The sequence below is a fragment of the Chelonia mydas genome, chromosome 9 (genome assembly GCF_015237465.2).
Source record: "Chelonia mydas isolate rCheMyd1 chromosome 9, rCheMyd1.pri.v2, whole genome shotgun sequence".
In the NCBI taxonomy this organism is placed as follows: Eukaryota; Metazoa; Chordata; order Testudines; family Cheloniidae; genus Chelonia; species Chelonia mydas.
In genome coordinates, this window is record NC_057855.1 from 34,155,902 (window position 1) to 34,208,924 (window position 53,023).

The following is a 53,023-nucleotide window of genomic DNA, read 5'->3' on the forward strand; positions in this document are numbered from 1 at the left end:
AAGCCAGCCTGCTGGCAAAATGTTTTTTTTTTTTTTTTAATACACACATATATTAGTAGGCATATTAACCTTTTGGGGGTAAAAACACAGAGTCCTTTTAAACCAGGTGAAATCATTAACAGAAATACTTCACAACTGAAAAATAGAAGTATGAACTAGTTTCCTCTTTTCAGATGCTGTCTTCATCCATTCTGAATGTAGTGAGCATCACTGGAGTGCTGCATTGGGTGTAGGTGTCTATTCTTTTTCAATGGACCTCAAGTTTGTCCTAGTGAGAACAGCATTTTATTTAGCTGTAATTTTTCAGACAAACCTAAGGTAGGCAACCAGGCCTTCCTGAGCCCATATCTTATTACTCTCATTTTATGCTCTATTGACTATGAGCTGTGCATTTTAGTCATAAGCTATTTTTTCCACTTAAGTAAACTGCAGTATTAGAAGCAAGCAGAAAGACTACACTTATCTACTCAGAAGCGTTTCATATGTGCAGAGATTCATGTCAGATATTTGAATGAGGACACATTTGAACAATGACAGACTTCTGGCTTTCTTTGAATTGACTAACTAGGCTACAGTTTTATTATAACATACCTCAGGGCCAAACCTTCTTCTCTGAAGAACAGCTCTGGTCAGTAGGACTTGATGAGGGAACTCCGTAGATATTGTGGGATAGAATTCTCATGCCCAGGCCACAGAGCTGCTTCACAGTCACTACTGCAATCTCAGGACGGTGGAGGATTTTGTACCTGCTTTGCCACCGCTCTCCCACCCTACACTGGGGTTTTGGCCAGCAGATACATGTGGCTACTTGCCCCCCCGTCAGGCAGCACAGCCACTCGTAACTGCTCAAGTAGATGCACCTAATGAATGCATTTCTCATGTACCCTCAGCATGGTATCAGGCAAGGGAGCCCAAGTGAACTATCCTCTGAATTTCCCATACATTCAGTCTCCCTCTACCATAACCGCTATGCTGGTTCTCTCCTTTACTCAGAGTTTCATGCATAGATCAGATTTTGGCCATAAATAACCATTTTACCTGGAACAGAATCTTACTAGTGACTGAGATGAAAAGCTCCATATCACAAAACCAATCCTGAGTTATCTAGTCCTGCCCAATGTGTTTTTATTCACATTGGAAACGTACAGATGCAAACTTTCAGAGATTCAATTGCGCGCAACAGATTTTGAATGTCAAACGGAAAAAAGTTATTTTCTGTATGATCAAGAGTACCTACTGCTAAGCCATCAGATTGTATTGAGCATGTAATGATATCATAGCATCCTCATTAAAGCAACTTTTTGAGACAAATGTTTTGAGTGTTAGAAAGGGGTGTACAAAGGCAAATAGATTTTCATATAATCCAATAGTGTGCAGGCCTAGAAGTCTGTTCAGTCTGAGCTGTTCAAAAGAAGGGGTGAATTCTACTGGATGGGCAAAACAAAAAGTTAGTGAATACGAAGCACCAAGATCTTTTGTCAACCTAATAGTAGCAATCACCAGGCCAACAAGAACAGAAGGTACTCTCTAGATTTTTTTTATATTATGTTGAAACATAAGCTCTTTCCTCCCTGTCACTCCAAACACAATATTTTCTAATGAAGAATACATGCTCTTTCAGGGTCCAGAAACAAATGGCAACTGTCTATGGCAAATGAACAGTAAATTACAAATTAGCACGCGAACTGTTGGTAAGGCCTTAACAGCATCAGTGTATGCAACTGATGTCAGAGCATATCCTTTATTCCGATCTGTGGTGATACTGATAAGGTGGATATTATATTTCATATGGATTTTACCATAACTCAAGGCCAACTGAAATCAGATGCAAGTCTCATGCTAATGTTACATTTTTAATTCAGTGCTGATTTGTTGTTAATACTCTCAAAACTGGTCCAGATACCTATACATAAAAGTTTTAATTCCTGTATGGAGACAGTTTGCTCAAAAATAAAAAAGTGGTCAGTCACAGATTACAATACATTCTTAAGAGTTGTATGCTTGGATATATGGTCAAGTTCTTAGCCAAACAGTGGGAACTCAGTGGGGAAAACTCCCCTGCTTTGTTACTAACAAGAAATATCCCATTTTCCTCAGTTACTTTATAATAGGAAACATTTTGCAGAAATAAAAATCAATCTATTCAAGTTTGGAGAATTCTAAAAGTATATGTGATGGCTGCAATTTTCAAAACATATCCTTTATACCAAAGAGCTGAATTGCTGAAGTTTGCTTTTCTGAAATGCATTTATACTTAGCATGGAGAACATGGCTTTTGTGGATAGGCAGAAGAAGTATGCTTAGTTGTCTAACTGCTGCTAATAGCCTTTTCTGCTCTCCATCCCTCTCTTGGTTTAGAGTAGTCCCACGGTTGTCTGTTCTCAGTGTATCCATACAGTTTCCGCAGTGCCACACGGGCAGCTTCTTCCTCTGCAGCTAACACTGTTTCACCAGGACCTTCAGCTATAAGCTTCTTATCACTGGGAGGAAAAAAAAAAAAAATCAAGTAAGTGTCCTCATGAGAAAACTGTGAACACCACTGTGCACCATTAATATATAATACGAGTCCTCTAACCAGCATTTCATATTTATTGGAGGGAAAACATTTAGATTATGGTGGTCTTTTGGGCAACTGTACATGAGTATGTACTTGTTGATGGACACTCAGGTAAGAATTAAACCGAATTACTGAAGTACAACTGTGTTAATTCAGATTTACATTCCATTACCTATTGCCTGAACTATCCAATCTCTGTTAGAACTTTTTAAAAATATACAAGTACATCATTTGTGCATCATTTTGATACCCCTCTCTCTTTTCCTGGTAAACAATCATTTTGAAGTGTCTTGTCTTTACACAGTTCAGCAATAGATTTATTCAAAAATAGTTCAATTAGCAGAGAAACAATCTTCATGGCTACATAAATGAGGCCATGATTTGGCCTTAAATACTCTAAAGTAACCCTTGTACTTGGAGGGTTCTCTTGTCAATCCCACTTCCCTTTTGCATCCTCTGTCCATGCTACTGAAGCATGGAATGGTTTCATTCTTTTTCAAAGCTGTTCAACAATAATGTCTGCAAGAACCCTATTAAAATTTGCACCTGCACCCAATGTACTGCATGTGTCGATACTAGATTATAAACTCCTTGAGACGGGGGACTGTCTCTTTATGCATTTGTATGGGAATGAACATGTCAATTCTCAAACATTATATAAAGTCCATTGCATAAATTGCATCTCTCTTCCAAAATTATTTTTACATGGCAACTTTAACAAGGGCAACTTGTAAAAAACAGACCATTTCCTTCCTCCCTCCCCCCAAAACTGGAATCCGTTTGACTTCAGATGAAAGTTTTACTAACCAGTACAATCCAACAAAGTACAGTGGCAGAACTGTACTGGCTCCTGACTGCCTGGTAAGTCTTGGTTCTGGAGCAGATATATTCATCTTGGCCAATTCCTCCACTAGCAAACCCATTGGGTTTATAACATCCCAGATCTCAAAAAGGTCTTTTCCAATCAGTTGAGGAATTAAGAAGTCCTGAACAAAAACATTACAATTAACAGAAAGGAAGGGGAGTGAATGCTCTGGTGCTTTATAAGTACTAACTAACTATAGAGTTATGTGGTAGAAAATCCAATACAGAAATGTTGCATTACAAGATATTTTGAATGAAATTCGTGATCCCGTAAACAATGAGACAAAATTGTCTAACTAGGAAGGAAGCTGTTCTCCATTAATAGTTGCTTTTTCCTATAGACATATCTGAATGTCATACAGCAGAAGTAACATGGTTTTAAGTTGTTTCATATTATGTCTCTTAGCTGACATTTCTCTGATACAAAATTAGAAGTAAATGGCATAAACTGGAAGGATAGCAACTGCTAAAATGACTTCCCTCTCACAATATATTTTAATAAGAAACCTTTTGATGTTTGATTCCAGGGAGACTCTTAACAAATCTCTGAATTGATCTGACTTTCTATGCATAATGTTAAGAAATTGCAGAGTTTTTCTGGAACAGTTTCATGACTGTACTAACCATCAAATAACTGTTTAAAAAGTTATACTGCAGCCACTGATTCAGCCATAAAATATCTAACAAATCAGGCCAAAAGTAAACAGTGCTACTCAAATAAATAATAGGTTACTATTCCTTGAAAAGTAGAGGCTGACTTAGGTAAAGTGGAATCATAGGACTGGAAGGGACCTCTCTAGGTCATCTAGTTCAGTCCCATGCACCATGGCAGGACTATGTATTATCTAGACCATCCCTCACAGGTGTTTGTCTATTCTGCTTTTAAAAATCTTCAATGATGGAGATTCCACAACCTGCGTAGGCAATTTATTCCAGTGCTTAACCACCCCGACAGTTAGAAAGATTTTCCCAATGTCCAACCTAAACTGCTGCAATTTAAGCCCACTGCTTCTTTTCCTATCCTCAGAGGTTAAGGAGAACAATTTTTCTCCCTCCTCCTTGTAACAACCTTTTATGTACTTGAATACTTATGTCCCCTCTCAGTCTTCTCTTCTCCAGACTAAACAAACAGTTTTTTCAATCTTCCTTCGTAGGTCATGTTTTCTAGACCTTTAATTGTTTTTGTTGTTCTTCTCTGGACTTTCTCCAATTTGTCCACATCTTTCCTGAAATGTGGTGCCCAGAACTGGACACAATACTCCAGTTGAGGGCCTAATCAGCGTGGAGTAGAACAGAAGAATTACTTCTCATGTCTTGCTTACAAAACTCCTGCTAATATATCCTAGAATGCCGTTTGCTTTTTTTTTTTTTTTTTTGCAAGTGTTAAGCTGTTGACTCATATTTGTCTTATAATCCACTATGACCCCCAGATCCCTTTCTGCAGTACTCTTTCTTAGGCAGTCATTTCCCATTTTGTATGTGCGCAACTGATGGTTCTATCCTGAGTGGAATATATCTCCTAGCTCTTGCATATATGCACATCAGTTAGACCTGAATATGGGAAATAAGTTTGTAGGGGGTCTGGCCTCTGCCAGCAGTCAGGGATAAGATATTATTTATTTATTTTTGGTCTTATAATTTGAGACTGGGATCACTACAGCCTTAGAGAGGTGCCAAAGAAATAAAAATAATACCTGTAACTGGTAGTACTTACTCTGATAAATATCCCTGTTTTCTGAGGCCCACTACTTTCAAACAATGCTCCTATTACAGCAAAGAAAGTCTTCTGCAGCACACTGGGTGGGACAGGAAACTCTGCACAAAGCGTTAAATCCTGTATGGATAGGTTTCTGGCCACATAAGACACAAGTTCCTGGCTCGTGAGAAAATCAACGAGGGCTCGTATCCCTTCAGAGGGCATCTTTGGATAAGCATCTTCAAAACACCGAGTGAGGTAAGAGAGTGAAAGAGATACCCCTTGTTCAGAAAGTTTGTGATTATCCTGGAGATTGAGGGCAACCGCTTCTTTGTCTAGCCCAAGTTCTTGGCGTCTGGTCTCCTCACTTTTAATATAACAAGAATTAACAAATGCAGTTTTGAGGAGGTCCAAGGAAAAGGTTTCATGTAGTCGGTGGCTAAAAGCCTGTATCTCTGCATGGTAATCCCAGTTAGGCTTCTCTGAACTACAAACATACAAGAGAGAATTAACTCAAGAGTAGAACAGACCTTCCAGACAGAGTGTCATCTGTTCCACTAAACAGCTTAGATATGAAACCATTTATTAAAAGGAAACGTAAAAATAAACAGAGTATTTCAGACATCTTCAAGTCGGCTTATTGCTAAAGCCCTTCAAATCCGTGGATATCTGCATCCGGACAGTTTTTGCAGATCGTGGATTGGATGTGGATACAAATTTTGTATCCAGGCAGGGGTCGAAATATAGCATCTCAAAGGGAAGGAGTTGTCTGCAGCTTATAGCCTATGAGGCCGCTGTCCCTTAACCTGCCCTTCTTCTCCTTTTGACAGATGCCATGCAGGGTTGCCAGCACCCCCTCCCACCAGATCACATGCCCCCAAATATTATTATTTGTTGTTTGCATTACTGTACTCCCTAGGAGCCCTAGTCCTGGATCAGGACCCTGTTGTGCGCTAGGCCCTGTACAAACACAGAACAAAAAGACAGTCACTGCCCCAGACAGCTTATAATTTAAGCAAAAGATAAGAAATGATGAATGGATACAGAGAGGGAAATAAAAGGAAACAATGAGGCCATATGCCTCAGCACCATAGGTCAGGGGAGGCCAAACCCCATCTTGAGAGCTACATGCAGCTCTCTTACAGTTAAAGTGCATCTCACGGAGCCCCCCACAAACTCCCATTCTCCACCTACCAGACTGGGGGGAGGGTGGGGACACACAGACTCAGGGCTTCTGCCCTGCAGCAGAGTGGTGGGGCTAGGGGCTTCTGCCCCACGGGGGGGGGGGGGGGGGAAGGCAGGGGAAGTGGCGATCTTAGGGCTTCAGACCTGGGGGGTGCACCTGCCAGGGCTCAGAGCTTCAGCAAGAGCAGGGCTGACGCCCCAAGCCTCGGCAGGCCCCTCCTGTGTGGCTGACGCCCCGAGCCTCCGTAGGCGCGGGGCCCGTCTCTTGAACTTTTGAAGATTGTCATACGCAGCTCAGAGGGTCAGTACATTTGGCCCCCGCTGCCATAGGCCATAGTGTCAGCACACCAGCACTCTAAATAGGGTCAAGTTTTTTGTTGGCATTATGCAAAAGGAGCCAGTGAGGGAGGGTTTTGAAGGAGGAGAATGAGGGCCCCCATGCACCTTGTCTGCACTAAAACTGAGCTGTGGGGGGGGGGGGGGGGGGGCTACTGTAATAGCGACAATAAATAACAATGTGAAGGAGGACTTGTGGCACCTTCGAGACTAACACATTTATTTGAGCATAAGCTTGCGTGAGCTACAGACTAATGTGTTAGTCTCTAAGGTGACACAAGTCCTCCTTTTCTTTTTGTGAATACAGACTAACACGGCTGCTACTCTGAAAAATAACAGGGTGGGTCTGGGCCAGGCACTTCCGCGCCCTGTGCTGGGTCCCGTTGGGTCGCGGGGGGACGCGGGGTCTAGCAAGAGGCGAGATGGTGATAACGCTCCAGCACGGGGGTGGGGTGAAGGGATGCACACACCCGGACGGCCTAGCATGGGCCTACCAATGACCTTCCTCCACCTACGCCCGGACTCGGGGTCCAGGAGAGGGGGAGCTGGGGGCAGAAGCGGGAAGGGGCAACCAGCGCAGACGGGGGAAGGAAAAGCGGAGCGACCGGGAAGGAGGCGGGGAAGGAGCGGGGCCCCCAGCACGGGGCGGTAGGGCCGGGGAGACCGAACCCGGGACCCGGCTCTTACCGGCGGGTAGCGGGCGCCCGCAGCCGCTGCTGCTCCAGGTAGGCGCGGAGCCAGAACTTTTTGCCCCGGCGCTGCTGTTGCTGGAGGCCGAGAGCGCCCCGCCCGGCGCCGCCGGCAGCGGCCAGGAGGCGGCGAGGCGCCCCCAGTAACAGCCCCCGCAGCAGCCCCATCGCCATAGCGGCTCGGCGCGGACTGGGAACAGGAGGGAGCTCGCCAGCAGCCCGGCCGCGGGAAACAGCCCTCGGCCCTTCAGTTCCGGGGAGAAACGTTCCGGGCGCGCCCCAGCGCGTGACCCGCCCGAGACAGGGCGGCTCTGGGGACTTCAACTCCCAGCAGGCGCTGCTCCAGCCACAGCCCCCCCCGACGCCTACCGCGTGCCGGGAGCTGTGGTACGCTGGGCCCACCTCTCCCCTGCAAGGGCGCCCGGGCCGGCAAGTTGTAGGTTTGACATCGGAAAGATGCGATGCGGCCAGGCCTCCAGGAGGGCCAGGGGCTCGGGTTATGCCGGTCCCTCCCCCACTTTGCAGGCCCAGACTCCCCGGGCACCGCCCCGGCCGCGTTCCTGCCTTGGTGCCCCAGGGTCACTCACAGCCCGGGGAAGAGGAGGGACCCGCCCCTGCCCTGCCTAACAGCTGCCTGGGCTGCGGCCTGGGCACGTGGGCGCTGCTCTGACCCCGGCTTAAGGTTGCCAGCGTTCCAGGATTGTCCTAGGATCTCCAGGAATTAAAGCTCATGGCATGTGATGAAACCTCCAAGAATACATCCAACCCTAATTGGCAACCCAGGCTCAGGCCAGAAAGCAGCAGTGCTGCCTCCTCCCAGCCCACAGCAGTCTTGCAGTTGCTGCATTAATGCAAAGAGCGGCACAGCACCCAGCTAACTCTTCTCAGGAGCGCTAAGGCAGTCACCCCTGTCCTAGATAAATAGAGTGCTCGACCAGTGAAGGGCTGCGATCTCATCCCACCCTCTCTCAGCTGATCATATGTATTTTAAGGATAAAGACTGGTGGGGGTGGCCAGGCTGTTTAAATAACTAAAAATAAACGCACACACTAGGCAATTGCTTGTAGCACAGTGTGGGCAAAACCCAAAGGGTGAGCATGAGAGTGGGGTGGTGGCAGTGGTGAGCTGGAGCCGGTTTGTGCAAACTGGTGGTTAAATTTTGAACCAGTTTTAGAACCGGTTGTTAAAAATTGTTAACGCTCCCTAAGCTCCCGGCCGGGGAGGTTCCCCCAACCCCTCCCCCGCCTTCCCCCCTCTCGCAGGGACTCAGTGTGCCGCGCTGCCGGTGCTCTGGACCACTCCTGGGCAGCTCTGCAGCTCCTGCCGGCATGGTAAGGGGGTAGGGCTGCAAGCGCCAGCGTGCTGCACGGCATCCATACACACTGCCCTGAGCAGCATGGTAAGGGGCCTGAACCGGAGCTGGGAGGAGGGGTTGGATAAGGGGCAGGGAGCTGTTGGAGGGGGCAGAGGTTCTGGGGGGGCAGTCAGGGAACGGGGGGGGGAAGGTTGGGTAGGCATGGGAGTTCCGGGGGCTCTGTTGGGTAGGGCCGGTGCAACCACTAGGTGGACTAGGGAGCCGCCTAGGGCGCCAAGTGGGTGGGGGCACCAAAAAGCAGTTTTTTAAAAATTTTTTTTAAACAGCGGAGCATAAGGCTGCCGCTGCTCCCCGCCTCCCAGCTCCAGAGGGGCTGCCTGCAGCGCGGCCAATCCTTCCCCCAGGGGAACGGCCGGCGGCAGAGTGGGGAAGGGGAGGGTCTAGCACGAGCAGCTGTGCCTTCTTCCCCGCCCCGGGGGCTGAGCCGAGCTCCCTGCCGCTGATGCAGAGCCCTGGGGAGCCCAGCTCTGGCGGGCTGGCTGCCTGCGCCGCCACTGAGAGCCCCCGGGGCAGCAGGGAGCCCGGCTCGGCCCACAGTGCGGGGAAGAAGGCACAGCTGCGCTCTGCTCTTCGAGTGGAGAAGCAGGGTGTCTACTCCGTCTGCAAGGTACCTAGCCGGGTCGCAGGGAGCCGCACAGGGCCATGGAGCGCCGGGGGGTGGGCAGGTCCAGTCCCTGTCCTGGGGAATGGTGTATGTGGGAGCAACCCGGGCACCCCCCTCCCAGCCAGTGCCACCCCCTCCAACACCCACCGACCAGCTACCTTCTCCCCTGTGTGCCCTCCGCCCCAACAACCCACCCTGTCCTGCCACTTTTGCCTCTGGGCAACCTCCACCCGGCAACCCCCACCAGCTAGCCACAGTCACCCCCCACCCCCACCTGCCATCTCCCTCCTGCCCACTCCTCCCTTGTGCCACTCCCTCCCTGCCACTGCACCCCCTGCAACGAGCCCCTTTTGCCTCTGTGCAATCTCTTCCCTGCCACTACACCCCCACCCCCTCCACCTTTTGGCACATCCCTTAAATCAGAATTTTTTATAGGGAACCAGTTAAGATTTTGGCAGCTCATCACTGCGTGGTGGTGAATACATAACATTCAACACAAAATGGGACACCTGCTTCCAACCAGAAGTTACTGACCGCTAATATTTTGCCTTTAATACAACCCCTACAGATTTTCTTCCTTTGCCTTTTAGGAAATTCTTTGGCTTCCTTTTAAATTTAAATATAATTGATTTAAAATTTAAGAAATAAAAAGAACATGCTGAATCTCAGTAAGTTTCCAAATTGGATGTTATGAATAGCAAATTCAATAAACTTCCGTTTCTACCTTTGAGAGAGGTAGATGAGATATCTATGAGGACACTCAACATCTCTTGTTTTACATAATGAAATGGATAAGTAGTTGAGGGACAGTGATTCTGGAAATGATGCTTGGCTAGAGGAAGTGAATAGGAAGCATATTTAGCATTTTGAAGGAAGAATAAGTTTTTGTCTGAAAATACAGGATTCCTGCACATTTGAATGAAATAGTGTTTAAGAATTCCCAAGATAAGAAAGGTAATGAAAACCTTTTAAAAACTTACATTAAATTCTGCGTTGGTTTGACATATTTATTAAATACACTACATTGGTACCTTATATTTCATAATCTTTAGATCACTCACAGACAGACTTGCTTAAAAATGTCTTTTATAGAAAAACATCTGCAAAATTAAAGCTAAAATATGAAAATACATATTACACACACCTCTGGATAATCTGTTGAATCATGTTAGCAAAGAATGCCTTTCAATCTGTACATGTGAATAACGGGACATATTAATGAACTAAGGTGGTTTTTTTGTTTTGTTTTTTTTAAGTCTGGCACACAGCTGTAACTAGTTTAGCTAAAGGAAAACTAGTGCAATAATGTTTAACCATAAAATTACTGCATCTAACAAGAGAACAACAATAAAAAAAACCCTCATACTTGTGTTACATACTTTGTTTACAGATACTTTTCTTTTCCAAATCCATTCTCTTCCTACCACAAGAGAGACAATGATTATTTCTGCAGGTTACCATCCTTACATAGCAGAGAAGCAAATTCCTTTCCAAAATGAGTCTATCAATATTTACATTGAGACATGCAAAGGGACGATACTGTAAGTATGTTAGTACAAACTGATAAAAATAAATATTACTGAGCAACAGAATGTCCCTTTAACACTGTAACTCTACAGCCTTTTTCTGTGGCAGAAGTTCTCAGTGCATGGATTATAAAACAGCATACAATTTGGAGACAAAAGATTTTGAAAATTCTTTCTATTTCCAGCTATTAAATCTTTTGGAGAGCTGTGTCTAGCGTCGAAACCATAGCCAGCTATTGAGTAGCCAGAAAGCTACAGTAATTGAGTACATGATCATTTCTCTTTTAGCACGCTCTTTGTTTTCTTCTTCCAGAAGCTGTAGACGGCGATTAAGTTTGATTATCTAAAAAAAGAAAGTCTGCTTTAATGCCTGGTATAAGACTGCTAGATTCTCTAAAGAATATATAAAAAGTATGTACAATGCATTATTCTTAAACATTAGATTGTACAACCTATCTGTTTAGGAGGTTCATTGACTGAGGACAACATTTTCCAGTTTTTAAGTCCTTTATTAGGGAAATAACTCACATTGATCTTGTAGAAAGCTGGATCCCCCTCCTCTTAACTGTTACATAGTCATGCTATATTTAACTCTTGTCTTCTTTCCTAAATCAGTCAGTCAATCCTTCAAGACCATTATACACCATACTTGTTTTTCTTCTCTGGATTCCTTTGTGTTTGCCAACATCCCTCTGATACTGAGATGCCCAGAATAATAGAGTATTCTAGGTGCGCCAGTGAATAGAGATGACCAATTACCATAGATGTGATGTCTGAGAGATATTCTGCCTTTGCAAATTATAGTGCAATCACATATCTAACCTGTTCTCCCATTTTCAGCTCTAAATCTTTTTCTTTATCTCACCAGGAAGCATATTTTAGATACCTGTCTTCTTAAGGAAGCAGCATCCACAACTGACATGTCATCTGGAGTTCCCTCAAGTGTTGCGTCCAAGTTTGAAAGACCGTACCTATCAGAAGGGGGAAAAAAAGTTTAGCTGCTCTACATGTTGCGTGAAGAGTAATTGGTACAATATTTGACATTCTCTATAACAAACAGGAATTTTCAGAAAAAAAAGTCTTTTTCAACTTTTAAAAAAGCATCTGATGCTTTAGGGCCCTAATTCATGAAAACACTTAGACACAGGCTCATGTCCCATTTACTTTAATGTTTGCATGTGCTTAAGTGCTTGGCTGAATTGGGGCTTTAATGCTTTCCAGGACTAAGTGTTTTTGTAGATGCTCCACAAAACAAAGAGCTTTTGGAAGTAGTCTGTATTGGACCATAATTGGACCTGTAATCTGGTTTGGACCATAAGGTAAATCTCTCAGAATTGCTTGATCTAATATTGAAACCTGCAAAGAGCTTGAGCCAAAACCCCAAAAATATAGTTGAGACATTTAACAGAGCTGACAAATCAGATATTGAAATCTGACATGAAGTTTCAACAGATATATATGATATTCAAACTAAATGCTTATTTTGACCACAAAAACAAAAACAACAAAAAAAACCCCCACAACTTGAGAAAGTGTATTAGCTTAGAACAGGGGTTCTCAAATTTCACTGTACCACAACCCCCTTCTGAGAAAAAAAAATTGTTACATGACCCCAGGAGGGGGACTGAAGCCTGAGCCTGCCAAAGCCCGGCCCCGGGCTGGGAGGTGGGGTGTCAAAACTGAAGCCCAAGGGCTTCAGCCTCAGACAAGGGGCCTGTAACCTAATCCCTGCCATGCAGGGCTGAAGCACTCTGGGGTCCCGACCCACAGTTTGAGAACCGCTGGCTTAGAAACTTTGCAAACAAAGAAAAGCCACTATCCCTGAGGTCATAATCCAACAAAGAGCCTTCTAGAGAAGAGTTCACAAATAAATCATTTTTATATAATTCTGAAGGAGCTGGAAGAGAAGAGAGTATTTTACCCCAGGGAGCTAATAATAATCTCCCCCAAATTGACATCTGTTGAGGCTGGAGCTCTTGATACTCTTAGCTCTCAGGCAGAGACTAGGAAGCTATTAAAGCCCTTGCCAATGAGTTCTGAATCACTGCCACTGAATTTCATAAACCCTTAGGGTACATTTACACTGCACACTTCTTGCAGCAGCGTTTAGAGTACATATACTGCATGCCTTCCCAGCATGAGTATAAAAAAAAAAGGATAGATGATGAGGCACTGTTTACACAAGACTCACCTGAACCTTGTGGGTGTGTATCCTTCCAGGCTTTCTACATGCTCAAGCAGTACCATCCCCATCTGCACTGCTGTTTTTAGCAGCGTAGCATCCCTCTGTCTCCCCACTGTCGGAGCCTTTCCCTACCTCAGGGAAAGGCTCTGGCAGTGGAAAGACAGCTCCCCACTGCCACAATCTTTCCTTGCTGCCTCTCCCCTGACAGAGTCTTTCACTGATGTAGCTACACACCAGAGTGTGAATGCAGCGTGTAGCTACATGTGCTCAACTGCCATCAGTGGCGTACAGTGTAGACGTACCCTTCAGAAAATAAGTTAGTTTCCAGGCCGCTTCCCGGACAGTCCACCCAATACGGTGATTATTTTATGCTTTAAAAGAAGGACAAAGAGGGCACTAATTTAACTCCAGTGTGGATTTAGCTAAGTAACTCTACATTAATCAAGAAGGGTTTCTATCCAAATTAACCCTGATCAAGGCACATTTATTACAGGGTGGCATGGTGCTGACAGTTCGAGAAACTTGGTAAATGAATGTGCTTTGACCATCAAAGGCTACCTCTTAATCAGATTTTCTTGCAGCAAACAGTTAAAAGTAATCTCAGTACACCTTCATCTGAATGTCTGACTTTTTTTTTTTTTTTTGCTTTAAAGTCACATTTTCCTATTTTATTTATTTCTCTTTCCTGTGGTGATGTTATGATGTGGGAAAAAACCCCTGCAAACAGCCTGGGAAAACAATAAGACTTAAGATACAGAGTGCTGGTAAATGCAGAAGAGAAATAAAGTAGAAAATGAAATTTTCTACATAATCCCTCAATTATATTAACTGTAGGTTTCACTTGTAATAGTAGGTAATAAAAAAAATCAGATATAATTGGATTCTTTTAATTGGCAGTGTCCCTTTAAATAAGGAAAGTTCTTTTGCATTTAACATTCTCTTGGGCCACTTATAGTGGAACAAGTTTCTGTAGAGTGCAATTAGCTGAATACCCAATTTAACTAGAATTCATAATTTCTTGTAGTTACTGGTCAGTTACCCTATAGTTTGTCAATATTTTGGTGGTTTAAAAAAATTAAATTGAAGCTTTGATAACAATGAGAACCCCGAGAGATGCTGTTGTTGTACCATGGGTACTGTGTTATATAATTGATTATGTGTTGGCTATATACATTGTATGTTTTATAGTAAAAATTAAAATAAATGACTAGGATAGTGGATACTAGTTTTAGCCATTTTCTTTTTATGCCTTGTAAGTAACAGACAGGATTTTGTCTGTGTCTGTTAATTAGATTAGAGGAATTTCGGAGACTCAGGTCCCAATGTGGGAAAGAATAGTTACAAAATGTAGTAAGGTCTAATTTATGAAGCCTTTCTTGTTCAATATAAAACACTGCTATTTGTTACCTTTTGAAGGTTTCTGCAAAGAACTGTTTGTGTGATGAGGAATGTATGCATCAGGGAAAGAAGGTGTGAAGGCCATTTTTGAAGCCAGATGGCCAAGGGAGAAGGAGTAAAGAAACTAAAAAGACTGAAAAGACTCAGAGATGCCAGAGAACCATCAATGCGCATCCATCCTTGAGAAGGGACAGATTAACGACCCTGAGATGAAGGCTGGCATCCTTAAAACACAAAATTAATTACATCAAAACCAGACAGAATGACCCTCCTGGAGGTGTTTTGGGCCATCAAAAGATAACACCCACTGAGGAGTAACCGGTCATAAACAGACACAGTAAATCCATAGACTTCAATGGAGAAGAAGGACTATAAGAACAGGGTGCTTTGCCATGGAGTCTTGCCAACAACTCCAGGAGCATCAGATCGCCACCAACAGAGCCTGGCTCCCCGCTGGGACCAAACTGGCTGGCCACTAGATTGATCCAAACTCTACACTAGTAACTATAAACATCAACTGGCAAAACTGTGTGTGTGTGTGTAAGTTACTAAAAAGCATATACTAACTGCTATATTCTCAAATGCAGCGTGTTGCCTTTTCCCCTATAAAAAAAAAATCTTGTGTGCTCTGTATAGCATAACACTGTGGCTGAAAGAGATCAGCTGGATTATCAACTGATATGTGAAAAAACTAGTTTTTGAAAGGCAAGGAACTGCAGTGAACTTTGTTGAGGGACAACCTAATTAGGCAACCTCCTGTCAAAACAGCCACTGTCATCCTAAGTCACTATAAAACAAACATTTCCTTACCTATAAGGATAATTAAAACAGGGGGACTTTTAAAATTCAATTTACTGTGTGTTATTTATGCTGTTTACTATTTACATTTCCCTCAGCTTAGACTATGTGAAAATCAATGAAGTGTTTCACTTTCAGGATCTCTCTACTGCAGCAATCAGGTTGCAAACACAGCAGAGGAATGTTTAAATATACATTTCAGTATATTAAAAACCACTGTGAAGATTTCTGCTGATTTAGGTTTTATAAAACACTGTAGAAAAATCTAAATTTTCTGCCAAATTTGAATCTAAGGATCCTTTCTCAGAGATAACCAGTATCCATAGACTTGATGAGTACAATTCTGTTTCATCTTTATTGGGCAGATTTTCTGGAGGAAAAAAATATGAACTAGGAACAGTCCCCTAAACCAGACAGTGAATGTACCTGTCCTTGAGCTGTTTTGAGGGGATAATCTCACTGGGCATCTAGGAAACGAATCCTCAGGTTTTACCTAACTATAGCCTGGAGAGAAAAAAAAAAAAACATTCTCGATGGGCCTAACTGCCTCCACCACTTACAGAACTGCAGGAAGTGACACTGGCTGGAATTCAAAGACAACTCTGCATTAGACCCCTCAGGATAGTGCTGTTATGCCACAGAGGGAGAAAGCTCTATCTGGATTGGAGCAAATTTATATACACAGAAACTTGAAAATCCCTCACAGCAAGGAAGACTTGATACTGAGGCCAGGTGGTGGCAGCCTGTATTAAATAGTTCCACATGGCATAATTTCCTAATGTTGTGGTGACGCAAAGGCCTTTTTCTTGCTTACAACATAGCTGTGGCATAATACTTAAATGATATAAATCACTCAGACTTTCCACTACAATTGCTCCAGCCATCTCCTGTTGCTTAATGTCACAGGTCATTTGTAAGCCACAGTGAACCTATGACACAGAAACTGGGGGAGTAGGGAGCTTTCAGGGGCTACTGTATCAATGGCTGAAGAAAAAAAAAAAACGTATACAAATCTGACCAGACCACTTGCAGACTAGTCTGTTGGCATCACAATCCTATCCCTCAGAGCTGGCTGAAACCTCACTGGTTCTATCAGTCTCCTCAGATGGCATATTGAAAACAGAGCCAGCATTCCAATGACATAGGTGCACTCCAACCTCAGACGGCAGCAGTTATGATAAGTCTATCACAAGTGTATTATTATCACCTCACCAACCTCCAATCCCCTTCCAAATACTAGATCCAGATTGTAATCAGCTATACTGGCAGAGCCAAAAATCACTCTCAATTATGAAAGCTATAAATTCCCAAGTCAACCCAGAAGAATGATCTGTATGGATCCAGACTTGGAGATCTGTTAAGGGTTAGTCTTATAGACCAATTTTTCTTATTTTAAAATGTTAATGTTTAGATAACAGAAAAAGGAGTTACCACCCCTACTCAGCTTTTAAAAATCTTTATAACTTTTGTATATTCAGGATGTTTACCTTTGGGGAGATGGCAGGGGTGGTAAAGAATGGGAGGTGGAAGGAAGTGAAATTTACATAATATGCAGAAAGAAAGATTTCTCATAGTTTTAGCCATCAGATCATAAATCAGGTTTTTACCCACTTACATTGAAATGACACCCATCTAACAGAAAAATGGATATGGGAAACCCCATGCAAAACAATAAGGCACATTATTGAAAACGTCTACATTTTACTGTTTATACACACTTTAGATATTATTTGGCTTCACACCACTTTATTTACTTCCCTCAGAGAAAAGCAGAGGTCAGAGGCCCAATGGAAGTACTACCACATGTGCTTCTATCATAGATTAAAAGCTTCAATTGACAAATTGAAACTAAATTCTAAAGCTGACAACATATTTTAAGGACCTGAACCTTAATGAGAGCTTTGCTAATGACAGTGATAGGCATACAGTCATGCCCCACAGAACCTCTCTCTATGCAGAAAGGATGTTGATCAAATGTTATGTTCAGCATAGGTGTCCCCAAAACTATTTTGGGATTCAGTAATCAAAAACAATTAAGTCATGAAATTTTAAAGCCTAAAATAGTGCACCCTGACTAAAAAGAAATACGTTTACCTGGTGTTTTCATGATGAGGGTTAGAGGAAGTGGCAGCAGCTGACCCACCTCGTAACACAGGCCTACGGCAGGTTATTGCAGATAGGAGGCACAAGACAGAAGCAGGAAACAGCATAAACACAGAGAAAAGATACAACAAAAGAAACAAGGACAAAGAAATGTCAAAATATTTTCCATTATATTGTATGGTATTTCAATACAATATAATATTTAGTTAATATCGTGTTATAAACTGTATTTTTGAAATACCCCATATAATATTCTTTTTATTTAATATAGCACTAACAATAAAAGTATGCAGCTATTGTAACAACCTAGTCATTCTTGATGGAAAAGACTGATTTATGGGTATATATGCTGTTGAGATACAAGTCTGTGAATAAGAGCTCTCGATATAGGCTTTTTAAATGCTAATAATGAAAAACAATCTCAGCTCCTCCTCTTCTCCCCTTCACTTACTGTCTTTCTTCCAATTTCTTTTTTTAACTCTTTTCTTTCTGTCCTCTTCGGATCCATCTCAGCAGAAACAGAAGAGCCAAGGCTTTCCAGGTTGCTACAATTATGTCTAGTATGCTCATGGCTGCTGAAAAGGTACTAAGGTCTTGATTTCCAGAACTGCTGAGCACCCACAGCACCTCCTAACTTACTGTGGAGTTGCAGGCATTTAGCACTTCTCAAAATGAGGCTGTAAGTGACCTCTAGCATCTGTCTGTATGCTGAAACATCTATGATGTGTAATCACTTCTCCAAAGCCTTGGGGGTCTCTTTTTCTCACTCTTATCTCACTTCAGGCCAGCTGCAGACATCTGCACAACATGCTAGTCCCAAGTATGTACTAGGCTCCAGGTAAGACTAAAGAATCCAGGTGTGATGACCTTTAGAGCAGAAGTGTGTGGGCAAGAGGATACACACAGCCCACAGGTCTGGCGCTGAGAAGGCTGAGAGAACTCTCTCTGGGGAAGGAGTAGAGGTGAGCAACCATGTACACAAAAGAACACACAAAAACCTCACAATTAGTAGTTTCATTTCAAGAAGATGAAGATTGAGGTGCACAAACAGAACAGTGCGGAAACCTTGCACTGTGCTTACTTGCACTAGGCCTGGCTCTGATCAGCAATTCTGGTGCTTAACTTGTATCAGCAACAAACTCACCCATAAAATTAAAAATACAAAAAAAAGTTTCCATAACATACACCTCTACCCCGATATAACACGATCCAATATGACACTAATTCGGATATAACGTGGTAAAGCATTTCCCCTCCTCCGCCCTCCCTCCCAGGCTTGTGCAAGCCTGGGAGGGAGGGGGGAGAAGCAGAGCGGCAGCACGCTCAGGGGAGGAGGCGGAGCGGAGGTGAGGGGGTGGGGAGAAGGGGGTGTGTGGGGAGGGCCGCAGCAAGTAACCGGGGGGAGGGGGGGGGTGCGCGCGCAGAGGAACCGCTCCCCGCCCAGCTCACCTCTGCTCCGCCTCCTCCCCCGAGCGCGCCACTGCTCCGGTTCTCCCCCCTCCTTCCCTCCCTCCCAGGCTTGCCATGCCAAACAGCTGATTTGCGTCAAGCCTTGGAGGGAGGGAGGGACGGGAGAGAAGCAGAGTGGCAGCGGCGCGCTCAGGGGAAGAGGCGGAGGCGGAGCGGAGGTGAGCTGGGGCGGGGCAGGGAGCTGCCGGTGGGTGCTCTGCACCCACCAATTTTTCTCCATGGGTGCTCCAGCCCCGGAGTTGGCGCCTATGGCGGCAGCATCTCTGGCTCCGACACGCTGCTCTGAGTGGCGTGTTAAGGCGGCCAGGCCGTGGGGTTGGATAAGCAGCAGAGGGTCTCGGGGGGCAGTCATGGGACAGGGAGCGGGGGGTTTGGATGGATCGGGGGTTCTGAGGGGTCAGTCAGGGGACGGAAAGTAGGTGGGGGTCAGCTAGGAGGTGGGGCCAGGCTTTTCGGGGAGGCACAGCCTTCCCTACCCGGCCCTCCATAGCAAGTTCGATATAACACGGTTTCACCTATAACGCGGTAAGTTTTTTGGCTCCCGAAAACCGTGTTATATCAGGGTAGAGGTGTACTCCGAACACTAGCCAGCAGAATGTGAAATCAGTGCAGAAATAGGGTTGCCAACTTTCTGATTGCCGAAAACCAAACAACCTTGCCCTACCCACTTCCCCGTGGCCCCACCCCCACTCACTCCATCCCCCCTCCCTCCCTCTGTCGCTCTCCCGCACCCTTGCTCACTCACTCATTTTCAATGGGCTCAGGCAGTGGGTTGGGTGCGGGACAGGTTGAGGGCTCCAGCTGGGGGTGCCGACTTTGGGGTGGGGCCGGGAATGAGGGGTGAAGGAGGGGGCTCAGGGCTGGGGCAGAGGGATTGGGGTGTGGGGAGGGTTGTGGGGTGCAGGCTCCAGAAGAGGGCGAGGGGTGCAGGCTCTTGGCAGCGCTTACCTCATGCGGCTCCCGGAAGCAGCCGGCATGTCCCTGTGGTCCCTAGATGCAGGGGCGGCCAGGCAGCTCCACGCACTGCCCTCGCCCACAGGTGCTGCCCCCGCAGCTCCCATTGGCTGTGGTTTTGGCCAATGGGAGCCTCGGAGTCAGCGCCTGCAAACGGCGAAGAGCGCTTGGAACCAGCTAGCTGCCCCAGTGCCTAGGGGCCGCAGGGATATGCTGGCTGCTTCTGGGAGCCGTGCAGAGCCAGGGCAGGCAGGCAGCCTGCCTTAGCCCTGCTGCGCCACTGACTGGACTTTTAGTGGCCTGGTCAGCAGTGCTGACGAGAGTCACCAGAGTCCCTTTTCGACTGCGTGTTCTGGTCAAAAACCAGATGCCTGGCAATTCTATGCAGAAAGTTATTTTACAAAAGAAAACAAAATATACCCACCCCCATCCCCTCCACATACAACAGGACAGCATTCTTGCCCAAAAGAATGAGGTCTGTTGTATTTCATAATGATAATTCGCTCCTGTTTTATAGGTGCTAATATTTCCTCTTTAGAACAGAGAGTTTATTTAATAAATTTATAAAACCATAGGAACTGCCATTCCTGATCAGATCAGTGTTCCATCTAGTCCAGGATCTTGTGCTGACAGAGGCCAGAACTAGATACTTCTGAAGAAACTGTAAGAAACCCTATAATGGGCAACTGTGGAACAGATTGCCCAAACAGGAAGTTTCTTTCCACTCCAGGCAGTTAGTGGTTAGTTTACACCCTGAAGCATGAGTTTTGATATCCCTTATTCATTTCTTATCCCACCTAATATAATTTTGGCTGTTCTCATTATCTAAAATTCAAAAATTTTCAAAATCTTTCTTGGTTCTTGGCCTCCATAATAATTTGTGGCAATTTAGTTCTGTAGCATCTGCAAAACCTTGTTATCTAATTGATCTCAAACACACTACCCTTCTAGAGGTAACTACATTTTCTAGGAAACCGCTATCGGGGGCTAGAGACTGGCAGCTAGAAAACCATGAGTTCTAATCCAAACTAATATTCTGATTTAATCTGTGGACAAGTCTCTAAGGTCCAGATGTTTAAAGATATTTAGATGTTGCTCTGTTCAGTATTGCAACACTTAACTGCATTAGAAGCTTAAGTGCCCAAGTCACTTTTGAAAATGACACTTCGGCCTTGTAATGCTGAGGAGAACAATGCCTAAATACCTTTCTAAATCTGGGCCTTAATTCCTCCATCCAGATCAAATTAAATGTAAAGCTGTAAGTGAATTAGGTTCCTGTGCAAACTGGTTGGGTAGAAGAACCAACAGTACTTTGCCCTGCCACATCTTCGTTAATTGCAGATTTCAAAAAGGTAACATTCACTTCAAGTACAGGGTCCTCATATAGCATGCAGCAGCCACTAAAATCAATACAATTAACTTTTAGGTCTCTTTGCACTTTATCTAAAACTAGCAATTACTTAATTTTTGTACAGCTCTGTGAGTACAATAGGCAGTTAGTCTGGTTATTAGCTTTCTACATGGGCTTCCTTAATGACCGAAGTAACTCTTGTCATAAATTATTTAAAACTTTGAATTTCCTCGCTGATATCATTTTGGTCACCACATTAAGTATATTTAATACTAATAAATTATCAAAATTAACCACATCCCTCATGCCATCTGTACATAGCATATTACAATATTCCATTGCAAACACAATGGAACATGGAGGGAACCGTGCTGCAAAGTGTCGCAACACAATAGGGGAGGCAAAAACGGACAGCAGTGCAGTGGCTGAAATGGTCCATCTGAGCTCATCTTCCTTTGTCTGGAGCAGAGTATATTTTGGGGGATCCCATAACAATAATTCAGTAGTGAACTCGTGGATGTTGAGGAAAAAAATATAAGACACAGTCTTTCATTCAGACTAAGTATGAATGTCTTGGCTTTCAGTTTGTGTTAGTGTGTGTGCGCATGCGCGCGAGAGAGAATGTAGTTATCATTAAAAGTTTTGGTTTGACACCTTTGGAAATCCATGTCCTCTCTTTATATACAAAAAAGTAGCAGAAGTGTCAGATTCCCTATGCTGACCCACCAATGCTGATTTACAGGTCAGAGTGCCTTAAGTCTGATGTGGAAATCTTTGGGGGGAGCAAGGTGAGGAGGGAACGATGCAGGGCCACAGGGGAACTGGAGGTGGGTTGGGTGAGAAGCTCCGCTCTGATTAATTGCTTACAGTACATCAGAGAGGAGCTGTGAACTGACAGACTACAGGCATCAGATTAAAGCTGCTCTCCCCTGGCTCCTTTCAGCACCACCAGGAAAGCCCTTAATGTGCTAATGCCTTGGCAGACACATTAGGGATATGTCTACAATGCAATGTCAGCCCAGGGCTAGTAGAACTTGAGTTAGCAGAACCTGGGTTTGTTAACATAGGGCTTGAGCATCTACACTCATTTGTAACCCCAGGCTAGGAATTGTTGATTATTGGGTTCCAGCCTGTGGCTCCAGTATCTACACTTCATTATGCAGGCCTGAGTCCCACCACCTGTATCCCAGATTTCCTTGCACCCTCCCAAAATGTGGCCACTCTAGCCCTTTGTTCATGGTGCAGTGATAAAACTTGACTGTCCACCAAACTTGACTGTCCAAAGGACAAAGAAAGTAGGCCTGTGGGATACTTTTGTGGACTCCCAGAACACGAGTCCAGTGGGGCTGCAGCTACACTGCAAAGCAATAAGGTTTGAACCCTGGGTCCCAGCTTGACTCAGGCTTCAACCCTCCACCCACATGAGGTGCTTGGTCCCTGAGTCTGAGTCCTGGGTTAATGTAATTTGTATGTATATGGAATGGGGGCTAGGCTTGAGTCTGAGTTCGAACTCTGGGTTTACACTGCAGTGTAGACATACCCTAAGTTTCTACCACTTCCAGACCCTTATCCCCCTGCACAGCCATGGAACTACAACTCCCCACTTTAAATATACCACCTCCCAACCTCCAGAAAACCTCTTCCTGTCAACCGCAGGTTTCCCAAACACTACCAAAGTCACAAAGCCCTTCTCAACTCGTCATGCCCCACAGAACCCCATTTACTCTCCCCTCTATGGTCTCATCCCATATCTGAATGGTTCTGTCAGCTAATCTTACCTTTGCTAAAAACAGTTATGCCAAATAAGGTGACCAATTGTTTGTTCAATTTAAACATTTCAAAAGCAGCCTGTTCTGAGATGTTGAGTGAGCATGTTACATTTGTCATCTGTGGGGGATAGTGATTATTTAGCTAGACTCTAAAGGATTCCAAAGAAGCGTGTGGAAAACAGAGTAGAACTTCAGAGAAGGAGCATTTTTAAAATGCCTCCTCTGCAAAATGTTTGTAAATATTTTACCTTAAAAATTATATGGAAAATTAAATTTCCCTCTGAAAAGTTATTGGTCCAAATGTAAAGACAAAATTAAAATTATTAGCGTGGGAAAAAGTTATTTTAATTCGGATGCAAATGAAAATCTCAGCTCTAACTTAACTATGGAGTTGCTACCAACACAGGTCAACCTAAAAGGGACAGTAGTTTTAGGTCCCAAGCTTAAGTTGTACCAAAAATAAAAAAAGTTTCTCAAAATTTAATTAAAAATCTGGTTGTACTGAAAATTTAAACACTCCCCTACAGCTCTGGAAACACAAAACTGACATTACTGCAGGAAAACCAGAAAATGAAGGCTTGTTAGAAAATGAAACTGACCTATTTTCATTGTCCAAGCTGAATAAAATGCAAGAGTAGACAGACAGTATAAATAGTGAGAATTAAATTCTATTTTCAATTTCAATAGTCTAATAGGTTAGTAATACTGATAAAATTCTACGAATAAATTCCTTATCTACTACAGTATAAAACTACCATCAGTAATTTTACTAGACTTGGACATCAACTGGCAATATTTTGAAACAGAAAAGCAAGCCAAAACCAAACCAAAGAGTATTTCCAGTAAATAGAACAATCAAAACTTGTTCATTTTAAGAGATCTCCTTCAGTGACACCAAATGAAAAAAGTATATCATTAATATTAAAATAAGAACAGATATGCCTTGAAATACATAGGGAACACTATACTACATAGAACAAAGAAAAACAGTTTGAAACATTTAAAATATATATCTATTTTGCAACCATGCACGTGGATTATCCAAATTTCACATTCCCACTTCAGTCAGAATAGTCTGGAAGATCTAAACATCTGAAAATACATTTACTCAAAAAAAAAAAAGATCACCCCATTAGTCCATCAATAATTTTATATTTGATCCCTGCCAAAATTGTAGATGGATAGTAATCGTTTTCAGTTTCCTTTAGGAATTTCCATAAAGAAATACATCAAAATCAACATAAAATCCAGAAACAGTAAGGCTTTTTTCTGAAACTTTCAGACTTGGAAGCTCATCAGATAATTATTAGAAAGGCAAACAATATTTGAAGGTTCTATTTTTTCCATAAATCCAAGAGAATATGGGTGAAATCCTGCCTCACTGAAGTAAAAGGCAAACCTTTCATTAATCTCAATGAGAACAGGATTTCACCACATATTTTTAAACGAGTCTTCTACATGCTATAAATCTTTAAATGTTATTTTTTTGGAAAGTTAACTCTGCCTTACTTGGGAGGGGCAAATTTGCAAAACTAAAACATACTACAGTTATGTTTAACCTTTTATTGATATGGATATGAAAATGTTAACTTGTTACTATCCACCAAACTGTTGGACAAGGGTCAAAATCTTGGCAAAAATTATGGGTGAGGTTTTAAAAAGACCCTAAGGGAGTCATTAGGTGGAATTCAATGGGAACTGGGTATCTAATTAACTCTCTTAGACCTCTTTGAAAATCCATCTTTGAGCATAAGACCAACAAGTCTGGAGTTCTTCACAATTACATGACCTTGAGATAGATAGTTCTGTATGAACATGTTGACAACTCTAGTTAACTATAGGAGGGGTCAGTTTGAATGCTGACCACACAAATAAGATTGGCTTGACAGTTACGATTCAATCCCTTACCAAAATGAATGGGAAAGAAACAGCTTAACTTAAGCCTTATTTACACCAGGGTTATGTTATAGAAATATTTCACTGTGATGCTAAAATCAAGAGGGTGAGGAGCAAAATTTTTAAGAATTCCCTGATGCAGACAATTCCAATGCTAAAATGCTATTCCAAGAATTCCCCAGTAATTACTCCAAAGGCTTTTGGGTCAACTCCTCAGGAACTGGAAGCAAGTTATGTGTACCTCTCTAATGCAGCCCATTAAAGTAACACATGAAGTTTGATAAATTAATGTCACCATTATTAGTCTTTATAAGTAATGTTATATTGTTGGATGTGTCAGTCTTACAGTACTAACAAATTAAGGGTAAAGGATCAAATTCAGTGTACAATAAGTGGCACAAATGGGCTAATTTTGGCCAAATAACTACCCTTTATAAACCAGCTTATCCATAAAGTGTAAAACATATTACAATAGCATACTTCTCAATAAGACGATCACCAAAGAATGGCGTACTGAACAAATAGTTCTCAGAATACCATCCAGAAACTATTTCAATAGCAATGCAGTTAATACCTATCACTTGAGCACAATATGTAGACAAAATGACAGTCAGTTACATAATTAACTTATCTACTATTTAGAATAACAACTGTCACAGTTTAAAGGTCTCCTAACATTTTTTCCAAAAATATTGTTTGGAAAAACATTGGATGTGAATTATCTTAGGTAAGTTTCCAACTTGCTCCTTCATATTAGTTCCACTGAATCATGACAATGTCAACCCAATCTTACTGATTTGTTCCAACAGTCAACAACAGAAAGGTCAAGGATGTTATAAGAAGCCTGCAGACTTGTGATCCATCATCATTTGGACGGCCAAAAGCAATAGAAAACATCTAACAAATTAACAATTTGCAAACAGCACATAAACCAAGCCTTCCAATCACCAGATTAGGTTTTCCTATTTTGATTTTTACATGAAGAGAAATAGAAACCAAACACACACTCTTTAAATACTATATTTGATTGAAGCAAGGTACTAGATAATGGAGCCTTATGAAATGTGAATTTTGGACAATTAAGTTATTTATAAACAATGAAAGCAAAAGAAAGCAAAGCAAAATAATATCATCCCATATTAATTAGTAAACAGAAACCACACTCCACTAAAAAGGAGCACACACCAAAAAAAAAAAAAAAAAAAAAAAGCAGTAAGAGCTGGAAGAATCACTGATGGCCAATCACCTGCGATTTTCATCCAGCACATCCAAGACCTGCTGGTAAGCCCTACGAGTAGAAGACTGGATAAGCGACAAAATGCCACGAGCAGAGTAAATATTAGATCCATCTTCAGGTAACATATGAGGAGGACAGACACGAGCCTGTTGTAGTGATGATGTCACACTGTTTGTACAAGCATAGCAAATGAAGAGAAAAACACTGATGTCAGATTTTAAATAAAGAACTTCTTCAGCCAGCCCTAGTTCCAAAGTTTAAGTTGATTCCGTTTGATCTTACCCTTTGCCCACCAATACCAGGTAAACACTGTCAAAAAAAGAGTAGCAGATGGATTCACAATTACATTTGTTAATTATCTTATGAACCAAATACAAATTACATTACACAAGACTGTGATTTTGGTACAGATATATAGGGTGTTTTTTTCAGAAGTCCGCAGTACTCACGGACATCAATGGGAGGAGAGTTAGGCCAACATTCGACATTTTTTAACATTCCACCCATAATCTCTTTTGAAGTCTTACTTTGAGAGAATTACGTATTAATGCAAACATGACAACCTGACATAAGTCCATCTCTTGAAGCAAAAAAAGTCTCTCACGTTTAACAATGAAAGAGTGAGATTACGATAGTATTTTGATTTGCTTGTGTCTGATGGTTAAAGAACCAAGGTTTAACTGAGAAGTTAGAATAAAAACCCAAAATTCATCTACCAAAGATGACAAAAAGTCTATGAACTATAATTCTGACCATTCTATCAAAGAAAAGTGAACTGAGTTTAAAATGTAAGCATTACAGGGGGTTTTTTGTACATGATTTATTTTACAAACATCTCTGCTGGACACTATTAAATGCTGATCAAACATCTTTGTGTTGTACATGTATTCCTCTTATTAACTTGCCATTTGCCATCTAGGCCTTTACACCAGGATATTTATTTTTAGGAAAATAAACACAAATTTTAATTAATAATGACATGCTTGTTTAGCCTGAATTCATTCTTGTTAAGTTGATAATTTAGTAATTATGTTTGAAAGAGTCTGATTCACTGTACTCTCTAGAATTCTGGGATGGTTTATAATCCAAGACGATTGCTCATCACCAACACTGGATGTTCCTTTGATCTTCTTTGTCTATCATTCCTGCTTTACTGCTACAATATTCTGAGTCTGAGTGCCAATCTTTCTGATCTTTTGCCTGTGTTCCCAAGAAACTGTTATTTAAGTAAAGTGTTAACGGTGGAAATCCGTATACTTGATGTTTGGATCCCTCCTTGGCTGGATCAGAGATTTTCATTGTCTAACTATTCTTGGATTGTGGAAGGAGTGTTCAGCTGATGCTGAGATTAAAACAATGGGTGGTACAAAAAACAACTGTATTGAAAAGGAGGGTCAGCATCACCCTGGCCATCAGTCCATTCACAGCAGGGGCACAGCCAGCTTGAGGGTCAACAGGAATGCAAAAGCTGGATTTCTGACTCCCACTCCAAAGATGAAGACATAAGGATGGATGAGATGAGTAATAACTTTTACTGCATAGTATTTTGACAGATGTGATAATGTCAGTTGTGAACTAAGCTTTTGTCCTGAAATCATGAATTACACTGGTGCTTGACCGACAACGGCTAACACAGTGTTTATTGGAAGATATTTTCACAAGACATTAGAGATGTAGCACTTAGGCAAGAATTTACAGAAATAGAAACAAAGAGACTATAGCAAACATTTATTTTGCCATTTTATGGTTTTGGCTGTGTTCTTCTATACTTGAAAAAAAAAAAAATCACCTGCACTTTCCTTTTTTCCATACTTAGGATTACTTTTACTTTTTGATTAACAGGATTAGTCATGGCAGTAGCGCAATTCCATCTAACTCCTGCTTTGCACTGTGACTACATATTATAAATATCCAGGGTGGATAAAAATCAATGATTTAAAAAAAAAAATCAAATAAATTGGATTTTTTTTTCATTTAAATAAGATTTTTTTGATAAAATGCTTTTTGAGGAAAAAACGTATCTAAAGATAGTTTTAATTAAGAAACATTATAGCTCAAAGATATCTCATCATGGAATAGGGATTATAAATTCTAATTCTATAATATGAGACAATATATTCATGTAATGTTTAAAAAAAAGTTTTGTAAATGAGTTCCAATAGTTAATGGATTAGGGACCCAATCTATGGGGTTCCAGGGGCTTCTCTATAGATCATTTAGGTTAGTCTTTCTATCTACCCAATGAGACTCAGTGCTCAGTTCAGAAGATACCATCAGAGACGCTCAGTTTTGCAGTTCTCAAACTGTGGATTTGTGTCTCCAGAGATAACATGCTTGTTAACTGCAAAAATGTTTTTAAATAAGTAAATAATACACAGAGGTGAGATATAACAGACCTCAACTCTATTGTCCCTCTGCAAATTTGTGTACACAGAGTCAATCCCTTACCTCTCCCTAAAAGTGCAAAGTTTCAAAAAGTTCAATGAACAGAAGATAGTTGGGGGTTGAATAGATCTGGACAAGGAGAAGAAGTCTGGAGATAAATGTGAGAAGAGAGGGACAGGCAGTAGAAACAAAAGTGAAACTGTTTGAGCAGCATATTCCAGAAGTCTTGAGGTCTTTCCGAGTGTAGCCTTCATTGATTTGAGATCTACCATACCATTCTCTCACTAGAAAGGAAAACCTATAATGGCAGCAGGCCGTAAAAGAGACCCAGTTTGGGAATAAGAACCACTCAAGAAATATATGTTTGGTGATGATGTTTTAAAGAAAGTCACACCAGTGAACTGGTGGAAGTCACTTAAGCATTTGGATTCAGAGACTGTTGAAGTGATAATCTCACTTTTAACAGCAGTAGCTGCTTCTGCCAGTATAGAAAGAATATTTTCTTCCTCTGGACTAATTCATTCCAAGTTGAGAAATTGTTTGGGACCTAGGAAAGCTTATTTTTCTTTTCTAGATGATGAACAAACAGGAAAATGAAGGTGAAGCTGACTTAATTAGCTGCAGAAGCCAATATTTTAAGTTTCTCATGTTGACCTGGCTGACATAGTCTATTTAATTTGTTTTTTTTTTTTAATATTTCATTTAAGTATTTTAGTTAAAAACAATTTTAACAAAAACAAATCGGATTTTAAAAAACTTGAACGTTTAACTAAATTCAAAAATTCCTATGTTTGTTTTGTTAAAACAGTATATGTTTGCTGTTGAAGAAAAAATCCAGAATACACAACGTTGCTGTTTTAGTTAAATAAAACAATTTAAAATGTCTGTCTGATGATGTTCTCCTCCTAATACAGCATGGCAAGAAAATCCTCCACATATTAATGATTAACCTGTTGAATTGGAGATATTTATGAAGTCATTGGGAGGTGAACTATCTGCTTCAATTACCTTTGGTAAATGAAATAACCAAATAATCATTCATTTTCTTCTGATATAGCTGTAAAACTAATCTGAAAAGTTTTCAAAATAAATCACTTTAAAAATGTATAGTGCGTACCTTCTAAAATGAAACCTACATCTCTGAGTTGTGAAGAATATGTATTAAGGTTATAACAATGAACAAGACTGCACTTTTATGTAGAAATCCATGATTAAACCAAGTTTTCCTGACTAATGATTTAAATCATGATTTAAATCAAATCCACCCTGTAAATATCCACTGGATAAACTTGAAGAGGCAGGGAACAGGGGCAAGCAAGAAGATATTGCCCCTCAAGTGAATTCTTTGGATACCATTTTCCAGTTTGAATTGGCAGGGCTGGGGGAGACAGGGAGGATATCAAGGTAAAGGATTCTTCATATTAATCCTCATTCCCCTTGACCCTAACGAAGGAACATGATTTAGTAGACTGGTGGAATCAGCAGGGGGAACAAAAGTCCCTCCAAATTCTCAAGATGCAATAATTTTATAATCATATAGATGGTAGATTAAAAACTAAGTAAAATATTTGGCTTATCTATCAATGCATCTTAATGACTAAAAATGCAGAATAGTGAATGGAAGAAATTAGAAACTGTACAAGAGACAGCATCAACAATGGATGATAGCTTGGAAATGTGGCAGGAAAAACACCACAGTGGCCCAACACTGTAGCATTTAATTTCAAAAAGGGGAACTACACAAAAATGAGGAGGTTAAACAAACAGAAATTAAGGGTACAGGGCCAAAAGTGAAATCTCTGCAAGCTGTGTGAAAACTTTTTAAAGACACCATAATAGAGGCTCAACTTAAATGTATACCCCAAATTAAAAAACATAGTAAGAGAACCAAAAAAGAGCCGCCATAGCTAAACAACGAAGTAAAAGAAGCAGTGAGAGGCAAAAAGTATCCTTTAAAAAGTGGAAGTTAAATCCTGGTGAGGAAAATAGAAAGGAGCATAAATGAAGTGGCAAATAAAGTGTAAAAATACAATTAGGACGGCCAAAAAAGAATTTGAGGAACAGTTAGCCAAAGACTCAAAAAGTAATAGCAATTTTTTTTTTTTAAAATTAAGTGCTACAATGTCAGACCACTTTGGTGTTTTTGCAAAAAGAAAAGGAGTACCTTAGAGACTAACCAATTTATTTGAGCATAAGCTTTCGTGAGCTACAGCTCACTTCAAGTGATTAATAAAACTGGGATTTTTCAGCTTGGAAAAGAAAAGAGAGCTAATGAAAGATATGATTGAGGTCTATAAAATCATAACTGGTGTAGAGAAAGTAGATAAGGAAGTGGTGTTTATTACTTCTCATAACACAACAACTAGGGGTGAAATTAACAGGCAGCAGGTTTAAAACAAATAAAAGGAAGTATTTCTTCACACAACGCACAGTCAACCTGTGGAACTCCTTGCCAGAGGATGTTGAAGGCCAAGACCATAACAGGGTTCTAAACAGAACAAGATAAATTCATGGAGGATAGGTCCATCAATGGCCAGTGTCAAAGGACAGGATACTGGGCTAGATGGACCTTTGGTCTGACCCAGTAGGCTATTCTTATGATAACAAATATGGAGTTGGACATACTTTAAACTATAGAATGCTGCCCCCTTCACACTCCCTCTCCCCCCCCCCCCCCGGTCTATAATACTAAATACCACAGTAGTGTTATCTATATACAAAAGCTTTTGTAAAGATTTCAAGGGAACCACTGACTAGAAACATATATTTGTACTTCTAGTAGACATTTTGCATTAACAGCTGTACTGAATAAATTGAAGGTCTCACAACAAGAACTAGCTGCTTGAATTTATATACCATCAAATTATTCTGAATTGTCCCTGAGAACATCAATGGGCTTTACAAAGTGGGTAAATATTAGCACTCAATTTAATGGAGGAAAACTGAGGACCAGAGAGATAAAGTGACTTTCACAATATCACAGAGCAAGCTAAAGTCAGAGCTGAGAATAGAATCCAGAGCTACACAACTCCTAGTCCTTGATCTAATCACTAGTCCACTGTACTACAACCAGTTCAGTGAGCCCCAAAGTAGCTACAAGAAAGGACTGTTTTATAGGCTGCTTGCAAGGACAGTCTCAGAGATTATTCGAATCATGAAATTTATTTGCTTTTGGATAGGAGTCAAACTACAGAGGCAGGAAGAGACAATTCCTATTAAGAAAGTTTTCTCCACAAAGGCAATTTGTTAACTTATATATCCCTCTAAACTAGATAATCAGTGTAAGGGAAACCCTTCTATTTTGGTTCTGACAAAGCTTGGGAATTATTATGCAGACACAGTTTGAAGTTTCAAGGGCAGAAAATGAATTTATGTGAAAACAGAAGGAGTTAAGTAAAACTGAATGGAGTTAATTCCCCTTCTATGATCTTCCCTCAGGATTCAACAGCATAGAGCTATAATTGATTCATTTGTTAAGTCTCTGAAGGTACTTCTACACAGAAATTGAACACTCGTGACTGGCCTGGGTCAGCTGACTTGGGCTTGGGCTACGAGGCTAAAAATTGCTATGTCGACATTCTGGCGTGGGCTGGAGCTTAGACTCTGGGACTCTGTGCTGTGGGTCTTTTATTCCAGTGTAGATGTACCCTAAAATATTCTATTCACAAAGTCAAGAAGAGAGTATGGAGAAGTAGTCTATGGAGTAAACATTTGATGTACAAGGGAATTACAATGTGCAATTCTGCCAAGGGAATTACATACAAGGTGCTCCTACATTTCAGTGTCTCACACTTGTCATTAGTTACTCTAACTACTGTACTATCTACAAAAGCTTTCCCTGCCCTTCTTTTGTCTTTTCTATTTTTGTAATTAAATATTCTTGGGATTTAATACTATTTTGCTGCAGAGATTTGACAAAAGGCATTTTCATGAAGCATTTTAGCAGGTTTGTAACTATAGATTGCTTAAACATGTAAATGAAGGATGTGCATTTGGGATGAAATTGAACCAACTGGGAAATTATTGAAATAAACTGTAGTAAAGCTCAGCAACACTGTAAAATATTTAAGGTTCATGATTGAACAATGTTTGCAGGAAGGCCAGTTAGACAACTGTTGAAGATGTAGAGGCGTCTTACTTATTATTCAGACTTGGATCTGCCTTATGCTTCTAAAGGAGCAAGTTTCCAGTAAATAGATTTAGCTAATGAAGGTGATTAAATAGCTTTAACACAGATTAATTAAGATGTATTAGGAGTTAACTGCATGTTCCATTTCTAAAATGTAAACTCCATCACCTCCTTCCCCCACAAGTTGCCAGAAGAACAGCATTTCTCAAACTATGAGGTTAGTCTCCCTGAGAAGGCACCAGCCTCTTCCAGGGAAACAGAGAGAGTCTAGAAAAAATTAAATACTCTCCTCTGCCACATATTCTTGCTGGACCACTTGTTTTAGAATAAAAAGTAATCAATCCTTTGATTCAATATCAGTTGGTAATAACCAACATAAAGCTCTCTTTCCCCAACTAAGCAGAAATGGCCAAGGAATGTCCATACGTTGAACGTACTCTTCTGTTTTTTGCTTTGCAACTATGTTCTGAGTGGAGATTCTCCTCTCTTAACTTCTGTCTCCGCTTAAATTAAGAGAGAGTTTCCACAAATGTAAGCCCAAGCATTTCTTTACCCCAGTACCTAACAGAAAGAATGAGGTGTAAAGTTTGAGAAATCCTGCAACAGAATTACAGATAGAAGTCAGGCCCTCAGCATACTAAGAGCTATTTCAAGTAGTATGCATTGAATTACAGACACTCTGATTATAAGATTAGTAGTACAGAGAGCTACATAATTAAAAATAATTACAGTACATGAAAATCAAAAGTAACAGTTAAGCTTATGCGTAGTCCTTAGTTGAGAAGGGTGACTGGAACCGTGGCATCTTATTTCTTGGGACAGTATCTGATCTGTGCCACCTTGAATAAGAATTGTGATTCTCTTAAATAAGTGTCCTAGTAAATAAATGGAAGGTAATTTAGAGAACCATCATTACTGCTCAACAGTTAGTTATTGTACCAACAAGTGCCTAGTCATTACCATGTCAACTGGTCCTTACAAACATTTGAGAATCTAAGTATTACTGTCACTGTTCCACCCCCATCCGACTACAAATTCTCATGACAGCCACTGCATATAATAGGGTAACAAGGAGTTAAATGACAACACATTCAGCAACATCTGTCAACTCCACTCCCCCCACCACACACACACAAAATCAGGAGCAGTTCCAACTCCTTCCCTCAAATCTGGGGTGGCTCTTCTAAGAATGTTTTTATTTCTGTCACTCTCACAGCACACATACTGGAACGTCACACAACCCATCAGCCCATCTTTATTCCAAAATACTATAGCTGTTAAGAGTCAGGTATTTAATGTATTTTAAAGACAAAATCTCTCTAAGTTTTTATCACTGTAGGGTCTCAGTGCACAATCACTCTGCAAAGTCATTTGTTTATGTGATATTTTCGAGGAAACGACAAAAACCCAAGCTGCAATTTGCAAAGGAGCCTAAAAGTTAGGTACTCAACTCTCATTGACTTTCAGTGGGATATGGGTGCTTAATTCCTCTTAAATTCCTTTGAAAATCTCAGCCCTAATCTGTACAGTGTTATGGCTATTTGAGGTACAACATGCTCCCAGAAAGCTTTAAAAAGCAGAATAGAAAAATCTTTAACTCTCCCCTTCCCTGTTTTAAAAATAGTCCCTAGAAGTGCATGAGAATCATCTTATGCCCTAGTTATGCTAGGAATTACACCATGTTAGCAAGACTAGTTTAAGCATGGTATAAACAGTTTGTCTGGCCAGAGTGGATGGGGAATAAGATTTAAAAATACAGTGTTCCAGGCTATGCTTCTGTCACTATGTTCTAATCTAGAGAATATTTTTTAAATGGTTGTGTTACATCTGCACTAGTTATACAAACTGTATTTACAATGGATTCTGCAGATTAATTTCCTGGTTAGATGGAGCCTTTATTGAGACACCAGAGTGGACAGTGCACAATGATACTTGGCTGTCAGTCAAGCCAGCACATAAAGTTAGACCAAGAGGACAAGATAAGCAAGGGTTAAACATCCTATAACAGGCAAAATGTTTTGACAGGACTGTCTTTTTAATTAAAGGGTTTAATGTAACTTGAATTTAAGCTGCAAAGCGTGGACTCGTCTCCTGTTTGTGGAGGAAAGTGAATCGGACCCATCCAAGTGCAAGAATAAAAGCCTACAATGACTCAAGTAAGCTTCTGTCAATAATTCACTATACCATGGAAACTGTGATCCTTGCAGCTGAATAGTATGGAGAACTAGCACATATTTCATACAATATATAGGCTTATTATTCAAGTCACATTTGTTTAGATCCAGCAAACACATTCCTAATTCTAACTAGAACACAGGGGTGGCATTTTCAGATAGTAGCAGAAGGAATACAAGGATTGCAATTGCAATGATTAAAAAAACAGCCAGCCTCTTGTGTTTTTATACCATGGTGAAAAAACGTAACTGAAGTATACTCAAAATTTAACTATTTAAACGTTCTATTAAATTTCACCAAAAGGGGATGAGATGTATATGATTACAACATTTCCACATCCACCCACACCCAATAAAAAGGGGTGTCTGCCACTCACCGGCTTCTCAACATGAAGATATATTGACAGATTTCAAATAAATTACATTTTTATGACGTTAGAGAAAATTACTTATGTAATTATGAGGGTGCACCAATTTCTTTGCTCCTATTCAAGGGATCACACAAAAAGGTGGGGACATCTTTAACACACAAAGTAGAACTCAACTTCTTGGAAGAATAACCTGAAACTTGGGAGAAAGTATTGTACACAAAATCATGATCTGATAATCTCTTTCAAGTTACAGGCAGACAACTAGAAGTCACATGGAAAAGCAGTTGAGCTAAAGTTGTGATCTGCAGCTCATGGCAAAAAACAGCAAAATCACAACTGAAAAAAGATCCCAAACTCCAAAGAGAACAGGGAGATTTTATTGTAAATGAAGTCAGCCAACAGCACAAAAAACAGGGTTAAAAAGTTGATTATTCAGGAAACATATTGCAGTTCTATAATGTTCAAACTTGTGTTACTTAACAGTGTTTGAAATGAGTATACCAAACATCAACAGGAAAAGCAGGTGGGAGGAAAGAGAGAACAAAATACTAATCAAGTTGCCCTTAAGTCACTGCATCCCAGATCTCTACTCACATGGAATCGTTTCTGACCAATTGACCATTTTGACGAACAGCGTTTTCACTCATAGAACGTTCTCTCTTCGATCTTCCCACTGAACGAACCTGAAAAAACAAAAAGAAGTGGAAGAGGGAGACAAAGAGAGGAAGAGAGAGTGTTTTTCACGAGTGTCCCACAAGTACTGTGCTAAAGGCTGTTGACTGAATCTGCTCTCAAATACACATTCATAGCTCTCGTTGATATCAAAGTGAGTACAGAAGAGCACCTGATGGCAGAATCTGGCCCCGTTTACAGAATATGGAATTGAGTTTCTAATACAGTTTATCCCAAATTACTTGGTGCTGTCCAAGACACATGAATAAATGGAATTTTAGATAGACAAAGTGGGTGATGTAATATCTTTTATCAGACCAACTTCTGCTGGTAAGCGAGACAAGCTTTCAAATGGACCTGAAAAAGAGTTCTCTGTAATCTCGAAAGCTTGTCTCTCTCCCCACCAGAAGTTGGTCCGATAAAAGATATTACATCACCACCTTGTCTCTCCAACTTCTGTGGGTGAAAGAGACAAACTTTTGAGCTACACAGAGCTCTTCTTCAGGTCAGGGAAAGGCACTCAGTGTCACAGCTAAATGCAAGGTGGAACAGATTGTTTAGCGTAAGTAATTAACACATATTGGAAGGCAGTGTTTCTCAATGATTGGTCAATGGACCTACACTGGTCCCTGAGATCTCCCTGACACAGATTAGGAAAACAGCAAGCTGGTCCCTGGTATCAAACAGGTTCGGAAACACTGTTCCCAGGGACTATTCAAGGTGAAGTGGCCTGTTAACACCCCTGCAGTCATAGGACACCAAAAAAAAAAAGGGGGGGGGCGGGGTTGGAGGGCAAGTGGATTACACATTGTTGTAATAAACCATTAATCCAGCATCTCTCTTAAAACCATTATTTTTAGTGTCTAGTGAAGTTATGAATTTAAGCTCTCAGGCTTGTCTTTTGAAGGTGTTGTGAAGGCTTCCTTTGAAGATGAGGACTGAGAGGTCAGATATGGAGTGATTGTTTTGTGAAACATGCAGATCTGATACTTTTTTCACCCATGTTCACCCAGGGATGATATGGCGTTTTTGTTTTATTTTTCTGTGACAGTTCATTTGAGAGTGTAGCAATTATCTGGTTTCACCCACATAGTTGTTATTGGGGCATTTAGTACACTGGATGAGGTACACCACATGTTGTGATACGCATGTGTAGGACCCATGGATCTTGAAAGGTGTGTTGTGGGAGGTACTGGAATTTTAGATGAATTAGGAGGCAACCCCTTATGCCCATTACTGCTTCTGTTAACCATTCACACAATTACTGTTAGAAAGGACAATAGAAGCCCACTAAGTCTGAAACAATAAATAGTAATTCTGTATTTTACATATGCAGTTTAATAAATGTTTGGCTGCTTAAAAAATTGGAGACAGAACATATCTATTAGGTCATCTTATCCATCCCTAAGCCAGTGCTGTCTTGTTCCCTGAAACACATTTTTACAGCTTAATTAACAACATTTTGCTTAATATTGATTATATTAACAACGGATACTGGTTTTCATACAAATCTGACACTTTTTTAATCCCACTATTCTCTTGCTCTCAATAATATCCTGTAGCAATAGTTACATTGATTAAATTATATACTGGGTAAAAAAGAATCCCCTTTTATCAGTTTTAAATTAAATTAGTTGTCTTTCAGTTTCGTGTGTTGTCCCCTTGTGCTAGTATTATAGTATTAGTATTATAAAGAAAAGGTAAATAGGAGCTCCACATTTACCCTCTCTAAACTGCATTATTTTATACCTTTATCACATCATCTCTTATTTACCTGATCTAAAACAAAGTCCCAATTCCTTTTTAATCACTCTTATTATTGAAGTTTTGCATGTCTCTAATCACTCTCATTGTCCTTTGCTGAACCCTTTCAATTTCTGCCATGTTCTATTTGAGATGAAGTAACTGGAACTGAGGTATTCAAAGTGATGATTTAAACAACCTTATGTCGTTTGCCTTTTTGACTCTCCTATGCATTTAGCAAATATTTTAACTGAACTGGCTCTAAGGACACTTAGTTTCCTGAGTCTCAGACTTAATTTAGAACCTAGTGATATGTTTTCAACACATTTTGACATAAAATTCTGCATTGACCTGGACACCAAGATTTTTCCTGGTGCAATTTAAATATGGACAAGTTACAGCATACGCATCTGGAAAATAGGGAATAAAATTAAAATACTTACAGCCAGGGCTATAAAATAGACACTTACCTATCAGAGAGCTGGTTAGGAAATATATTTTATTTCCCACCAAATAATTAAGAATTTTTTTTTGCTTTCACTGAATTTTTAGGTTTTCAGTTTCTGATAACCTGAACAATGTCAGTGAAAACAGAATTTTCTTGTGTAAATTTCCTTTTAGTCAAAAAAGGCATTTTGATCTTTTATTTTTAAACCAGTTCTAACGATGGTATCTAGGTTCTATATTCATTTTAACTGACAAATCGTTAGAGGGTTATCTTATTACTAGTAAGTGCACACATTACTTTGTAAAATATTTTTATGGTAATAAACTGATCTAGATCACAATGTAGGGATCATTCACCATCCCATTTTTCTTCTTCAGTAAACTTTCACAACTAAGAAAAAGTTAAAAATAAAATAAAATACTAGCCTCTTCACTCTGAGGTGTCTGCGGTGGGGGTCTTTCTAGATCCAGAAAATCTAGTGGTCGCTCACTAAGTGAGATAACCCGGGGAGGAGTTTTCAATGACAGAGGTTTGAATGGAGCAGACTGAATAAGGTCCAGATCTGATGGTCTGGAAAATGGAATGTCTTCACTATTACCTGCAACAACATAGTTGAGATTATTTTAATCAATATCAAGTAAACACATTAACAGGTGAAAAGTTAGTAAAAAAGTTCACGAAGACAAAGACATCCCTCACACTTCCACAAATAGACCAAATGTTTGCAAGAAAATTTATGCCATAGGAACTAAGGAAATATAACATCAAAATACAATCAACTCAGAAAACCAAACAATTATGAAAGACGGCTGCTAGTAGTCTCGCAGTTAAGGATATATTGAGATTTTTAAAAAGTATTTCCCTTAACTATATTTCTGTACTTCAAAAAATCCTTACCACAACCTGTTTCTTCTAGACTAGCTATTATTTGCTTCTGTATCCCCACTGAGATATATTCCTGGGAAAGTGGCCACACATTCCACAACACCTGAGGAACATAACTTCACAGTCACCTTTAAATCTGCAGCATGATGATAATTATTGAGTGACTTGACCACAATCTCACCATCCAAATAACCTGTTCATACAATTCAATTTTTAGACAGTTGTTTAAAAAACCCCAAACATCTGAAAGGTTTTCATTTGTTGCCTTGGTAAATTATATATAAAGACACAAATGCAGGAGGGACATTTGATAAAAAATTTCTCATTAAAATTGGCGGGGGGAGGGAGGTTTAAGATAGCCATCATATACATAACACCTAACCTTAGAGAATATGATTAAGCCCACCTATCTCTCACATGGTTTTTGCTTATTACAAGCTACATGTCATGGTTTTTGCTTATTACAAGTCACGGTTATAGCCCTTTGACACACTTATAGCTTTTGTTCACTCTTACCTGTGCAGTATTCTCTGGACATAATTCATGATCCTGGAAGCACCCGATTCACTGAGAGCACTCTCTAACCTGCAGAATTAGGTCTTACCAAAGCTCTCTTTGTTCAGATATAAAAATGAATAGAAGTTTGAATGTCTGAGTATTTCAAACTGTGGGACAAATGCATACTAGCAACAAGGACAAGCTTTGAAAAGATGTAAGAACTGTCGATGTTCTTAAGCTTTATCATAATCGTATGATCAAACACAGATTATTATATATCATAAGCTTATTATCCGTAGAGCCAACTCAGTAGCAGAGATATCATCAATATGATGTCGATGCTCCTATTAATCAGAATAATTTTGAATTATATCTAATGGGTCAGACAAAGTATATTTTTAGAATATGCTGCAGCTACTGTAGCTTATTCCTATTATATTAAGAATCAGAAGTCAGGCAGTAGGTATGGGTGGGTGAAATTCTGTGGCCTGCAATGTGTAGGAGGTCAGACTAGATGATCATGATGGTCCCTTCTGGTCTTAAAGTCTATGAGTACAAAGTAAATTTTGCTGGGGTCCATTTGTAGTACTCATAATTCAGGCATGAAAGACACAGTAAGAGATTGGTGCATGTAATTATTTCAGCTTATTGTCAATATACATTCAGACATAGCACAACAAAATTATGAAACCGTGCATATCAACATGTCGTCTTAAAAATTATCCCAATGTCTCTGGTCAATAAAGCATTTTTCATATTTTAAGAAACTTTAGAGGTCATAATTGATCAGCAGCTCCTATTTGGAGGATTGGGATACATTTCACAAGTCTTTGTTTTTGAATAATATTTTTTTCCCAAAACATCACTAAATTATTTTTTAATCCTGCAAAACAAGCTATATTGGACAGAGAGCAAATCAGGATAATGCTTTAGCTGCTACTTTTACCGTACAACGTACACATACCTGCCACTACAATCCTCTCTGGAACCTGCATAGTTACACTGGCATTTGGAAGTCCTTCTTGGATGCCTTGCTCAAGTTCAGCAGTTGGTGGAGCTACCTTTAATTTTTCTGGTACCCTCATTCGCTGGCTGATCCCTTCAGTGTACTCAATATCATACTGAATTCGATTAATTTCTGCCATCTCAGCAGCTGGAGATGGGAACACTGCCCCATTCATTCTGATGAAAGAAAACCAAAAACCCATGAATTATTAACTGACAGCAAAACTAAACACTAGGTGGGTTTCTTTCTCGATGCACAATAGAGTTAAGTGGATACATTTCTCCAATAACTGGGCAAGTGTCAAATCTCCTTGACTGAGCACACACAATATTTAGTGAGAATAACTCCAATGTAAATTCAAAGAGCAAAATTTCCAGCTGCAAAGGACTACAGTAATTCTCCGTATGCTACCCAAACCCCACACTGAGGCTGTGCAGGTGGTCTGTTGGCTCAATGGCGACACAGGGCTGCCTGCAATTCCTTACACAACATTGATAAGGTTTCCATACTAGCCCCCACATAGGCTAGGACAGAAAGCTACATTGGGTAAGAAGTCGGGGCACAGATGTGTTTGTGCAACATCAGTATCCCAGGCAATGGGAACACAGGGGCTGTGGCTGCTATTTCAGCCTATAGAATGGAATGGTGACTGCAGGCTGCTGGGTGGTGGATAAAGGAAAGGGACAGGGTTGCACAGTAGCCTCGCAACATAGCCCTGACTTGGTGGGGGGAGAGATTAACTTACACAGAACCCAGTTTCACCAAGAAGGAAGTTTCTCACCAGTAAGCTGTCCAATCAGTTTCAGAAATTCAGCATTCCTACAACATTCCCATTTGATTTATTCAGTACTTCTAGTTTAAAGACAAGCTATTTTGTAAACTTAAAGACTTTTTACTAATATGTATCTGATGATCTGGACAGACTAAAAATATATCTACAATATACAATCAGTGCTTTTCAAAATGGAAATCCTACATCTGCAGAACAGACACACCATGGGCAGAAGCAGGAATAGTTTCCTCACACTGCCAAACCAGAGTACAGTATTTCCACCCTGAGATGGAGGGCCCCCTTTAGGGGCAAGAAGGGAATTCACTCTGCTTGACCATGCCTCTGTGATGAGACTGTAATGGTAATGATGTTTTTTACAATATGGATAGTACAGATCCTAGTGGCCCAAATGAGACTACTCACTTGTATCACATTCTCGATTTAACATCTTTCTGAAAGGAAAAGGATATCTGAGCATTTTCATAAAACTATCAAGTACTGGAATCCAAACACAGAGACAGTTTCTCAAAATAAAGTATCTTCTAAGACCTGTAAGTCATTTGGGCACCTTTGGTTAATTTGCATATTAAACTTCATATAGAGAAGTCAGTCCATTGCTGTAATTATAGTGAAACTAAGTTATTGATATATTTACTAATATTATATAGGAGAGATGCCCTTCCGGATGTCCCATTCAAACCCTACCACCAAAATTAATTTCAGAGTTTTGTATTTTGGGTGACTCAAAAAGACAGTTAGTTTGATGACACAGGACACCAGATTAAATGATGAAGTGGAAACAAATGTAAGTGTGCCAGGAGTAAGAGCCACGTGGGAACCAATACAGGGATACTCAGGGTTGTGACGGGGATTCCCCAACACATTAAACCCCTGGCAATTAGAAGGAATCCCACCAACCTGAAAACACATAACACAAGAACCAGTGATCACCCAATTAAATTAATAGGGGGTAGATTTAAAACAAACAAAAGGAAGTACTTCTTCACACAATCCATAGTCAACCTGTGGAACTCGTAGCCAGGGGATGTTGTGAAGGCCAAACTATAACTGGATTCAATAAAAGAATTAGATAAGTTCATGGAGGATAGGTCCATCAATGGCTATTAGCCAGAATGGTCAGGGATTCAATCCCATGCTCTTGGTGTCTCTAACCCTCTCACTGCCAGGTACTGGGACTGGACGACAGGGGATGGATCACTTGATGATTGCCCTGTTCTGTTCATTCCCTTTGTAGCGTCTGGCATTGGCCACGGTCAGCAGACAGGATAATGGGCTAGCTGGACCACTGGTCTCACCCAGTATAGCCATTCTTATATTTATATTTAAAACCTCACACCAGAAATTAGGGAAGGAAAAACGCCCTGTTTTATGCAAGCTTGCAAAAAAAAAAAAAAGAAAATTACATTCCTTTTCCTTCATTGAGGCTGAGAACCATGCAGAGTTATAGGCTGTCTGTATTAACTCCTGCAGGTTGTATGGCTCCAATAGAAGGAGCTGATAGGACTCAAAAATTGGGAGCAGAAGTGACTCCATAGCTCATTGACAGGCACTCACCAGTTGCTCAAGTTGTTAGTCTCTAAGGAGCCACAAGTACTCCTTTTCTTTTTGTGAATACAGACTAACACAGCTGCTCCTCTGAAATCAAGCAGCTCTGCCACACTTAAATGCATAGACTTTAGCCTCTCCCTCCACCCCACACTTTTGGTCTCACAGAGCAGATTTACCCTTCCTGCTACAATAAAGTAGCCTAATGTATTGTGGCCAAAGTACAAAGTGCCTTCTGAGCTTTGCACATCCCAAAAGGTCATGTACAGTTCAGGCAGAAGAAGCAGTAAAGCACTTCAAGATCTTTTGAGCTGAGAGTCTTTATGCAAATGAAAGTATTTAATTTTAACAAGAACTTAAAAATACCAAGAGTATTCTATGGCAACAGCCTTGTTAAATGGCCACGATCTATTAAGTGTTACATGTACCAGATGAGTTCGATAAGATTTTACTAACCTCCCTAGAGGTGATTCACTGCTTGTTCTTTTGTTCATTTTGAAATATTTGCACAGCTATAATTTTGTAATCAAATATCACTACACTGCAGCACTGTTTACTTTACAACACAGTAAAGTTTGGATCTGTTTTTGTACATAAGACAGCATGACAATTGCTTTTCCAGCTGTAAAAAAATAAATAAATAAAGAACAGCATTAGAAGAGTCAACTTCATAAATATTTAGAATCTAAATATCAGTTTCATAATGGGAGTCTGGCAGTAATTGCCAAGTATCTACAAATACAATACTTCAGTATGCTCACATGCGTCTTAGAATTCAGACATGTAATTTCTGGAGAATTCATTGATTTTCTAAATGGCAGAAGGGAAAAACAGTGAGATTTCAGCTGCTCAATCCTTACAATACTGAAACTTACTAATTAAACTAGAGAGGTATGTTTATGGGGAAGAAAGAAGAGGAGGTCTATTATAAAAGATGTTAGTCCATATTAGAAAAAAGCATAGTTAGCACAGAGACCTAAGGCTGAGATCCTGCAATCTGCTCCATAGTAGGCAGATTCCTGCACCTGTGCAAAATCGTAGGGTATGTCTACACTGCACTTAAGAGTGAGCCTCCCAGCCTAGGTAGACAAACCTGTGCTAGCATGCTAAAAATAGCTGCATGCCCCCAGATCTGAGCTTGGGTGGCTAAAATGAGCCTCCACCGGTGCTACAATGTCCACACTGTTATTTTTTAGCATGCTAGCGTGAGTCACACTAACACAAGTCTGTTTAGGGGGCTGGCTTTCAGCTGCAATGTAGACAGCCTTAGTGACCCCAATGGCAGTGCACCTGTACAGAGCAGTTTGCAGGGCTGAAGCTTAAGTCAGAATATGTAGATGTCTATTCCACTCCTGATTTACTGTGACCTTTGACCTATCTGTGCCTCAGTTTCCTATGTAAAATAGTGACAATATTTAAACTAATTCTGTAAGCCATATTTAGACCTTAAAATAATAACAAAAAGTTCATTACCATCAAGAGAGCTCAAACTGAAAGCACAAAGTAGAAAAATAAAATTCTTAGCTCCTTTATGGTAAATGAAAAGCAGAACTGTCATTATTAACTGGAAAAATCTGAGTGGTTGAACAGTATTCAAAGTCAACAGGGGGAAAGGAAGTTTTAAGGTGACATTTACAGAACTCAGTGGTTGTAAAGGTGGGGGAGGAATGAAAGTTTGAGAAAGATAAGTCATCACAAATAAAAACATGATTAATTATGCAGAATCATTGAAAAGGGATAGAGGGGGCCAATCCGAGAGTGCACACAGGAGTGTAAATGGGAACCCAGGAGGGCTATTTTGAATGGGAGATGAAGATGAATCAAGTAGATCGAGGAGACAATACAATATGACGCTGACTTCTTGGACACAGAAAGTAGCATGCATATCCCATTCTGGATCTCCTAAAAGGGACTGTCATTGTAACAGTAGTTTGTGATTAAGGAGAATATATGGATCTGTGTATACAAAGTTAAACAAAGGATGAATTTGGACGCCATGATATGGCAATTGCCAGACACAGACAAGAGAGATGAGGGAGAGAAAAAGTTTGTCATAAACGACATGACAGTTTTGGGCTTTGGAAGCAAAGTTAAGAGGATGTATTATGGGACACAGAGGACTGATTAACTGTCAGCACATCAGTCACTGAAGCATTTAGAATTAGAAGCTATGATGTAACAAAACACTATCAGGGTGATTGGAGGGGGATGCAGAGCTACATGTCATCTGCGCACAAGGGATAAATACTGAAATGCATTCATCATGATACATGTGTCAGACCTATTTATGCACATCACCTATGCACATCATGTACATGGAAGGAATGAACAAATGTTAGCAAGGCTTTGGGTTCGTATAATATTTAACGAATGCAAGAGAGCAAATGCCACTCTGCCAGCAGCAGCTTTGAAGCTGCAATGCATAGTGAAGATCCCAATTGGGGCAAAGAGGTAGCTTTACAAACAAACGTCTTTATTTTTCTAGTAGAAAACGAGTATTGTAAAATTAGCATAAATTAAAAAAAAGGCTGTCGTTTGATAAGCTGCTACTTTGAAATATCCAGGTTGTCACTGAGAGGCAACACTTCAAATAATGCTGTGGACAAAGTGACAACTACTAAAGTTAAAACAGAGTAAAATGGAATTCACTGGGCTTGAGTCTGAGCTAATACTGGTATCACAGCACTGTTTTCTGCGGAAGGTGTCCTGATTTACAAGGGCATAAATGAGAGGGGGAAAAACAGGCCCAGTAGGTTAGAGTATTACATAATCCTAACCACTCAAGTCTCATAACCATTTAAGAAGTCATTTTAAATTATTTTGTTAATAGAGGGTGCGCCACAATGTAGATATACCCTTAATGTTTAGGGTCTTTCGAAATGTGAAGTCAGGGGCATCCAGCCCCTGAGGGGGCTACTGAAAGCAGGATCCCCTATTAAGTGAATATATTTAAAATAAAATAGTGTGGGCAGAGAAAATGGAAACACTGGGGGTGGGGGGCATGAAAAAGAGAAAATGGGCCAGCTGGGGGTATAAAAAATAGTAGATATGCAGAGAGAAAGTGAGAATGGCAGAGAAGATGGGGTGGGCATAAAGAAGATGATGGGGGGGGGGGCAAAGCTGGACAGGCAGTGAATGTGAGTGGACTCGGGGGGGGGGGGGGCGGTTATAACAGGCCATGGAGCAACACATGGGGGATGGGCATAACAGGGCTAGAGCAGGCCGGGGAGAAGGGGGGCCTGTAGCGGGGAGGGGCTAGAGCAGGCCGGGGTGAGGCGGCCGGGGGGGCTGTAGCTGGGAGGGGCTAGAGCAGGCCGGGGTGAGGCGGGAGGGGGCTGTAGCTGGGAGGGGCTAGGGCAGGCGGGGGTAAGGCTGGGGAGCCTATAGTTGGGGGGGCAGAGTAGGGGGCATATTGCTGTGGGGGAGGCCCAGCTGGGATCTTCCCACCCTGACTGCCGGGGTCTGGCAGAGCAGGCCCCAGCGTTACCGACTCACCCAGAGGCCGGCGGGAAGCCGCCTGGCAGGCCCCTCACGCGCTCCAGACACTCAAGGGCTCTCTCTCACTGATAAGAAAGCGCAATGCAGTCCGGGCCGCTTAGATGGAAAAACAGACTGAATTGTCCACATCGAACCGCCGTAGCCACCACTGAGCAGAGAGCGGTGTAACGTCACGTGACCTAAGAAGGGCGGAAGTGATTCTCTGGCCCTTCACCTGAGAGAGAGAGCTAGGGGGAAGCCATCTTTACTGTGGTCAGACAGGCCGTGAGCGCTGTGTGCCTTTGTGATGCTACTGCTGTAATTGCTGCCACAGGCTCCTAGCTACAAATACAGTGCTGGTCGGTAGCATTGACGGTGTAGTGTTAGGTGATAATGCTGAGTGAATGCCCTCAATGTCTATCACTAGTTATATTTTACTGTCACCAGCAATGTGGCCACATTAACCCATTCTTAGAGATCAATAATAGAATAGTACTAGGAGGGGTGCTAGAACAATTTTTATAGTGGGGTTGCGGAGAGCCATTGAACCAAACTGTAAACCCTGTCTATAATGGAAACCACTTCAAGCCGGGGGTGCTATGGCACCCCCACACCACACCTGTAGTTCCAGCATCTATGAGTACTAGAATATTAATTCCATCAGTCTGATACCAGGATAATACTGTTGCTGGCACCCAGTGCCGAGAGGCTAAACAACAGCTGGGGTTGGTTTGCTACCCGGTGTGCTACACCCAATAATCACAACGGGGTGGAGAAGCAGAAAAGTTTATTTGCAGCTGCAAAAAGGTATAGGGAGAATAGAATCTCAAATCCTGCACCCAGAGCAGGAAGTTACACAGGCTTTTATACATCCTTTTCCCCAGCATACTTATCCAATAGCAAGGTGCCCTAAGTATCCATATAGCCAGCCAGTCCAGTTCCCAGCTAGTTCCCTTGTTCTCTGTATCATTTGTTAAACCATACATAAAGCTGCTTTATTCAGCATTGTTCTTCCATATCTGCCCTGTTTGGCCTTGTTTAGTTTCAGGCAGTCTGACTCTGCAACATATTGTTGTAGATCCTCAGCATAACTGCTGCGAGTGCCTCCAGGCGGGGAGGCCAAGGACACTTGGGCCTCGTATGCATAACTGCTGCGAGTGCCTCCAGGCAAGGGGGGGGGGCAAGGACACTTGGGCCTAGTGCGAGGGGGCTTCATCAACACTCGTGGTCTTCCATCCCCTTGAGTTACCTAGTGGCCATGCCCCAGCGTCCCCAACAACTCCCTCCTTTGAGAACACTCAACAACCTTGGCTCTGAGTTTTCTCACTTGGGCTACTTATTTCTTTACAATAGGACTTTGCATAAGCACTTTGTGATAGCCCTGAAGAGAATGACTTATTAACTTTTCCAAAAGGGCCCTAACACATGATACTGCACAGCATAATACCAGTAATATAAGCAATACAGGAAAGAGAAGTTTCAATAACAGGCTAAATTAAAACATCTGAGGTCATAATTTTATTTAATTATTTTAACTAAGAAAATTGGCAAAAGTATGTGAATGTGCTGCCGAAGTTGGTAGCTAAATCTGGCTAAAGAGTGGGGTGCCATCAGACAGCACCATTACTTTGGCCCTGATCATGCAATGCAAGCTCCTAGGTCCCCTACATGTGTTGTCCCATTAATTTTGCATTGCAAGAACAAGATCTATGTGAGTAACATTAATACTGAATTACTGTTATATTAGCAGTAGTAATATTAACTAATATCAATATAGTCTTATTAACTTTGTTATATTACTGATAAATATTATGTTGATATTTTGGTAGGTATTTGTATTATGGTGGCAATATGATCAGGGCCCCGTTGCACTAAGCCCTCTACATACACTCCGTAAGACTGTCTTTCTCCTAGAGAGCTCACAATCTGAATAGACAGGACGGATGAAGGATAGGAAGGGAAACAGTCAGAGAAAGGTGCAGTGACTTGTACAGCAGCTAAGCTAGAACTAGAACCTTAGGTTCCTGCATTCTTGACTAGTACTCTATTCATTAGGCCCTGCTGCTTCATTGTTTTTACTAGCTGAAAAGCATTATCCTGGTATCAGACTGATGGAATTAATATTCTAGTACTGGTCAGCTGTTTTCTTATGGTCTGAGTAACTCTAGCTTTGTCTGAAAACCTTGTTGCAGCATGCGACTGTAATAGCTAAAATTCTACACTAACAGACATAAAAACATCAACATCTAACTATGAAATAAAACTGTGATTTGGTTAATGGCCACAGCTACAGCTATAGATGCCAGAGTGGGAAGAAATGCCATAAGCAAGTATTGACAATTACATTGTTCCAAGATCTGTCTCTTTCTGTATTCAGTCCTCTCCATGTGCCAAAAGCATTGAAACAGAGGCAATTACAGGTATAAAATCTGATTTCTCACTAGACATCAGACAGGGCTAGAAATAAAGGTTTTATATTATTGCAAAGCTGGAAATTTCAGCTTTTTAGATGTGCAAAGCATTTCTGTCTTACTTTGATAGGACACAGGACATTGGACCTTAAAATCACATAATTTTTAATACCATCTTGGTCGTCTTCCTACTTTCATTTCAAACTTGATTTTAGCAGCTGCTATCTTGAGGCATGCTACATCTAGAAACCAGTTGCAACTATTAAATTGTATATCGCGTTAGGGAAGTAACGCAAATAATTGCGTTATTTCAATGGAAGCTAGATTGGGCCCTTAATCTTTAAGTCTAGCAGCCATGAGGATATTAGGTGTTGAGGCCCAGATCCACAAAGGTATTTAGATTCCTAACTTCCATTGAAAGTTAGGAGTCTAAATACCTTTGTGGATCTGGGCCTGAAAGACTTGCAAAGGGGGCTTACAGTAGTTTTTGGCCCATTAGTAATGCTTTCAGGATCAATAAACTTTTTCAAGCACTCATTCTGGATTAGTTTTGAAAAAATTAAAAATCAGTCATGTTTAAACTAGTGGAAAAATAGGCACTCTAACTATTGACTGGAAGTTATTTTAAAATTGAAATACTCATTGGTACCACTGCTTAAAGTGTGAAAAATACAGCAATCTTTGAACATTTGGCCCTACATGTGATTATGACGTTGTGAATAGTTACGTAATACTGGAGCTAACATTTTGAAACTATAACAGAGGAAAAACAATTCCATTCTGTTCTTCAGACAGACTCTGCAAATTAATGTTGACTTTACAAAAATCCAATATTTTTTTAAATTAACCAGAAATCAGGAAAGAGAGTAAGTATACAAATAACACAGGGATGATCTTTAATTCTTGCTTACTCCTCTCACACAGCCAGTAGAAAGTATACAGTTTCTTTTAACAGCTTTATTTGCAAAATGCATAAAGATTTTCAGTCAAAATTGGGAAGGCAACAATCCTTTCAAAAATGAATTTAAAATGAACATACCAGATAGAGTCTGATAGGTTTTAAATTAGGGTATGTCTATACTGGCAAGTTTCTGCACCACAAGTTATACTACTTTTATTAAAATGCTGGAATTAAACCACTGTTGCATATCCACACTTTTCTCCTTGTGATGCTGGAGCGCATCCACATTAGCAGCTCTTGCAACGGCAAAGACAGCAGTGCATTGTGGTAGCTATCCCACTGTGCAACTGGCTGCAGGGTGCTTTGGGAAGGGTTTGCAATGCCTCATGGGGCAGGCACAGTGTCACATGATGCAGGTTTCTCAATCCTGTTGTTCCATGGGCATCCCACTACATTGCCAGCAGCTTTTCAACTGAAGTGGGGGCAGAGGGAGAGAGTGAGTGTGTGTGTGTATGGACGGGGTGAGAGAGACAGTGTGTTTTGGGGGATAGATAGTGTGTCACCATGCTGCCTTGTAAGTTCGGACAGCGGCAGGAAGTGTGTCCCAAAGCAGATCAGCACAGCATGCAACGGCTGTCAGAAACAATGGTGCTTTGAAAGGGGCGGGGCGCCTGTCTCCAGGGCAGCCGAGTTCAAAACAATGAGCAGAGCAGTCACTTGAGGCATTATGGGACAGCTCCAGAGGCCAGTTACAGCGCAGAAAGCAATCAAGTGTCTACACTGGCAATAGAGCGCTGGAGCCTCTGCACAAATAGCCTTAAGTCTCTTGTAGAGGTGGTTTTTTTTGCAGCGCTGCAACTTAGGAGTTTCTGCGCACAAACTGGCTTGGCAGTGTGTACATGTCTGCAGTTTGAGCGCAAAAAGCTGCTTTACTGTGCAGAAACTTGCTAGTATAGACAAGTCCTTGGTTAAGTACATTTAAATGCTTTCCTGCTAAGTATGTATTTCTTAGGAATTCTGAATGTTCACAAGGCTCCAGTTAAGCCTAATATTCTGAAAGCTTCTGCTGGAGGATGTACAATTGTTCAGTGCAGAGGCCACATCCTGCACTTACTCAAGCAAATAGGAGTTTTGCCACTGACTTCAAAGGGCCATATTATAACTTTACTCATACTGAAGGGGTGGTCCTACTGAAGTCAACAGGATACTTAAGGAAAAAGGTACTGTGCATTGTAAGTAAGGGTATCAAAGTCTAGCTCAGTGAGAGCAGGATGAAGGTGAAGTCCTTCAACAGATATTAGAGCTGGATGGAAAACTAGGAGAGGGAAAAATTGCAAGCATTTTTGCAAACTTTTTTACTGCTTTTTGTTGAAATATAACTTAGACATTTCTACAGACAGCTACTGTAGTTCTTAATGTTGTGCCAAATTCTGCTCTCACTTTTCTGACGTTAATCCTGTGCAACCTTAATGAAATCAATTACATTGCACAGGGTGTAAGCCAGGGAAGAATGTGCCCCATTCCCTTAAGTGACACTCAAATATAAGTATATAGCAGTTTTCATTCAGCAAGGGTTACTCTACAAGGGATCTGTGACCCCCAAGAGTCCGAAGGGTAGGTGCTGAGAATGTTGGTGTAGTCAATTAAATAACAAGCCCAAATATTTGTAACTCAGCTTGCTAAAGGTAACATAATATTTTATTGCCTGGTATAAGAAGGGTCATATGTGTGTAACAGCTGGAAAAAAAATATAATTCCAGGAAAAATTATCTTCTACATCCACATGAAGAATAAATCTTGCCCCAAAAAAATCAAGGGGAAATTGTGCAGCATGAAAAGGTTCATTTCAAGACAAATCATTACATGCTTTTTCATTAGTTTTCAGTCAAAAGACACAATCACTCCTATGCACAGAATAACTGGAATCTGCTATTCTCAAATCTTCACTGACTGGGAAAGTAACTGACCTCTGGGAGTTACTGATCTAATTTATAAATCCTTCAGGGAAATATTTAAAAAGAAACTGGGGGATGGGAACAATTTTAGCTACAGTGATTTCCATGGTCAATGAAAGGTTCAAATGTTTAAATGAAAGACTGCATAAATCCAATAGATACAGTGAGGGTTTGGCTTGAATTTATGGCATAAATTAAATGACATGAAACTGTCAAACACTTTAAAGCCCCCAGACATCAAACCCACTACAAAATACAGCCTCAAGTTAGGAAACATTAGGTTGGTTGCATTTCTTGAGGGCACTGAGACAGACAGGGCTTGAAGTATTCTTACTGAAATAGATTATACAGGTGGATGGCAGGCAAGGCTTGTTTATGTTTCTCTGTTGGTGAGATACATAGCAGGCAGACTGTGCATGTACAGTAATGGAAAAGATTTCAGAGGACTCTGCTTTGCAAGACTTTCTCTCTCTTTTTACTGTGAATATTGCTTTATTCTCCTTTCCAGATGTCTGGCATGAAATAACAAAACTTCCATTGACCTCAATGGAACCAGGATTTCACTCTGTTCTAAAAGCAACCAGCACTATATTTATTTGAAATATCAGATATCATAGGAGTCACCCTTTTGTGATTTACCATTTTTACTTTGTTGGCCAAACTGAAAGTTGTGATTTTAAAAAGGGAGTTCTGCTAAAAAACTGGTAGAATGATATATCCCCATTTACAGTTTTTAGTCAGAAGACAAGCTATTAATGTTTGGATATTTTTATTTTATGTATATACATTGGCAAGGAGGGAAAGAAATAAGTTTAATGAACTTTATCTGTACAGTCAGAGTTACTTGGTTGCGTTTAGAGAAAGGATTTCTTTTCCCTAGTCTTTTTGATTATTTGCTCATTATTTCTGATTGCCCGTAGTGCCACTTGCATTCTTTTAATGCAATATATTAACACTTTGCACTTCTTTAGCACCTTTTCCCCAAGGCTCTCAAAGAACTTTACAGACATTAGCTAGCTAATATTCGCAATGCTGAGTGATAGGAAAGTGAAATGATCTTGACTTATATATGGGGAAACTGAGGCATAGACATTTTTTAAGGCCAGCATTTTTTTTAAAATGGCCTTTGATTGTGGGTGCCCAATTTGAAACATGCTGGGTTTGATTTTCAGAGGTGCTGAACACTTTCATCTCCAGTTGCAGTCAGTGGGAGCTGCGAGTGCTCGTTACTTACAAAGTCTCAAGCTGCCCAAAATATTTTAGCCAATGTGACTTGTCCAAGGCCACACAGTAAGTGAGTGGCAGAGTCCAGAACTGGGAACAAAACCCTGACTACCTGACTTCGTCACATGCTCCAAACTGCTAGGCTGCATTCCCCATCTCTTACTGCTGAGTTTAAAACTTTGTAATAATCCAGGTGATATACATGTTACACTGTATATCATACCCTATTGTGCATCTCCAGTGGACTTAACTGGATGTTACATATGCGGAAAACTGTTTTGAGTTATATTAACAGAGAAAATTCGAGTATTAAAACAAATATACTGGAAATAGTTTAACAAATAGATATAAAATATTTTACTTGCAAAAAATAGGCCTCAATGAGAAATCTTTCTTACTTCAACTGACTTCTA

At 40.8% G+C, this 53,023-nt stretch overlaps 2 protein-coding genes and 2 long non-coding RNA genes across 11 annotated transcripts; 2 read left to right on the forward strand and 2 right to left on the reverse strand.

The window, feature by feature from the left end:
• Positions 1–1,840: 1,840 nt before the first annotated feature.
• On the reverse strand, positions 1,841–8,216 carry MRPL44 (mitochondrial ribosomal protein L44). Of its 2 annotated transcripts, none has more exons than XM_027817287.3 (4): positions 7,326–8,216; positions 5,136–5,604; positions 3,365–3,543; positions 1,841–2,480 (listed from the first exon to the last, which is right to left on the reverse strand). In XM_027817287.3, the coding sequence occupies exons 1-4, from the start codon at positions 7,499–7,501 to the stop codon at positions 2,309–2,311; spliced, it is 996 nt and encodes a 331-aa protein (XP_027673088.2). In that variant the 5' UTR covers positions 7,502–8,216; the 3' UTR covers positions 1,841–2,308. The 2 variants fall into 2 exon arrangements, with proteins under 2 accessions (XP_027673088.2, XP_043377842.1); XM_043521907.1 differs by having other exon boundaries at positions 7,697–7,975.
• A 2,083-nt stretch (positions 8,217–10,299) lies between these two features.
• Positions 10,300–46,328, reverse strand: MFF (mitochondrial fission factor). Of its 7 annotated transcripts, XM_027817352.3 has the most exons (9): positions 46,138–46,324; positions 43,099–43,264; positions 40,263–40,480; positions 38,341–38,513; positions 35,647–35,735; positions 26,003–26,161; positions 17,308–17,370; positions 11,719–11,803; positions 10,300–11,175 (listed from the first exon to the last, which is right to left on the reverse strand). In XM_027817352.3, the coding sequence occupies exons 2-9, from the start codon at positions 43,134–43,136 to the stop codon at positions 11,044–11,046; spliced, it is 957 nt and encodes a 318-aa protein (XP_027673153.1). In that variant the 5' UTR covers positions 43,137–43,264; positions 46,138–46,324; the 3' UTR covers positions 10,300–11,043. The 7 variants fall into 7 exon arrangements, with proteins under 7 accessions (XP_027673153.1, XP_037764505.1, XP_037764504.1 ...); XM_037908577.2 differs by lacking the exon at positions 17,308–17,370; XM_037908576.2 differs by lacking the exon at positions 43,099–43,264 and having other exon boundaries at positions 46,138–46,323.
• Positions 11,107–18,560, forward strand: LOC119567041. The gene is made up of 3 exons (XR_005226720.2): positions 11,107–11,243; positions 11,701–11,860; positions 14,434–18,560. It is a non-coding gene; the product is annotated as an uncharacterized LOC119567041 (long non-coding RNA).
• Positions 46,329–50,206: 3,878 nt separating the features above from the next.
• Positions 50,207–52,193, forward strand: LOC122461649. Its single transcript, XR_006283727.1, has 2 exons — positions 50,207–50,265; positions 51,895–52,193. It is a non-coding gene; the product is annotated as an uncharacterized LOC122461649 (long non-coding RNA).
• Positions 52,194–53,023: the final 830 nt, after the last annotated feature.

Excerpts from the sequence above, each read along its gene's own strand:
- MFF (XM_027817352.3), bottom strand. The coding sequence starts at position 43,136 with ATGAACAAAAGAACAAGCAGTGAATCACCTCTAGGGAG. Across the intron at positions 17,371-26,002 it reads GTGCTGGATGAAAATCGCAG|GCCTGTGTTACGAGGTGGGT; the intron begins GTGATTGGCCAT and ends AACCTGCCGTAG. Across the intron at positions 11,176-11,718 it reads CTGCTTCCTTAAGAAGACAG|ATAATCAAACTTAATCGCCG; the intron begins GTATCTAAAATA and ends TTCTTTTTTTAG.
- MRPL44 (XM_027817287.3), bottom strand. The coding sequence starts at position 7,501 with ATGGCGATGGGGCTGCTGCGGGGGCTGTTACTGGGGGCGCCTCGCCGC. Across the intron at positions 5,605-7,325 it reads CGGGCGCCCGCTACCCGCCG|TTCAGAGAAGCCTAACTGGG; the intron begins GTAAGAGCCGGG and ends GTATGTTTGTAG. Across the intron at positions 2,481-3,364 it reads TACTTTGTTGGATTGTACTG|TGATAAGAAGCTTATAGCTG; the intron begins GTTAGTAAAACT and ends TTTTCCTCCCAG.